General features: G+C 41.5%; 1 long non-coding RNA gene across 1 annotated transcript; it reads left to right on the plus strand.

The window, feature by feature from the left end:
* The first annotated feature begins 31214 nt into the window (after positions 1-31214).
* LOC135282075 (uncharacterized) lies at positions 31215-56781 on the plus strand. Its single transcript, XR_010348409.1, has 3 exons — positions 31215-31296; positions 44749-44888; positions 56659-56781. It is a non-coding gene; the product is annotated as an uncharacterized LOC135282075 (long non-coding RNA).
* Positions 56782-72089: the final 15308 nt, after the last annotated feature.

Consider the following 72089-nt stretch of genomic DNA (forward strand, 5'->3'; position numbering starts at 1 on the left):
TGTTCCTTAATGAGTAGTGTCAGGCTGTGCCCCATGCTTAACAAAAGCATATGTGCAGATATTGTTCTGTTATGATTACAGTACAATTATATCGTGTCTGTAATAGATTACTACATCTGGCCTTTCCTTGGTTTAGGAAATCGAGAAGGAGATTAGTTGATTACCTTCTGAGAATGCACCTAAATAATTAAAGAAAAAAAATCCTCTCTGTATTAGCCACATTCCTGTACAGTCAGGCTTGGGAGAACAGTTCTTTTAGGTTTTGAATGGGAAGTTGGTCTGGTTTTATATTTGACTTTTTTTTTTTTTTCCCAGAGAAATGGGTTATTTCATGGGTTTTTTTTCCTTCTTTGTTTTTCCATTAATGAAGACAACACTTTTAATTATTCAGCTGTATATAAGCCTGCTTTTATTTTGAAACAAACTAACAGTGACAAAATAAAATAGAAATTTAAGAAAATACAGTAGTTTATTTCATATTTGGTAGTGTGCAATATTACAATAATTTCATCTTTCACTATCATCTCTGTGTGCAGCAGTTGTTGTTCTGTTCTACCCAATAATTTAATGCAAGAGCTTCCCCTTGAGAGGAAAATGGAGCATGTGAAATACAACAGTGGCTTTTCAGACATAGATTTGTTCTTATTTAACATGCCAAAATCTCAAAACCTTGTGTGGATAGGAAGGATCAGCTTTATTTGCTGCTCAGCTCACTTCAAAACATACATCTGTTTTCTCTAACCACATGAAGACACATCCCATTTTCCAAGAGATGGGGTAGTCAAAATGATGGTTAGGAACGAATGGGGTGCACGTGCTAGAACTGAGCCCTGGGGCTGGACTAGGAACTGAAGATGTGGGAAGGGCTCACCTGGTGTATTAGTTACTACTCACCATCTCAGCAAGCTCTGAGATTTTCTTTTTGGCTTCAGCTCCATTTTATGACCAGAAGCTGGTATTTGTTTGTTTCTGGGGTTTAACTTTGGCAGGAGATAATGATCTTGAGGAATGCTGAAGCTTTGATTTGTTGCCTGGGGGCTGTCATGGGTGAAGTGCAGTTCCCAACACATTTGTGCCCTGGCTTCTCAGAGTGAGGGGATAGTATTGCTATTAACTTGCAATGAAACATTTAAAGTTTTGGCCTGTTTAACAAACTTGGTGTTAGAACTTTTAGGTTTAGAATTGTTTTAACTGTTGTAAAGTCAGAGGACTGGGCTGGAAAGGATCTTCCAGGAGTCCTCTTGATCCATAACTGGACTCAAACTGTTGTGTTGTCTCTGTGGACTCTGCACCACAACAGATGCAAGTTGTTCACTTTCTTCCACATCTTCTCCTTGGGTTTGGCTTCCAATATTCTGATCACTTATTGACTCTTAATCCTCACCCAACCTCTCAAAAACCTTCCTCACCTGGGCTGTGCACAGGTAATTTGATGGCAGAGGACATGGTTCCTCTGCTGCCTCTCCTGCTGACTGAAGCCATCACCCCATGCTCCCTTCACCACATGCATTCTTTTATTTCTGAGCAGTTGTTTCCTTTTCATTGCCCTGGATTTTGATTTTGGGCAGACTCTGTTCTGGCAGTGTTTGCTGAACGATGTCTTGACTTGTGATTAACGCCCTTAGGTGCTATGGTAATACAAATAATTAATGAGGGGCTCTTTAATTATTTTTCATAATAAATATTATGTGGCATGTCTGAAATACAGCTAAGATGGAGCCATGTGTACCAAAGAAGGCATATCTGTAGTTATTCTGGGGTATTAAAATGCACACTTTTATTATCAGTAACATCCTATGCCCTGCAGGCATTTAAAATCCTACCATCCTGAGCAGGAATAGGAAAATAAGAGTTGCCAAAAATAAGCTTCTTTCATGCCAAAAACCTGAATTGTAATATGGGGAGGTCTCCACAGTTCTTCTCTGTTCTTCTGGCCACCACTCTGAAGTTAACATGTGTGTTCTCCAACCTTCTGCAGAGGCTGAGCATGGAGCTCCTGTGTGTCCCCTCCCCTGTGCTGCGACCAGAAGGGGGAATTAAGTTCATGGCTCTGGCTTGGAGCTGTATTTCTGCAGCCTTGTTCCTGGGGCACAGAGCCCCAGAGCTCATAACAAAACAGAGCCCAGGAGTTAAGGTGCTCCTTTCTGTGTGCTTTCAAGCTCTTATGATAAAAGCTTGGGTACAAGGTACAGTTCCAGGCTAGGGCTTAAAGGAGATTTTGTGGAGTGCCAAACCTAGTGAGGATACTTGATTTATACGTTTTTACTTGTAAAGCTGGGGAAGGCTTTTGCAGCTACAGGTTTCTCAAGCCTTACTCCTCCTCTGAATGCGAGCAGGTGATAACAAACTGTTTGGCTTGCACAGATAAGAGATTATTTCCCTCTCTGTTATGGAACATTTCAATTCCAGCAGTGCTGGTGTGATGTGATGCTCTGCACTGACTTTAGCTTGTGCTCAGCAAGAGCACCTGGCTGTTTCAGTGTTTTTAGAGCAGGGTAGCTGCTGGGGTGTGATCCTTGGCAGTCACTGGAGTAGGGAAGAGGATGCAAAAGTCACAATGCAAAACTTTGTTACCTTTATGAGGAAGGCCGGATGGTATGGCCTGAAAGGTACCTCCAGAGACAGGGAGAAATAGCAGAATTGTCTTTCACTTGAGGTATCTAACTCCATTTCTCCTCGAAAGTACCCACATTTTGGTTGATTTTATCTGCTAACTTCTTTTAAAAAAGAACAGACCCATCATTTAACACAAGAGACTGTTGTAGTTCATGGCTTGTGGTGTGGAGGGTGGAGGATCTCACCATTGCCCTGTGGGATGGGGCTGGGCGATGGTTTGCCTTGTTCCTGAGGAGGATGAAGGCACCACCCTGGGTAGGGAGCAGCACAGGCTGCAGCAGGTTCCTGCTGAGCCCTTAGCACCATTTTTCCCCTTGTCCTTCAACTCAGCTACACGGCATGCATTTGTTTTTCTTCAGTTCCTGGAGAAAACAAACAGCAGAGTCCAAAAAAGACAGGATTTTCTAATCTCCCATAAAAGGGCTATGGAAATTTGAAAGGAAAGGAAGGCGATAGTATCGCCTGCACTGAGATGGCAATTATGGGTCGTGGGAGGAAGTGTATAAAGCCTTATTGAGTGGAGATAGCTGAGATGGCTGCAGGAGCCTGCATGGTGCGAGGAAAAGGCTGGAGGAAACCCTTATCAGACCTGTTATCCTGTCTCTGTCATTCCCATACAGATTAATGAGCTGCAGGATGCCCTCCGCCATGTTCGGACCGGGGTCTGTTTATCCCAAAATAGAAGGTTCTGTCTTGTGCCAGAGTGTCATATTCCCAGGCCAGCAGCACCATTGTGTTTTATTACCCCATTGTATTCAGGGGTTATGTCCAAACTTTTCCTCTTAGCTCCTTAATCACTGTTTTGATGGATGAGCTCCATGAGAAAAGCTGCTGCAGGGCTGCTGTCTCTGCCGAGGACTCAGCATGGATCAAAATGGTGCTTGGCTCTTGTTGGGGCTTGGCTTCCTAATTGTTCCTGCACCAGCTCTAGGCAAAGCAGGGTGGAGGTCTCACCCTTTGCTGCACAAACCCCCGAGGAAGGAGTGGATGGGGAGCAGAAGCTGCCTTTGCTCTGCCCCTCGCGGGGCTGTGCTGCCCTGCCAGCCCATCCTGAGGGACATTTGTGGGATGGCACCGGCGAGGGTGAAAGCCAGATCCGTGTGTTTGGGATCATCCCCTGCCCTGCTGAACCCCAGCTGTCCTTCCCAGGCCGGAGTGGAGCTGCTGGAGCCTGGCAGCAGCTCCATGACCCCGCAGTCATTAACGCTGCGGGACGTGCGGCTCCGCCGAAGGCTCCTGCCTGCTCTGCCATTCCCCCCGTGCAATCCCGGGGAATTATCCATATCTCTGACAAGAGAATAGGTTACTAATGCACCAACACAGCTGTTTTGACACTTTTGATGAATAACATTCAATACTATTAATTGGAACAATTGCTTTTCATTTAACTAAATCACTAGAATTGCTAAACTAAATTGAAACGGAATGTAATTTTGCCTCGCTCTCCTTTAATATGGGCCTCTAAATGTCTTCTCCCTGAAGAATTAGTAACTTAATCACCTACCAGTGATAACTGTTTCATAGCCCTCAGCTGGAAGGCTTTCCTGCTAAGCAGTATTGCCTGGGAGTAGAATGTTATAGCAGGGAACAAATCCCATCTCTTTCCTTTCTCCCCCTGTCTGCTGCAATATTAATCATATTAAAAATGATTCTCTTCCTCTTTCTCTGTTCCAGAAAGATCTTTATAGATCATCATAATTTCACCCCACTCCTTTTTGCATTGTATCAATCACTTGGCATGTCTAACAGGGTGCACAACAATTATATCTGTCTGTTATGTTAGAGATGGATTTTTGCTGTCAGTGGCTGGGAGAGGGGCTCTTGTTCATTTTCCAATAAACTTGTCATCCAGAGCACACAACACAAACACCATAGGATAATGTGGGCACCACCCTGACCAAAACCCTTGGAAGATATGGCTACAAAGCAAGTGTTTAGCTGCCTTTATTTATTTGCTAAAATAACCCCCAACCAGTTACAGCATAAATAAAAACAGCTTGAAATGCATTTGCATTACCTTAAATTTAGAAGCTAAAGAGCAGGTCCTCTGTCCAGGAGCTTCTGTGCTCTCCAGACAAAAGAGAGTGGGAAAAACTAAGGCAAATTAAATAAAAGTCAAATAGATATAATTCAGAGCATGCTAGATCTCCATTTAGGCTTTGCTTTTTTTTGCATGGGGCGGAACAGAGTGGTCTTGGTTGCAGATTAATTCATGCACCTGTTTTTCAGGTTACAGAATGAACTCAAATCTGCTGCTGGGGTTTTGCCAACATTTCCCTTCAACACTTTTAAGCTATTAATGGCAAAAGGCCTTTCCTAAAAGCAGAGCCGTGCAGATTCCTGCAGGGTTCAAGGCTGTCGTCTGAGGATGAGATTCTCTGTGTGTGTTCCCTCTGCAATTGAACCTACGTGTGTTCCAGTAACATTCCACTGAATCAAAGAGTTGTTTTTTGGTTAATGTGTCTGGCAAATTTACACGCCTCTAATGGATGATGCACAGAACTGTGATGTTTCTGTGGTGCTTGAACACCTTTTTTCTGTTTGTCTCAAAAAATTTAGTGTTGTATAGCAAAATGGCTTGCTATAATTAATTGTCTCTAGTTCTTATTTTTCCATGTATGCATCTGAAAAATCATCTGCATCTGTAGTCTTTTAGTTTTAAGTCAGGTGAGTAGTTAATTTACTTCTCTGGGTGTTGGTTCTGTTTCCTGTCAGAAAAAAATGCTTCCAGAAAATTAACATGGACTCCGTTCACAAATTGCTGGTGAATACCTGCAGTTGTACTAACTGTGAATAATTAAAAAGGGTACTTCAAAGTGGAGTGGGAGTAAATATTCATTGACATTAGAGAATGAATGTTAGACTGAGTCTAGACCTAACAGAAAATATGTGAAGAAACAGCTGCACTATTAGGTGTTTGCTTTAATCAAACTGCTGGAATTTCTGTTGCTGACCCTGCTTTCCTCTGAGCAGAGTTGGATGAGCTGATCATCCTTGCTGTGGAGTGGAGACTGAAATACTGATTTACTGCCTGCAGGACAGAGCTGCACCTTAGCTATGCAGCTGGGCACCATTTCATCTCAAATAGTATTTCTGTCCTGTTTTTAATGCTCTTTTTCTTATACCTCACTCCTGTAGCCTGCTTATACCTGTGCTGGGTTTCCTACATGCTATACAAAATGCCACAATCCTGAGGATTATTTTAGAGAGGGAATCATGGCTAGAGGTGGCCTAAGAAGAAAGCTCACTAAAGCCTGAAATTCTTCTGCATATGGCAGTGATTTGCAGAGATTCATTGACTCACAGTCTGGCCACTCACAAGGTATTTCTAAACATAACTGAGTTTGGAGCAGTATCTGGGAGGGGAAAGGGAAGTGTGATAAAGCAAATGATGGAAACTTGCAGCTAGAAGTGTTTTGGCAGCTGAGGCTGGAGCGGTGCTGCTTGAAAGATGAGCACTCTGTGAATTGAGGGCATCTCAGGAGAAGTAAATCTGCCTTCTCCAACACAGACTGAGCACTGGCCCAAAGACCCCGGGTAAATAAGAATCAAACTTCACTACAGGACATTTATGTGGTCATGATTTATTGGTGCTCTCAAAGCCTTTGAACCTTTGCAGCCCTTTGGGGGAAATGGTGTGTTACAGGGGCTTAAATAAATAAATAAAAAATAAGAAGAAATACATGCCTATAGCTACAGGAAAAACCTATTGTGCCATTTGTTCCAAAAGCCTTGACACGTTCAGGGCTTTTTCCTGAATTTGACTTTTTTTCTTTTCTATTTTTTTTTATAGGATTTTGGTCAGTCAGCCAGTGCTGTAGGAAATAAAACAACTCTTTGACAGATTCTTGTTTCTCAGTCCCTTTCCCAGCAACTTCCCCCTCTGGTAAAGTGAACTGAGCTGCAGGATTCTGATGGAAAAATCAAACAAACCGGCCGAGCATGGCTGAGAAGTAATAGAAAACTACTTGGATCTCAAGGCCCTGCCAGCACAAGTTTAACCTAGTGTTGTTCCTTCAGCAAATGTCAAAAATCCTTTTCAATTTCCTGCAATGTTTCGTGTCCTTGGCTCATCCTCCTGTGAGCAGCCTTTGGTGCTGACTGCTCAGGATGTGGCAGTCACCTCTCAGCAGGGGCTTCCTCTGTACAGCCCACCTTGCTCTTGTAGAATCACAGACTGCTTTGGGTGGGAAGGGACCTTAAGGCTCATCCTGTTCCAGTCCCTGCCATGGCAGGGACACCTTCCACTGTCCCAGGCTGCTCCAAGCCCTGTCCAGCCTGGCCTTGGAACCTTTCAGCGATGGGGGCAGCCACAGCTTCTCTGGGCACCCTGTGCTCGGCCTCAGAACCCTCACAGGGAAGGATTTCCTTCTAACATCCAATCTAAAGCTCTTCTCCCTTCTTTTAGTCCTCTAAACATTCTCCCCTTGTCCTATCACTATCTGCCTCTGTAGAAAGTTCCCCTCCAGATCTCTTGTGGCCCCTTTAATCACTGAAAAGGCTCTAAGGTCTCTCTGAAGCCTTGTCTTCTCCAAGCCCAGTGACCCATTGCTCTCAGCCTGTCTCCAAAGCAGAGGTGCTCCAGCTCTCTGATCACCTTTGTGGCTTCTTCTGGACTTGCTCCAGTGCTCCAGGAGGGCACAAAGGCACTTGGCATAAAATGAAAAACATTAATATTACTGTGGGAGTATTTTAGATATATTTTCAAACATAATTTTGACATCAGCTGAAGTTTGCAAACTTCTGAGAGAAATGTTGGAACAGCTGAGGCTGAGGGAGAAGTTTCTTGTGTAAGGGGCTCAGCATGGCTCCTATATCCACCCTTCTATGCCTCTGCCAGGAGTCTTCCTCTCTGTGGTTTCTCAACCCTTGGTGTGCTCTGCCTCCTCTAGCTGTTCCAACAAGCTGACAGGGGATGTGAGCAGGGCTGGCTGCCTCTCCCCGGGGATGCAGAGCTGGCTGTGCACTCTCCAGACGGGTGTAGCTGGCTCGGAGCACTGTGTGTGTGTCTGTAGGTGGCTGGGAGCTCTGCTGTGAGTCCTTTGGATCCTCAGAGAGCCTCCCCCGTGTGCAGCTCTGGAGCACACCCCCCTGCCCTCAGAACACGAGTGTGTGCTGGCAGTTAATGAGAAACGCTGCAAGCTGAGTCCCAGGGGATGATTAAACCCCACGAGCCAATTAAAAGAAGTGTAATTACACAGCAGGGACAAGTTGTTAAACAAGCTAGAGGTTATTGTCCTTCAAGTCAACGTACTGGAACAGCCAAGAAAAGCCTACCAGGAAAAACTGGCAGGGCAGTTGTGCTTGGCCTAAGGCTTCATTCGGGGAGGAATGGGCTAATACAGCATTTTGCCTTTTGTCTGTGCTCCTATGTGATAAGTGCTCAGGGCAGAGTCAGCCAGATGAGCTGCCCCTAGACTCGTGTAGAGAAAGCTAAGCTGAAATTCTTCCATGGGCATGAATTCCCTCTGCTGGGGGAAAGGTGTGGGCAGATCAGCCAGCCCAGCAAACCCAGAGTGTGGCTGGCACAAGCTGGGATGAGGCTGGGGCTGTGGAGTTGTTCCCAGCTGTGCTCTGAGAAGAATTTTTCAGAGAGAGCACACTTAGGGATAATTTATGGAGTCTGATGAGTTCTGTGCTTTTATCTGCTCCTGAGTGTCTGCAGAACTTGCAGCATGATGATAGCACTGCTGGTGGTTGAAAAAGGTTGGTTTAACTTTTTTGGCTTGACTTGAGTACAGGGAAGAAGGAGTTTGGAATTAGCAGTTGCTGTGTTGGAGGAAATGAGTCACATCCCTCTGTTTCTGCACATATCCCATCACAGGAGTGTGTAAAGCTAAATCTACTTCATCCTGCCTTGGAGTGATCTTTATTTGATAAGGACCTTGGGAAATATCAGCAGGTACCTCCAGCTAGTGGAGGAAGTAGCAGAAAAATATTAATTGCCTGTCATTCCCGTGTGTCCTGACCACTAGGTGACATCACACACTCAGAGTATTTTGTGAGCACTTCCAGTGGGAATGTTCACACCTGACTTGCAAGCTTGCTTTTGCTCGTGCAAGGCACAAGTCCATTTTTTCAGCCATGTTTTCACTTGAACTCTGTGTGATAATTAAAAAAAATCCAAAAACCTGAGGAGTGTGGATTTTAGCATAGAGCAAATGAAAGTTCTGAAAATGAGATGGTTTGCTCAGGTAGAAATTGATATAGTTCTGTTCCACTGTTGGTCAAATTGGTGGAAAACCACAGAAATGCTGCATGGATTTGGCCAAGTTCTGTTCTCAAATGCTCATCTATTCTGGTCATCAAGTTCTGGTCTCAAATGCTCACCCTGTGATCATTAAAATCCTCTTTTTATCAAGATGACTTTAAGCAATAGTTTTTAAGATACTCATTGAAGGGAAAGGGTGAGGCCAAGCCTCACAGCTCCTCTTACAAAATCAGGGTGGCTAAAGGATTTTGCAATTAATTTTTTATCATGCCACAGGGCATGTTTGTTTGCCTGTGTATTCAGACCTCAGCCTGTAGTTAAGGAAACAAATGCAAATTTATCAATAGGGCAAATGTCTCCAGAGGACAGAAGTTTCCTTCATCTGTGAGAAGTGACAACAGGGGACCCAAACTCAGCTGGGGAAATCACTTGTAACCTGCTAATGTCCAGGGGCAGGCTGGGTCCATTGTGGGGTTTTAGTCCCAGCATCCTGACTGAAAAAAAATTTTCCCGTGTTGGAAAATTCCCATGGATCAGCCTCTCAGTCAAGGTCAAATCCCCATCTTTTGTACTTTTCTTGGCCGTTATTTCAGGTGATAGATGCGCTATTGACTGGCAGCAGTGACAGAGCTTGGAATGATGGGGGAACTGAGGCATATTCAACACACTGGCACACAGCTAACTCATGCTAATGTTCAATAATCCTATCCTGCTGCTACACTCTAATGGCTGTGGGCTTGATAGAGCCCCCTCATTGAACTGGTGTATTTCTTATGGGCCTGCCCGCCCATCCTTCATGAATTTTTATTAAACAAAACTGTAAGCGGATTGATTTTGTACTCCTTTATTGCATTTTTATTTAATTCCTTTCAATGGTGGAGGCTCCATCATGTTATCTCGATGTAAATCATGCTGGGGCAGCATGCCAAAAAAATAAAAAGACTACAGGATCATACTTGCATCCAGCGTAAATTTTACTCCTATAACCTTTATTAGTGTAGATTCATTGATTTTTCCCAACTCCCCCCTTCTCCTCCCCATCCCTCCTTTTGGTTAGACTTAGGTCAGAACCTGACAGTTCTCCTTTTAAATAGGGGAGGACGGACTCTAATTTTTAATGTTAAATAATAAAAAAAGTCGTTTGGGTTGATTTAGCAAGACCAATTTTTTTTCCCTTTTCTATTTTATGCCCAGCCAAGAAAATAGTTGTGATGCCAGTAGCACCATGGGCAGTCCTAGCTGTGTTGGCTCTGGGATTGCAGGAGGAGCTGTGTTCTGGAGAGCAGCAAACAGAAGTTTGCTCTCACATAATATCTTCAGGAGTGGGTGTGAGGTGATTTGGTTTCCCTGCTCTTCTCGTGGGAGGTTTGCATTAGTACTGAGCAGCATTTCTGTCCTGAATTCCTTCGTGTTGCTTCTCGCTATCTTTGTGGGGTCTTGAAGCTGTCAGCAGTAATAATTATCTTTTAAGGTACCTAAACAGGGAGATTCTGTGTTATGGGCTGAACTTCGTGTCTTTCCACTTAATTCCACGAACAACTGAGTTTGAACACTATCCATAAATGCACCACATTGATGTGCTTTCTATAAAATACAGTTGGTAGATAAAGAAGGCACCAGTAGGTGGCATGGGAGAATTTACAGCGTAGTTCCAGCTGCAATTTTGGTAGACTATAAATTGCTAACTTGAATTTTTAAACTGCGACAGTGTCTCCCATAATGCCTTTTTGATTCACTGGCACTCCTAAGCACTGCAGGAAGGGGCTCCACCATCCATTGACTTGTTTGACTCTGGATAACAAAGCAGAATGTTAAAGCTGGCCCCTGTGTGGCTCGTGTTGCAGGGGGACATCTCTTGCTGCCCTCGTTTCTGGTTGGTTTTTGCCATGCATGTTCCTGATCTAGAAGCAGTTCTAGGTGGGATTCATGTTGCTTCTTTAAGGGATAGGTGCTTCACATAGTGGCAAACATAAAACATGGCCAAAAGGAGATGATCTTCCAGAGGAAAACCAGTTGAAATGGAAACAGGAGGTCCCTGGCTTTTCTGAGTCAATGTCTCTTGGTTGGTTTGGGTTAAGGCTCACTAACCTAGAGAGGGGCTTCTGACCTAAACTATCTTGTAGCCCAGAGGCTTTGTCCGTGAAAACAAGGCACAATCAGCAGACAGGCATTTTATTGCCTAATTTCTTCCCCCTAAGATTAAACAAACAAACAAAAATATTTGAAAGCTAGTAATCTTTGTGTCTCAGTTTGTCACTAGTACTTATTAGTGCTAATAATTGCTAGTCATGGTGGGACTTGTTCAGAAACAAAACAAGAAATGTGTTCTTGCCAAAAGTATAAAGAGTTCAAATGTAGGATAAAAACCAGAAGGTGATTCACTGGGGAAGAAGCACTAAGTAAGAACAGTTCAGTGATGTTATGGCTAAACACACGATTTTCAGACATCATTGAACATCCACTAAGCAGGCGGCTCTTTTTAGCATAGATAGAGTCTAAAAGTGTTTATCTACTTTCTTAATTCAGTTATGTATTAGTCCTTTATGATTCTCTAGCTCTCAGTGCTACCCGTTAATTTTCCCATATAAACTTGATAGAACTGTTCAGGTTAAAGAGGGTCTGAAATGGGTAAATAGTGCAACTTGCTTGTTCTGGGCTGTCTAAAGGAAAAATATTCAGAAACAAGCCAGGGGCTCTTCAGTTGACAGTTTGTATTGTCTTTGTATTGTTTAGTCCTTGCAACAGATACATTCCAGATCCTTGTGCAAACAGATCAATTTGTGGCTGAATTCTGCAGGGGGCTTTTCATTAAAAAATGTAAAATGACCAATAGTTTGCAAATATTTCTGGGTCAATTAATTGACAGGGAGAAATATAGAACATTTTTGAGGAAGTAGGGGAGAAATGGTGGGACGTCTCCTTGGGTTAGTAAACAGCACATGGCAGAAATAGTCAATCTGCATGGGGTTAATGTACTGGTTGTTTATAGTGGTTAAGAAAAGAGTGTTTCTTACAGGAATCACAATATTAATCATAAAAGAAAAATGGCAATCAGGAAAGCTAATGACATTCCTGTTGATTTGATTATAACATTAAGATTGTTTAAAGCTGTCATTTCTAATTTTGTTAAAAGAAATAACACAACTTAGATCCATAGCTTAGTGATTTAGAAAGAATATTTGAAACATCAAGGAGAAAACTCTCAGGCCATTAGAGATGCTCTGCATTTAATGCATGTTTGGGAAGGGGAAATGGATTGCCTCCTTCATGTTAAATTAGCATAGAGGGACTTGGACTGTCTTGACCTTTTCTTAACCTTGTATACTCAAATTTTAGAATGAATTTGCGGGGTTTACACCATGAGGGAGGAACAATAAATTGCTGGCATGGGAGGAAAACAGGAATATATATAAAAGTCAAAGTGGTGGCTAGAGAGAATGTGATGTGGCTGTTTTCTGCTCTGACTCGATTCACCTTTGCTTAAGTCACATCAGGTGTTCAAGCACTTTATTCATTAAAAAGCCCACAAATGGAAAAGTTTTGTCCCTCAGTCTTGAGAGATTTAGGAATGTTGAAGACAATATATAATATTAAAACAAAGCTACATTACCCAAAATATTATGTTTAAAATGAGTCCTTTTGGTGTGAATGGCTTTTTAAATTATGCTAGCCTTTTGCTTTTGTCCTTCTCTGTATGCCAGGGCAGCAGGAGTCCCCACATGTCCTACTGTTTGTTTAATGTGAACCATTTAATTGGCATTGAAGTCTGTGATTATTTTGGGATGCAGATCAAGGTGGCCATAGGGAGAGAAGTTCAGAAAACTTTGTGGGCATCCTTTAGTGGAGGTGGAGCTGTTGCCTTGGCAGCAAGGCTCGAAAGAGGCAGACAGGTGAAGGCAGAGCTGTTATTTCTGTAGAGGAAAAGCAGCATATTGCACAGTGCAAGGTCACATACACCTCCAAACCTTCGTGAACCATTTGCTACACGTGAGATTCGGACCTCCCAGACCCCAGTCTCTCACGTTAATGTGGAAATCTCAGTGGGTTGAGTGGAGTTTTGAAGCTCTCTGCCTGTATCTTGTCTCTCTCTGCCCTAGACTCCTTCTTGCAGTGTAATCCCAGAGTCTGGCAAGCTCCATAATAAGTGCAGATAGATGAGTGTGTGTACATCTCCATTAACATGACTGTGCAGGCTAATGATGGGGACCTCCTGCTGCTCTCCGCTTGTTTTCTGTTGATTGTTATGTAATGTTCGGCAGCGGGAGGTAAATTCCTCTCCAATTTTGAGGCCCGTTGCAGCATGCAAACCCCACTGTGAGAAGTCACGGTGATTGAGCTTTCGAATCAAGTCCCATGCTGGTAACTATAAATCAGACCTATTATACACTCGGCCCGACAGCCGGAAACCTTCCGCACTGCCTGTGGCACAGCGGAGGCTCCGAGCCGCGCCGGGGTTTGTTTTGTAACTGCGAACGCTTTGAAAGCCTCTGATTGAAATTTGGTGGGATGTTTTCTCTCCTTCAGATAAAGCCCGAGGCAGCTCGGGGTGCTGAAGGTCAAGCTGATGCTCAGGATGTGCCTTTGAAGAGTTGTTCCTGCTCTGCATGCTGGGATGTGCAGGGCAGGGTTGGAGTGTGGGAGCTGTTGGGGTTTGGGTGGTGGAGTTTGCTCCAGCTGCTCCTCACTCATCCCTCCAGGCACGATCTATGGCCTAGGAAGATGCTCTGAATGAGCTGCATTCTCCACTTTAGTAAGGATAAAGTGATGCATGTGGGGTAAGGGAGTACTTACAGTGGGCTGTAGATGTGCAAAGGCAGGAGAGAATTCCAAGAGCCTTCCCAAGCCCTCAGCAGAGGCTCTGGAACCCCTTTGCAAGTCCAGCAAATCTGGAATTTATTAATGTTACTGCTCCTTCCTCCAGTGCAATGAGTTGGGTTAAAGCTGAGTGGGCACGGGGCAATGAAACACACTTTGAAACAGCTGGGCTATTGGATGATTTATTGGGCGAAGTTCCATGGTCTTTTCTTATGTAGGGAGAGAACTTAGTTGTTTCTAGGGTTATTTTCATAGATTTCAAACCTTCCATCTTAAGCTTGTTTTCACTTGTTCTTTGCCTCAGTGTTTTTGTCAGTGTTACTGAATAAAAACAAACCATTTCAGTGCAGTGTGTGGAAAATAGGTATTTCTGTGAGTTTCAAAACTTCTGGGTGTCAAGCTGCCTTCTGCAAGCACATAGGAAGCAGGAGGATTTCTACTGGGTATGCCCTGTTCTTTTAAATACTAGGAAAAACACCTTTACAGAATTTAGGCATTTAATTTCTAATGTTGCAGTTAGCCTCAATAGCAGATAATTCTTTGACTGTTGTAATGAATACAAAGCAACTCAACATTGCTCTGTGGCCAGGTTGAGCAGATGAGTGAACTCAACACAACCTGAGCTGCCCAACGTGATCTCTTAGTTCCTGCACAATCTCACACATGCAGGTACAGAGCCCACAGATTCAATTCTTAATGCTGCAGCCTGATACTAAAACTATTTTTGGCTTTATGGAGCTTAGAGAGGGCTTTTGACTCAGGAAGGATGGAACGTACCGTTAAAAAGCAAGGCAGTCAAGACATCTGCCCTTTGGGAAGCAGCATTTCTTTGTGTGCCATTGGCTTGGAGCCCTTGCACTTTTCCCACTTTGCAGTGCTGAACTTTGCAAGGTTGTTATAAAGCTTAATTAATTTATAGATCACCTTGAAAATGTGTGGCCAGATCCTCAGCTGGTGTAATCTGGCATGACTGCATTAGAGTGAGCAGATACATGCTGGTGTATAAAACCTGGGGATTTGGCTTGTGAGTGTTCTTGCTAAATAGCATTTTATGCCCAGGACAAGCCCTAGGTCAAGATACATTCAGCTCCCTTACAAAAGGAGCTGGCCCAAAGTAGATCCAAATAGTTGAGTGACAGACCCTCAGTAGAAAATTTGTGGTTTATCCCTGTTTAATAGTCAAAGATTAGCGAGCATCCAGGTAGAGATATATGGTCTAGTCAGCATCTGATGGGCTAATGATGAATGGGAGCTTGAGAGAGGCTTCAGATTAGCCTCACATGCATAAATATCACATGTCAGTGACAAGGACACTGGAGGTCACTGAATTGTATTTGTGCCCGTTCACGGCCTCTATAAACTCTGTACTACTTGAGTGTGTTCCCTCCAGGACAAAGGGAAGCATGGTCAGATGTCACTGTAGCTGGAAACCTTGCAATATATGGTAGCCCTGTGGAGTGCATGGTATACAAAGAGGTATTTAAAATATTTATGTGGTCCCATTATTCCCTTTGCCTTCCCCTTTTCATGTTCCTTTCAACTCTTTCCCTACTTCACACTATTTTTAGTAAATTCTCACTTCTTGAAGTTACAGGGGAAAAAAGCTGTCAGATCATTCTGACTTCCCTTTTACAAATGCTAATAAATTCACTTTATAGTGCATTTTCTAGTCTAATTGCAGGTTACACACCCAAACCTTACTTAAGAAGACTTGTAAAATGAATGTTGTAGTCTTGAGTGTATTTTAACTTTCAACAGTATCAGCTAATGAAAACAGCAGTCAAGCAATGATGAAAACTTCAGCTATTAGAAAGCTCAAACCTGAAAAATTAAGGCTGACTCATTCAGATAAAACAAGCTAACTTAAGTGAATTTCTTTCATTTCTAACATTAAGTGTTAATGGTAACTTTAGAGCTAAAAATGTTAACTCTAAAGGCTGTGAGGATGTTAATAATTTCTAATAATAACTAAGTTGTCATCTTTGGGATACTGGGAGGGAAGATTTGATGAGCAGACAGGCGCAGGGTAATCCTAGCCTTGTCCTTGCATTAGGACATGAGGATGATTGAAACCTTTCCACTCTGATCTCAAACTTCATTAATTTGGCTGTCATTGTATAAGCTGTTGTCAATTAGGGTTTTCCATGTTGTTTATTTCAGAAGCATAAGAAAAACAATAAAAGCAAGTGAAAAGCAAGTTCTGGCCCATGAAGCATTTGGAAATGTTGGAGAAGCCCCTGTTGTTGTGTTCTGTTACTCTTTGATGTTAAGAGACACAGAGAGTGTGCACATTTGCTGTTTTCCCAGACAGAGAGCACACTGAGTTTGTGTGGCTTCATCCCTAATCCCCAGAAACTGGGGTCACTTGTTTTATCTCAGGGTTTTGAGAGACTTGGCACTGAAAGTTTGCCTAATGGAGCCAATAATTTCACCTTGGTATGAACTAAGAAAGAGACCAAAAGCTTCCAGAAAATTCACCAACCCTGTCCTCAACACCTAAGATAACGCCAAGCCTTGGGGAAGAGCTACCAGAGGAAAGCTGAGCTGAGCTGAGGAATGGCTGGGATGGAGAGGGGACCTTCAGCTTCTCAGAGGGAGCATGGCCTGGGAGGAGGCCAGCAAAGGAGTGAGCTGCTGCTTGTTTGCCTCCGAGCAGGAAGGCAGGGCTGGCAAAACACAGCCGCCAGATTTGACTGACCTCGACCAACCTAGGCTTGCCTGAGGCCATCTGCAACTGGAATATCTGCTTTCTCAGCACACTTATGGAGCTGCAGAAGGGCAGAGGATTAGGCAAGGAGACGCTGAAAATGTAGGACTTATGAAATGGTGAATCGTGCTTCTACCCAGCGGATATTTTGAAGTTCAGATAATTTGAAAGTGCAGACAAAATTGCTCAAGCTTTGGTGAAGTAAAAGAAGAATTGGAGGTTGAAAGGAGCTGATTCAGCATGAGGAGAGTGAGGAGGCTCTGCATGGCAGCGAGGGGGAGATGCTGTGGTCTGCTGTCACCAGCCATGGGATGACCAGAGCTCGGTGTTAGCCCAGCCTGGCACAGCTGGGATGGCATCTCCCTCCTCCTCTCCCTCTCAGCTGGGGGTTGTACAAAACATTCCCAGTGTAGCTGCTCTGTTTCAGCCCCTCAGGCTCAGGCAAGTCTGGCTGAATCTAATAGATTACTGTAGTACAAATTGTATTGGCACCAGTCCTAGTTAGTGTTGGGTGCAGAGTGTGTGCTGGAAAGGCTCGTACGGCACACAGCGAGCGGCTCTGATAAACCCACTGCAAATTTCTATGGAAATAGGAGTACACTGTTGTTCTGCAAGGAGGAAAATATATTAATATTTTACTGCAGTGACATCTTGTAAATATTACAAGCATTTGTCATGGTTTTTTTTCTAAGCACATTTTGCAGCAGTAGGAAGAACAATATTTGAATGAAAATACACTTCTTGTTGGAAACATCACTGGGTATTAACATCTAGGCTTTTTCTATTTTTCTTTTTTTGGGAGTGTGGCGGTGCTTGGGAAGCATTTCTGTTTGAATTAATTTCTATTTTGCTGTCTCTTTTGCAATACTGTCTGCAGTGCAGAGTGGTCTTGAAATAGGGAATGCCTCTTAACTGCATTTCAATATCATTGGGATAACCTTTAATTGATCAGTTTACCATCAGTGATCAAGTAAACATATTAAATATTGATATGAGGAGGGGTAAGACAACTTTTTCAATAAAAGAATGTTGTACCTGAAAATACATATATATTAATTTTCTTCTTCTTTCTCCTGGGTCAAATAGCTGAGGCCCTTTATACTGAAACATATGAACGCTTAAATGAAGATATTTGAATATTCATAATCTGCCCATATGAACATGGTTTTCATTCTGGGCTTAGGAGATTTGAATTTATCATAGGCTGGTTTATATTGTCAAGGAGGTTGAAGAGGCTTGAAACTGCCAAGTGAGCTTTGGGTGCCAGGGCCACCCAACACAGGTGAGAGAGTAAAGGGATTTTTTTTTTGAGAACAGAGCTGGAATTGGCACCTAGCAGTGGGCAAGGGCTGCCCTCAGCAATGCCCCAATGTCAATCTCCGCTTTCCATCTAAGCCACTTCCCAGTGAAAGTTTGTGATTTCAAAGTGATTATATAATCTGGTTCTGAGATATTCTATAGTTGTGGTGTCCAGGCAAAATTTCTGACAGCACTGACTTTTTTGTGCCCAGAAATGGTTTTACACAGGCTGCGTGGCAGAAAGTGGGGATGCTTCTTACTCTGAAAGGGACTCCTTTAAAGGTATTCCTAATTCTGCCTCATAGACAGCACCAATCTAAAAGGAAAACCTTTAATCAAATTTAATAAGAGAACATCATTTGATGTATAGTTATCACTGCAGGATGATGCCTTAATCATGGGCACTCCTTAATTTGGAATGTAAATTTATTGTAAAATACAAGCTTTCAAAATCAGAGGCCTTTTGATTGAACAGAATATGGAGATACACAGCTTAATTCCTATTTTACTTCTGGCTGTAGAGAATAATTCTTATGGTGGACAGTGGTTTATAGATGCAGAGGAAGCTGTTTGAAGATAACATACAAACTTGTTGCAAGCTTTGGTAGATGTCCACCTGATGTCCACCTGAATTCAGTTCTGTCAAATCAGAATAAATTGCTGAATTATCAAATTATCATTGTTCTCATGATATCTCAGTTTGAAAGCAAAGTACAAAGATTTATTTGTAATTATTTCGAGTAAAACATTCTTGATTTTTCTTTTGAAACTACATTCCGGTTTTACTTTCACTCTTTTTCATTAAGTATTAGAGGAGAATACATTGGAATCACAATCATTTAAGGTTTATTTTTGTTTTAAATAACCAGAAAGCTTAGACTAATTTTATTTATTTATTTTAGCTGTGCTCTAACTGGAGCAGAGCCAAGTCTGGGAATTTCAAAGTTGAGCTTCTTTTTGTTTGGCACAATTCTTGATGGGTTGGTCAGGTCCACAATAGCCTAAATATTGGTGTAATGCATTTTATGCACCAACCAACACACAGAATAATGCTATTACTGAGAATTGAGCGTCGAGCTCTCTGTTGTGAGCTCAAGGCTTTTAAGACTGTTGAACTTGAGGTATGGCAGCTTCCTTCAGCAGCTGAAATGAATTTGGCATCCCACCAGTTCCTGCGGAAATTATAAGAATGTGCAGGACCCTTCTGCTTCAGACCTGTGGATCAGAACAGAAGGTCACCACTCATTTACACTGTGGGTGAAAAGGCACTTCAGGAAGCACAAAAACTCTCAAACGTAGCCATCTCCACCCTTCCAGCTGGCAAAACCCACCTTTTTTGAAAGGTCTCCATGCTGAGTGTTCTCTGGCTGCATTTCAAATGCAGGAAAGCAGTCCTGTGTCTAGAGGAAAATCCTAAATAATGAAAATTTTGTCAGCAAAGTGATATAGGCCAGGGGGGAGATAAGGGTCAACCAAAAGTGAAAAATGTAATGATTAATAAAATAAAGAAACATGTGTTTTTTAAGCCATAAAATAGATTATATTTGATTCCTCAAACTGTGATTAGGACAGAACGTAGCTTGCACTGCTAATTGCTGGATTTAGTTTTAGTGTCTGTGTGCAGGGAGACTTCTTGAATGCAAAAATTTTTCTCAGTGCTAACTCTTAAGGCTCAAATACTGTTCAGATCAGTTCCTAACTATGTGCAAGGTCTCTCCACCTCAATAAATGGGGCAATTCCACTTATGGCAGTGAAGATAAAGAGCAGGAAGATGCAAGCTCTGCTGCCCCAGAAGGACAGTGCTGTCCATAATGTGTGTGCCTTTGCTGTCAGAATCCAGCATCTTCTGGAAACCTCTTCAGGTTCTTTAATGAAGGTGTTGTAAAACAAAAATACTCCTTTTTCCAGCTTCAGATCAGGACTGGTTGCATGCAGCCAGCTTGGAGCCTGGACAGTGTCACCACTCACATCTGGCTGTGTCTCATCATTGCACAGATTTGAGCCTGAGCCTGAGCCTGGCACTGGCTCACAACTGGACCTGGTCTAAAGCTCTGGCCCATGCACTCAATGGCTGCAGAAATGTGCCTGCTGAATTCAAAGTTGGATTTATCTTTGTTGTTTTGGCACCAGCTGTTTTTTATAGCTCTAAAAAGTGAGGATTTTTTTTTTTGCAAGTGGAACAGGCATATATAATGTTCTACTTCATTTATCTGAATTCAAACTATGCATTATAAAGGGAAAATATGCTGTATTTCCCCAAGTTACTTGAAATAGGAATGGAAAGTTTATGTCCTCTCTTAGTGCTAATATGTAACACTTGTCCTTAAATGAGTTGTCTTGATACCTGTGGAGGTAAGAGCTGATAGTAGTACTAAATTCAGGAGAACAAATCATAGCAGGGTCTGTTCTTCAGAAGAATGGAGGGGATATGGAACTGTAAGAAAAGTCAGCCTGGTGCAGAGCTCCTGAGCCTGGAGCACTGAACTGGACTGATTCCATTGTGTTTTGATGCTGGCTGAAGGAAACATTAAACTGCTAAAAGCAGTTGGGAAAAAAAAAAAGTTAACCTCCCCCCTTCCCCCTTCAAACCAGCAAAATGCCAACCACCAAAGTTATGGGGTAGGTTAGACACCTATTTTGGTGCCTGTTGAGAAGAATGGGAGTTTTTTACTTGCTCTCCTGAGTTCCAGCCCAAGTCCACAGGGGTGGGATTCATCTAAAGTGCAGGCTTGGATTTTGTGCTGCCCTTGATAGCCAGTGTGAAGCACTGTGAAGCAGGCACTCCTGGAATGGGGTTTACTGTCCTCTGTCCTCATTAGAGGAAAATAACTGCTCTGGAAACACCATTTTCCCCTACGGATCATGAAGGGGAACTCAATAATGTGCCTGCACATAGGTGCCCATATTTTATTTGTTTCATTTAGATGAGATGAATTCTGTGCTCAGCAACTGGGTCAGGATTGCAATGGAAAGTGGGGACATAGCAAAGAGACCAGGGACCCTTATGGCTTGGACACCAGGTTGTTTGTGTGTCTCCTGATTCCTTTCATGTATTTTATGTGCATGCTGGTTTTGAGGAGTAATGTGGAGTAAAGCCTGGCCAGAGGTGTTACCTGGGGCTCCTTCAGGGAGTGCCCAAGAACATCTGGCTTGTGGCATGTACCTGAGGCTGATCCTGGTGGCTCAGTTGATCTGCACATGCATAAATTGTGGTTTAGAACTTGCTCCCAAAGCAGAGGCAGGGATCAGTGTTTCAGGTGCTGAACTTTCCTTTGAAATCCCTACAAGAAGGATGCATGCAATTAAGGGCAAGAGCAACCAAGCTGAGACAGATCACAAACCTGTGCACTACCTTTGAATTACCTTTGTTTTACTCAACTCCCCAAGGCGGTGTAACCAAAGCCTTTTAAAATATCATCAGACAATTCTTTAAATAGTCTGATTTTGCCACCTCCCAACAAAAGGAAAAAGGATAACTTTGAAATGCAGAATTTTAAAGATGCCTGTCTCCCTCTCTTATTTCAAAGGGAAGAATAAGGGGGAGGACTGAGGCTTTTTGTCAATTGGCCCTTATTGAATCATTGCTGTATTTGTAGGACCCCCATTAGGTAGAGTGCAGGTACTTTGCAGATAGAGACATGGTGCTAAAAGGTTTAACATTTTTAAATACAAGGGTCAGTCTCTTTCACCCTTGGATATAAACTAGAGGTGGTGCTCAACTCCTTGTTAGGAGGGAAAAACTGACTGACAGGAAAGAGTTATCTGTCTCACATTATCACACAAATATCTTTAAGTCTGAGCTTCATGCTAAAAGCATTCCCTGGTCTCTCATTTCACTGGAGCCCTGTACAAGTCCTCTTGTGAGCCACTGTTGCAGGATCAAGTTGTTCTCAGTTGCAATGAAGCTGAAAGGAAGATGGACACCTTCCCTTGTGTGTACTGCTAGCGAGGTGCTCTGGGTGTGGGGACAGTGCTGGGAGCAATGCCTGCACTACAGGAACCTTTCTTTATTTATTGCCAGTGCTGGAACCACAACCAGGCCTTCCTAAAGGTGACTAATTTTTTTGTCTTCAATATGTGATGCTTCAGTTGAGCTGTTGTGATGTTAGGTGTGTGCTTTGCTAAACTGGGGCCTTGTTTCTGGAGAGGGAACTACTCTTAAGCTTTTGTTATGTGAAGAGTATTTCCCATTAGATCATAAATTATTTGCATTCAGATCTAGCAAAATCCCCTCTGATTTAGAGTGATGTATGGGAGAGTCAGACCTTCAACTTAGTTTGAGTAATTCTTCTGGTAGGTCTGGAAATGTTTAAACTTATTCATTTTCTTTATAGTACTGTAAATTTAAAGAATTTAATGTTTTAAAAACTTGTTCTTTGTGCTCTGTCATATAACTTGACTGTCAGGGACTGGACCCATAAGCACCCACTGCAACATTTGTTCATCATCTGAGATGGATCAGTTTGGCATGGATCTTATAGCAAGGCACAAAGAAATTGCAGGGGGACAGAGCCAAGTGATGGCTTTGGCATGGTCGAAGTACAACCTGAATGCATCACTGTGAGGAAAAGGTCATTTGTCATTAATTCATTCCAGTCTGTATTGTTTGGCTCCATCCAGTCAAATGTAGTGGGTATAAACCCTTCTGAAGCAAAGGGTTTTGTTTCTGAGCCTCAGTTTCTCTCAAATTAAATTGGCATGTCCTTGACCTCACCTTTATGGAGCTCTGAAGCTGTTAGAAGGAAAATCCACACCCTAAAGCAAACTTGCACAACCCCTCAGAGCACCGAGCCCTGGGCGTCACCACCCTTTGGAATTCCTCCTGCCTTCCCCCAGTCCCTCACAGCTGGATGCCACGCCTTTGGAAGGTGCCTCTCCCAGGCTGTTGGCTGAACCACGGCACGGACGGACAGGATGGGAGGTGTCAGGCTGGAAGACCTTGAAAAGAAGTGGGAGTGAAAGGTGCTGTGGTTTGCTCCTGTGTGTGCACACGGAGCGGTCGTGGTGCGTCTCTTGGGTTTCGAGGGCGTGTAGAGCTCTGTAGCTCCCAGATTATTTGTGGTGTGAGGGCTGTGCCAAGAGTCAAAATAGGCTTTTCTGCTTGGAAAGCATCCCAGTGTGGCAATACCAACATAAGGAGATGAATAATACAGTAATTCTTTATCTTGAAGGCTGAAAGGGAATTGTAAATAAAGACAGAAGTGGGAATTCATGTAGAGAGATCAAATCTATCTCACTGGAGTGTCAGTACCTCAGTTATAGAACAAGGTGATGAAAAAAAGACATTTTTTGATTAAAGCTTTCTTTTATCATGACTATTCCAACAGAAGTTAACAAATAGAGAAAACTTAAAAAAATTGATTTGTGCATCTCTATACAATAATTAAGCACATATATGAGCTAAGTCTGCATTTTGAACAGTGGGGAGTGATCTTCTGTGTGATCTGGATATTTTGGGAATGTAATTTAGGTTTCTTTATCACTCCAATAGTTTTAATATCTATTCTTTCTCTGTAGAGCTAAATGAGACAGGAGCTGCACATTCCTTTTTTTTCTTGGGAACTTTCTGAGTTTTTACTTCTTACAACATTTACTGTAGAAACACCAAGAAGTAGACAAGGCTGCAGGAGCCTCAAAAGAGCCAGAAAATGTGCAGTCTGTTGTTTCTAAGCAGTGTTTTTCTGTGACCTGTCACTAGATTTTGCATGGCTGATCAATAAATGGTATTGCCCCCTAACCTGAAGGGCAAAAAGTTGCCTTACCCAGGACCTGGCAATCTGCTCTGTTTTGGCTTTTCTTCCCAGGAAGGCAGGTGCACTGAACTTCTTCAGTGAAGAAGCAGAGGATGCTGCAGCATAAAATTTCCCCTTGACCCACCTTTGAGATCCCAAGTTCGGACCTGAGCTGCTTCCCCTCCTCCCAATGCCACAGATGGCAGGATGGAGCCAATCGGAAGCACTTGATAACAAAATGGCAATTCATTTTGCAATTCCTTCAGCATTCATGCTAACAATACTGGTCCTGATGGGCTCCTTGGGTATGAATGTAGCTTTCAATATGCAATTCCACAGGAATTACACCACTGCTCGGCTCTCATTAAGTCTGCTTTATTGTAAAGTGTTGCTGAGAAATCCTCCCATTACTGATACAGGACAACTGCTTTGCTTCAAAGAACTGCCTGATTTCCAAAAGCTCCTGTGTGTGTATCTGCAGGGTTTTTTTAATAGTCTCTTTACAGTGCATTATCTCACTTTGTTTATATATTGGACGATAATGTGATGTGTTTAAGTATGTAAATTGCCATAATGTGAGGAAATGAGATGTTAAAAATAGCTGTGGAGCGCTGAAGAGAGCAGGGTGGGGTAAGGTGGCCAGTGTGGGAGGAGATGCTTTTGGATCCAGGATTTTACTCTCCATCTTTTTAGGGAAGGTAAATCCTCCTTGGATTTAAAAAAAAAAAGAACCCAACCAACCAACCAACCAACCAACCAACCAAAAACAACAACAACACCAACACCACCACAACAACAACAACAACAAAAACAAACAAAAAAAAATCCAAACCCCAAAAAAACCCAAAAAACCAAAAAACCCCACCCAATAAAAATCCCACCAAAAAAAACAAACAAACAAAAAAAAAAAAACAAAAAAAAAAAACCCAAAGCAAAACAAAATTAAAAAAACCCACCAAAAACAAAACAAGAAAATGGTTACAAGGCAACACCTTCTGCAGGTAAAACAGGTTTTATCTGTTTACTGTGGGGGAAAAGCTCATGTTTTTAAAAACACCCCATGTCTGCTGGTCTGCAATAAGGATAACCACTGCTCCCACACTCAGTAGCACTCTAATCCACTGTCTAGAGAAGCACTGGCATCCATTTTCTCTATCCACATGATTTAAGCCAGAAGTTAGCAATCCTCAACTGAGCTATGAAGGGAGGCACTGATTTACCTGCCAGATACCCACATTTTGCCCACTGTTGATAGCACCAAGCCTTAAAGCCCTGGACCTGTTGCTGAACTACATGAAGTGCAGCTTGGAGAGTACAAGCTCAGCTTCTAACTATTAAACCCCACTTTTAGGGTCTATGTCCACTCTTTCCATCCACATTTTTTGAAGGATCTGGGCAAAGGCAGCTGTATCAGAGTAAAAAGATGGTTTAAATAATGGGATTCTTGTAGAAAGAATTAGAGGTGGACTTAGAAAAGGCAGAGAATTCATTGAACTGTGTTTGGGTGGGTAACAGTTTGATGTCAAACTAGTGAAAACAACAAAAATAATTTTCCCAACTCATGTTTCTAGGCAGCCTGTCCTCACTGTGATGGGACTTTTATGCCTGTCCATACCTCATTTCCAGCACCTAAACCCACCAGTTTGTTAACTTGACTCTCTCTCATTACTCATTTTCCCTGTAGCTTTCTGTGGAGTCTGGGGAATTAATTGTCTTTTAGTCATGTGCTGAAACTCCTCTTCACATGGACAATCTCCAACACTGGTGCAGAAAGTGGCCACCGCCCTCACTTCCCTGGCCCCTTCCTTTGTCCTGGGTTCCTTTATCTCATGGCAGGGTAACAAGGGACATGCAGGGCCCAGTAGGAGGGTTGGTCAGTGCTGCCAGGCTCTCATGCAGAGGCAGTCCCTCTCCAGGACCCCAAAAACATCACCTTCACCAGTGGGCTCAGAGGGATGCTGAGGATGTCATGTGGTGGCTGTGGATGTCCCTTGAGGCTCTCAGCCATGGGGCTGTGCCTGCTGCTCTGCTGTCCCATGATTTCACAGAAGAGCAAAGCTGTTCCCAAAAGATAGAACCTCCCAGCTGCAGATTTGGCAGTGACATGGTGGTAATAGATGGGTACTCAAGCCATGAGGCTGTGTTTGGACTCTTGTGCACTTGTTTTGGGGTGGGAAGCATCTGCAGCCCCAGAGGATTAGTGTGAGAGACCTGATCACCAAAACCCATTGCCTACTGGCAGTGTGGCATTAAAATAAGTTCTAATGAAGGGTTCTCTCTCACCTTTGGGATTTGCCTGTTCCATCCAGTTGGGTGGAAGCCATGGATGGACATGGCAGAGACAGTGAGGTCCCCGTGTCCCACTGCTGGGCTGCTGATTACCATATTAATGTGCAGTGTCCCAACTGAGTGCTGGGCAAAGGACAGTACATCTTTAATTGGAAATATAAAGGGCTGCTCATGGCCCAGCTTGAACTGGGAGGATTTATGTCTCTCCCTCTAGATGGGATTGAAGGGAATGGTATGATTCACTGAGCAGTGTGCACGTCTCCTGATTTACTGCCCATCATTTACATTCCACTAAAGTCAATCAGTGCAGAAGGTCATTCCCAACCTGAATTTTTTCACGTTAAATCTTCTCTGTCCCAGACTTACAGTAAAGCCAGGAAAGACTCTTGGCAACTCAAGCTGGTTTTGAGGTTGTTAATTTTAATTCTCTGATTAGGAGAAAGGAGACTGTAAAAACAAAAGAAAACCAGAAAATGCTTGTGTGTCCATTGATGGAGTCTGTACACGTGATAAACCCAGCAGACTCAACAAATGGCTGGTTCCCTTCTATTAAATCTGTACTTGCATATTTCTCGTGATGCTGATTAATTCCTTATGCTCTGGGTCAGAAAAGATAGTTCTGCCAACCCTGCCTGAATCGTGAATTTGGTTGTTTGCCTGAAAGTCTAGAAGTGGTGGGAAGTATCTAAACTTCCCACCCCCCAAATGGTGCTTTGAACACCAGTAACCTGAACATACTCCTCAGCACACTGAAGCTATTCTAACATTTCCATTATGAATCATCTGCCAATGAGTTATGAATCTACTCTCAGTATACTGGCAAATTGTAATAGAAAATTAGGACCAGACTTATGCATTGGATGTGCAGTCTTATTCCCAAATCACAAATGCAACTCAACCTGCAAGCTTGGAAATGGCTTTAAAATAGTTTTATGCAACTAAACATGATGCTTGTTGATTTGCTCGTGCAATATGCTGATATTACATGGGTTTTGACATGCCTGTGTTTAGCCCTGAATTCTTACTCAATTTATTATGAAATGCTTATAATATACAGTGTTTGGTTTAGTAAGATTTTGAATAAATAGGAGCTGGATTCATAGAATCATAGAACTATTTAGGTTGGAAAAGATATTTGAGAGCCCATCAAGTACAACCATTAATGAAGCATTGCCAAGCTCACCACTTTTCAATACCTCCAGGGATGGTGACTCAACCACTTTGCTGGGCAGCCTGTTCCAGTGTTTGAATTGTGATCCATTGACTTGATTCTGCTTATAATCTGGCTCTGAACAAATAACACAATATGAACATCAGTCTGAATTAGAGAGGGAAATTTCAATTGAAGTTGAACAATATATAGATAAAAGTACTCTTGTGGTGCAAAAAAGTACTCAATAGTGGATCATTGTTTGTCAAAGTGGAAGAGCAAGCAATTTGAAACATTGGCTTTATAAAGTAGTTTGTGATATGTAAAGAGGGAACTTTTATTTAAAAAATCTCAGCTTCTTTAGCTGTTCTATTCTTTTTAAGTTTTGAAATTTTGATGAATTATTAATAAAATCTACGGCTGAAGATTTCTCATTAAAAGAAGCAATCAGTCTGGGCATTCCTGGTCAGTGTGGTGGTGTAGAGCCTGTGCTGTGTTCTGCAAAAACATACCTGATGAAGTAATATAATTCACACACAAAATGCAAGATCAGTAATGGTGTGTAAAATGTAGCACTAGGTAACAGTTTTAAACATGAGCTACACCAGGCTTGTGTATGTTAGTTGGGGTGTGTCTGGTTTATTTAGCAAATGCTATGGTTTGACTTCCATGGGATTACAGAAGTATGTGACTTTTAAGAGTGTAATTGGCTTTCCTCATTGGGATGTGCTGGTGAAGAGCTCATTGTCCTAATTAGACAGCCTTCCTGATTAACTCCTGAGAGTAGCTCATTGCTGACCTAAGGCACTTAAACACTTCAGGGGATTATTGCAGCTTAACTGTGTTAGGGTCATCTTAAAGTCTTCACTGACATCTTTAAACTGTTTAGAGCTCCAGAGCTCACCTGCTCATTAGAATTGTACCTGGACAATAAATAGCCATTGAGCAGACCATGGAATGTGAGCAAATCAAGAAGGGTGCACTGACCTAGGATGGCAGGTTGCTTTTTGAAGTGGTGTATCTGCACTGCAACATTAATGAGAAGCCTCAGGGAGGATCTTTTGTGTCTCTTAATCAAAAATTGAGTTAAAGTGTTACTGGTCTGTGTTTCATCTGATGTTCATGTTGCTGCTGCTCCACAGAAGTATCTCTGGTTCTTCTGTTAGGCTGGCTGTAACACCCTGACTTCCCAGCTTCCTCTGGAAGCACCTCTGGGTTTTTGACAGCAGCTGAAATGTGTTGAAGCTCGTGTAAAATGGACTCTGTGGTTGCTGAATGTCTCCACCAAATTGCCCAAATTCTGAGCGTCTCTTAACAGCACCAAAAAAGGTGATGTTTCTCCACAGTCCCTGACAATCTTTTCTGATGTTGTTTATTTTTTTAGTTTTCCTAGAAGGATTTCATGGTGGTGGGATGAGGGTCTCCTGGGATGGAGGGAGGAGGTTATGTTGCCCATAGGGAGTGCAGACCACATCTACCCATGGGTGAGGTTCCTCAGGGTCCCCCTCCAGGCTGTGTTCTCAGCTGCCTGTTCCACCTTTCTGTTGGATTCAGGGTATTCTCAAGGTCTTAGCAAATCACTAATAATTAAACTTCCCTGGCCAAACTTTATGCATATTTTATATATGAAATTGAACTATTTGTACTTTTTTAATGTGAGTATAATTATGTGTCTTGGCTGTGGGAAGGGTTGCCCTTTTTCTCTCTTCTGTGCAGGGATTATTCACATTTGCATAGAATCTCTTAGTCAAGTAAAAGCTAATTCATCAGGCCACTGTTATGTGCTGCACTAATGCAATTTGTCTCTTTGAGGAGACTGAAGACACGACTGTTCTCATTGCTGGGGGTCACTAGAGATCTTGTACAGTTAGCATAAAAATCCATTCAGAACAAAACTAAAACGTAGATTTTATTTAATTTTTATCCCCCCAGATTGCCTATGACTATCTAGTTTTCATTTATAGAATAAAATAAACAAATCCCACTGCCTGATGTTTACACGATGCACAGAGTGCCTGGGTCTTGCTGGCCTAAGCATAATTATAACCAAGCCATGCTTGTGTTTTGTCTATTTTGAGCTCAATCTGTTTTTGTCAGGGGCTGTGCTCTCTCAGTTATTTGTACATATAAAAATGCTACTGCACAGTAGTCTTAACTATTTGGGTAGCAATACCCTGTTTCTTCTCCTTACAAATTTTTCTATGGACCATCCTGGTCCAGGTTACATCAGTTTCTTTGCAGAAAATATAAATATTCTTTTGTAATTACATGTAACCATGATCTCAAAGCTTTTATCCTTTTTGATAATGACTGTAACCCAGGCCAATCTACATCCTGGGTGGTTTTTGTCATCTTTGCATGTGGAAGATGAGAGAAATATAAAGATTAGGAAATATTAAAACTGGAAGGTAAAGTAGTAAAAGGAATCTTAAACTTTTATTTCAGTGAAGCTGTAACACTATTTTATTTTTCAGCCTATTGTAATAAGCCTATATAAAGAAATTGAAAGTGAAAGCAGAGTAGCAGAGTAGTTGCCTGTAATTTACCTAAGCTCAGGTTTGTAGACACTACAAATCCTTTGGTGTTTTTGAAGGCTGTAAAATTATTAAGAAACATGTTAGCCTTTCCTGTCAAAATTAAGTGGTTATGGGTTGCAATTTCTATTTTTACTTTTGTGCTGTGTTTCATTTTGATTCTGTGCCAACGGGCTTCCAAAAATCTGAAAGTGTTGTAGTGATCTTCATTATTTGGTAATTTCTGCTTCATAAATATACTCACACCTTTCACCCACAGTAAAATTAATGCAGCTGAAGGACTGAAAAGACAAATTACAAAACAGATTTTCCCCAGGATGAATGTGGAGGTGCAGAAGACATTTTCAATGTCATTTTCCTTGAGTGGCTGTGGTGCTGCAAGGGCTGCATGGCCATTTAAATTAGGTGTTGGAGTGGATTAGGGGCCTGATGCCATTTGGGAATGGTGGCTTCAGGCACCAAATGGCTGTGCCCAAATGCTCTTGGCTCTGCACACGTCAGGAGCCACAAAGACATTGACCCACCCACAGTCAAGGTCATTATCACAAATCTTTTCTAGAAAATTGTTTCGCCAATGATTTAGTCTACAGTGCAAACTAAAAAAGAAACTTCTATGAAATATGCATTCACATGAGAACTATTATTTGATCCTGAATGACTTCATAAAGTCAATTTTTGACTACTATTTTAAGGAGAAAAGTGTAATCTTTAAGAATCAGTGTTAATTCACCATCATTAACATGATCCCCCTTTTAAGATGATTCTGGAATGAAGCACCTCCTTTTCTCCTCATCAAAAGTGCAAAGTGTGTATGAAGTGAGCTATTTTGGGGTTGGCTATGGATTAAAATTCAGAAGGGTGGTTATTAGCTTTTGATATTTTCTTGGAAGTTGATGCTATTCTTCCCTATTCCCCTTCCCTGAAGGTTGTAGAGAATGCTGTGCTTAGCAGAATAATAAAAATAAAATAAACACCTGCCCTTAGATTGGTTCTATGATTGGTACCACAGCAAAAAACAGGAGGGAAAAATCCTATCAAAGTGCTCTTTAATCTGTCAGATGTGCAAGTTTGAGGCAAAAAGCAGAAGTGTGATCTGTATGGTCACCTTACACAAGGTGTCTATTATGAAACTTGAGTTCTGTTTGAGAAGCACTGGACACCATTAATCCTCAAAGGATTTGTCAGCTTTTCATATGTATGCAAACTTGCAAAAGGTGTTCTGTGAGTATGTCATATATATGGAAAAGCAGATCCACAACCCTGTGGACTTGTACATCTGTTCTTCAGGTCTGCAAAGTGGGAACAATGACATATTCCTGTTCCACAGAATGAAGGTAGTTTTTGAGGCACTTGTAAGTATTTAAGGACAAAAAATTCCCTTTAATCAAAACAAAGGCAAAATAATTGTAAACATTAATGAGATCAAATATACTTTAAAAGTATTGTTCAGCTAAGAAAGTGCAAATATTTTGCTGTGGAGTGCTGGATGCTGGAGTTGCTGTGTAAGAGTATTAGCTATGTCTTTGGTTTATGGTTCAAGACCACCCAGTGAGCTACTGGTAAGTGGGGAATGAGTTGCAGAAGTCTCGTTTCTGAAGGCTGTATTATATCTTGCCTTGTCTCTGTGTGGTCACCTAGACTTGTGTAAATAGAGTAATGACCTACATCCTCTTTGCAGAGGAGTAATGGGACAGGATGCAAGCAGCAAAGAATTGGTCCCTCTATGTCCCATTCCAGACAACTCCCAACATCCTTCTGGCCATGTACACTCCACAAGGACAATGTTTTCCTTTATTTGCCTTTCCTTATGTCAGTCTCTCGTGTTTCTCCATTTTCTGTGTGTTGCAGCAGACCAGTGTGAACAGCTGTAACCACAGGGAAAGTATAAAGCCAGCTATTACTGTCAGCTGAAATCTCAGATCTGACCACATCACTTTCCTAGGTATGTAAGGAAATCCACCTTGGGTTTAAACAGAGCTCTGGGGTTGGCATTCCAGTGCATTCGGCTCAGATATTTCTCAGAGCATGGCAGATGCATGGGAAGAGCACGTGCTGTGTAGACTGCAGTACAGAGTGCCAAAAAAATGCAATTAGACAATCTTACTGGCACAGGAAGCCATTGCAGTTTGAGTAATGATTTCTCTTATTGAGTTAGAAAAGATACTATTATGGATGCATCCAATCAGGGATAAAACCTAAGGCAAATTGTCTAAAACCAGTGTATTTTTTTTCCTTTGGAATTTGCTCAGTTTTTGTTTAGGTACAAGATTTCTTGAGATGAGCTTAATCCTGTGATTGTGTGTCATGCACCTACTGAGTTATGCAGAAAAGAAACAATACTGTTAAGAATCTCCTCCCTAAATTTCCTCTCTCCTTTCTCATGTAGGCTCATTCCCCTGCCCACTTAAAATTTGTGAGCAATTTTTCCTAATGTAGTCTCCACTCTGACAGTAAATGAATTTGCTGTTTATTCAATTTCTGTCAAACCACTTTGGTTCTCTGCGTTTTACCCATCCTCTCTCCTGTTCTGCACTTCTACATCCTCCTTAAATGTGATGACTTACATTTGGCCATGCCAAGGGGTAAGTTTAATTTGTGCCATGCTCCTGTGTGTGCCAAATAATTGTCAAACTTTGGAAGCAGAATTGTCCTAATGGCATGTTTCAACTACGTGTTTAAATAAAGTCATGTGTTCCTGAGTGAGCAACACTGACTCTGTCATAAAGGCTTTTTTGCTTATTTTCCCCTTTATCTCTTTTTATTTTCTTTCAATGGAGACCACTTTATAATTTTTTTTGTGGTGCAAGTGCACAGTGGTCAGCTAACCCCATTATTTGAGGGCTGTATTTCTGTGCACCATTTTGATCCTTTCTAGTCTCAGTGCAAACACGTCAAATGGAAGAGTCCTTAACAGTGAAAAATCACAGTTTCGATTGGAGCTGAGTCATATAGATCAGCCGTCAGTACCCGGGGAGGATGAGGTGCTGGAGCTCAATAAGCACTGCAGGGACACATGACCCTGGCATGGGATGCCCATCCATCACTGGGTGATTGATACCAGACCCAGAGCTGTCTTGTAGAGTAAAACACCCCATGAGTAAAAAGATTTGATCTCTTTACGGGATAGCTCAGAATGAAAGAGTCATTTGCAAACAGCATTTCAAATTATGGTATTGACATAAAATAGAACATACCAGGGAGAAGAGATCCCTCCATGAGCCATCATACACAGCAGCTTGAAGCTATGTATTTAATGAGCTTGAGGTTAAAATTACAATTCATATTTGAAGATATTGTTCGATGTCACTCTCCTTGGCTCATCTTTGTTTTTGATAAAGAACCTGAGAATGTGGTGAAATATGCAAAACATTAGAGTACAAAAGCAGCATGATGTTCTCTTGGTGTGAAGAAAACAGAAACTGATGGATCTGGTTATAAAGAACTTTTGACTGAAATGCAGTTAAAAAGCATGAGGGGTGGACAACCTGGTGAGGAGTGCAAGCTTAGGGATATAAATTCTCATCTTGGCCAGAGGGGCAGGAATTTTCTCAATAAAATGTGCAAAAGAACAATGTATTTCTTTAGATTTCATCCCCTTGTTGACTGCAGAATTTAAAGCAATAAAATTACCTGGGGGGCAAAATCTTTGCAATGCTATTCAAGTCAAAATGCTAGTTTTTGCTTTATTCTGTAGCTAAGAAAAACGGTGATGTGTGTGTGTGTGTGAACATGTCCAGTTTCATCTAATTATCTCTCTCTAAATACTATGGACTAAATTAGTCACTGATGGAGATTTGCCTCTTCTTGGGCTTGGAATTTTCTTCTTGGAATTAATTTGCCAATGTAATGCTTTTGCCAAATCTTCTATTTCCTGTCCTACCAAAACTCTGGGGGGCCCAAGTGTTTTGTGGTGAATATCAAACAGAGGTGCATTGCCAAAAAAGACATCATGGGAGGTTAATATTTGTGGGAATTAAGGTACATTTCATCATTTGAGGTCAGAGGGCTGATTTCAAGGTCTTGTCTTGTTTTATTTGCCATAGAATCATGGCTTTGGGCACAATCCCTGCAGATAATAACCAGCAATTATAAACCTTTAAATGTTGTGGGCATGAGGTTTTTTTTCTATTTTTTTTTCCTATATAATTTACTTACCCAGAAAAGCTTAGCTCAAATCTCATTTACCATCTGGATTTATGTGTGGTCCAGCTCTTCATTGCATTATTGAATCCAAGAATGCAGAAGGTAACAATAAATTCCTTGAAAGCAGTGTGTGCAACACAGGGCAGGGCTACAGTCCTCTTGTAGCCAGATAAAATTGGTTGCCCACCTTTGCAGACCTTCCTCAAGGAAATTAATTTTCTTTCTCTTGCCAGTTCAGAGAACTTCTGAATTGTGCAGCAACTGAGTAATTTTGTAAGAGGTTTGAGCCTCAGGGTTACTTGGACTCTAGTCTGAACTTCAAGACTTCATGTGATCTGTCTTTTTCTGTCTCCTGGGGGCAACAAAAGCTGCTGCAAACTTGTGCTCTTGTTCAGCCTGAGGAAAAGCTTGACTCAAATGTCCTGCACTTGTTGTGACATCACCCTTGATCAAGCCCCTCATGATGCAGAGTGAGTTGAGGAGGGGGTTCAGTGACACTGGTTGTGTTTGTCTGTCTTTGTGCCCACATTGATGGATGGCCAGATCAGCCTGGGTGTGTGGTTCTTTCAGTTATGTGGGAGTTTGTTCAGCTGTAGCTTCTGGACTCTTCCTGTTTCCTTGATAAAATCAAGGATAAAACTGGTTTATGCTTTTCCTCTCTGTCCACCTTATCCTTGCATGACCATGAAAGCTGAAGAAGGAGCTAAAAAGCATAACTTGAGATTGATTTATTTATTCTAAAATATGACCAGGGAAGCGGATGTCCTCTTGTAGTTTATAAAAATATATTAATTAGCAATCTTGACTCATACAGAGCGTGAATGGGGAATTCACCTGTCAGCAAAGTTTGAAGGGTGCTTTTGGAACCAATATGCCTGCAGAATAGAAAGGAAAAACAGAGCTTTTCATCAATCTGCAGGGCTTAGGCTGAACTGTGACAGACCTTCCACTCCCTCCTCCCCTTAGAGTCTCACCCTTCACAAACATAGAGTTTATTGCCTCAAAAACCCACCCACACAAACCCTTCTGTGGGGGTGCTGTGCATGGGGAGAGCTGCCACGGTGACAGAGAGCTCTGGAGCTGCTCCTGCAGAGCTCCTGGATGAAGATCCATCACCAGCTGACTGATATGTGACCCACAGGTACCACATATGTTACCTAATGACCAGTCACTTAATTATAGGCTAGGTGACACGTTTATAAGGGTGAACTTTAGAGTGCTATTAGGGAATGGACAGATGAACTATACCAGCTCCCCTCCGGGTAGATTTCACCCAGACTCTTCTGCCTCTGTGGACCCATTACACAGTAATTAGGGTGGTTTTTAAGTAGGATGCAAGGAGTTAAATGACTAACCTTATTATTGCTTCATTTGTCACTGTGGTAAGTGCCGCTTTGGGGGAGGTGGATTGAAAGAAATGGAGAGAGAGAGAAAGAAAGAAAGGAAAGAGAACATGAGGTGTAAAGTCTCTTCGTTCCTAAGTCTACATGTGAAGAGTAAGTTGAAGAAGAAAAGTGTGGATTCTCCAAAGCTAAGACTGGATAAGCCTTGAACAATCTGATTTTTTGCTTTAACAATTGAAATGCCCATGAAGTGATGTCAGTTTCACCATGGTGTATTGCTATAATGGTGTTTTTGTACTAATAATTAATTTTATAATCCTAAGAACAAAATCTGTATCTTGTGGATATGTTTTGATTCACTGAGATATTTTCAGAATATCTTTTGGACGTTTGTTTTTAGTTTTTCCTATAGAAAGAAGTAGATGAGCACAGAGCTGAGATACAGGACTCTCCATCTCCTCTGAGCTGGAATACAATCACGCCTTTAAAGCTGGTTCCCTGGCCCTCTGTCCCATGTGGTGCTGGTAGGGTGTCTGGTGTCCCTCCTCACTATGTTGTGGCAGCTGCTGCAGTTGTTTTCCTGTTGGAGTGTGGCAAAACTCCAGCCCTGGCCTTGTTGTGTGCCTTTGATTTAGCAACAGGGTGAGCATGTGCTGATTTACTGGCTTTTCTCACGCACACTCGAGTCAAGGACTCAAATATCCACAATTACAGCTTGTCATTTGCTTCTGGGTTACTGGGGAAGAATTCACCTTCTCTGCAGTCTTTGTGTTGGATGTGTCAGTTTTGGGAAAATGTTTTTCTAATTAATTGCGTGGGGATTTTGTTGCAGAGGGGAAATGAATGGTCATGTTCATTAATCTGGGTTTAACATCCAATTGTTAAATGTAGCCTTGAAGCATGGAGGCTTGTGAGTCACTTGTTGGTTAATAATGCCAGCTGGTTCTTTGCAGTGTTTATATGTGGAGTGGCTGCTTGAGGACAGATTTTTACCAGTGCCCTCAGTTTCCTTTCATTCACTCAGCTGAGTCTCTTTTCAAGTAGGAATAGTTGGAGGAAAAAGCTGCAGGGAAGATTTGCCTTGTTCTTTAGGAGATAATAATTGCTGAAGGGTATTGCTAATTGAAGGGAAGGAGATAAGTTTGAACTTCTCAACCTGTGCTTTGCCCCAGCTGGCTGGGAGCCAGCTCTGATCCAGGAGCAATGGAGGTGGTTTAACCAGTGATGTGTAAGAGCTAATATGTCCTGCTAGGATAAATGCAAGTGAGCTAGATGTAAAGATAATTTTTGTAGAGATTTATATGCTCCAGTTGATTGATCAAGGGGAACGCAGTTATGCCCCTACTGTAGCTGTGCTGCAATGTACCTAATTTTCTTGAAAAGCTGAGGCCTAGGAGGTATTAAATGTTTCATTAAATTGGCCACAACCTTAATTCAATGCAGGGGGGTTCTTGTCTCTTCAGGATCAGCCTTATGGCTGAGAAAAATGTGATCATAGATACCAAAACCCCTGAAAGTTGGCATTATTTTTTCACTTAATTGTGGCAGTGATTACTGCCAGCATTTAAAGGCTTTACAAGCATTTGAAGATTCTTTGCCCTTTACTGCTTCTAACCTTTGTTTATGAAAATGGTAATGGGAAGGAATTAAATGTTAAAAATATGTGTTAGGAGTTCTTTCCTCCCTCAAAAAACCCCTGAAAACCAAACCATGCAGAAATACCTAGCTCAGCTGGGCAGATGGAAAACACGTGGGGATCTGAACCAGGTTTTTTTCACCAGGACATCAAGGCAGACATGGATTCTGTCCCTCCTCCGCCCTTTAATGTGCAGTTATTAGGTACAGTATATTTTTCTTTAAATTGTCTTTTCAGCCCTTCTAAAAGAGCAGGGAGGTACTTAGGAGCTCCAGCTGTTCAAAGTATTTGGTGATGACTATTAAAGTGTTGTTTTATTTCAACTTACTTTCTTCTTTCCTTGGGGTATTTTAGGGTGGGATTTAGACCCACCCATACGTGCCTGCTGCTGTTTTTGTCAGCTGATGCCAGGCTGACAGCTTGTACATCAAAGCACCATGAGTTTGCTGTGGGTTCCATTTCATCTCTACATCCCACAGCCCACGTTTGTCGAGTGGAAATGGTGGATCCTTTATTGGAAAGCAAAGTTTACCACAAAACATCACCATGAAGTAGCAGGGCTGTGCATACCTGGGCTGCCACAGCAGCTGAATATGCAGCTGGCAGGGTGAAATTTCCGTTTGCTTAAATAAATGCAATTTATTATATATAAACAGTTTAAGGAAGATTGAAATGTACCTCACCTTCCAGCTTTTTTTTTTTTTTTTAGTATAGTTTTATCAATGTGCTGGTGGCAAAGCAGAGCTACTGTGAGCTTCATGAAGCTCCTGTGTTCAGCTGAATTCTGAGGACTCAGCTCTGCAATGATGAACATCAATAGCTCAGCTTTATGGAGGGGTGGTTTTGCAACCACCCTCAACCTCTGTGCTTGATTTTTAACTGGTCTCCCCAAATATGTTTCATATTTTATTTCTGTTTCCTTAAAATATGAATGTTTTTGCTCTGTAAAAGGCTGTTCATGGAACAGGGACGTTATTCTGGGCTCAAGTAGCTGCACTTGAAATTCATTCTAAGATTTTCAAAGTGTCCTAAATAGAACCTTTGGCTGCTTTTTCCATTTTGGCTTCTTTGGGTTCAGATTCTACCTTTCATACTGGGAAATCTGCAGAGAGAGAGAGAAATCATTTCAGATCTGAGGTCTAAGGGAACACAGTCTGAATGCCATTGCTGTCTGCCTCCAAACAAACAAACAGCACATGACCCCACACAAACAAACCAATCAACCTCTTATTGCAGTGTAACTCAATTAAATCCCTTTATCCACGGGGAAATGCTGTTAGATTTTGAGTAACTGCCTCTCCTGCAATGTGTAGCTGGACCTGTTGTTACCCTTTGCCTCTGCTCTCTCATCCATAATGGCTATCTTGCCACTCATTTCCCAGAGCAGTGTGACACTGGACTTTCCAGGCAGCTCTTTTAGCAGCTCTTGACCTCAGAATACCAATATCTCCAGCTCTAGGGTGAGGATGCAGCACAGCAGGGTGATTTTTGGGCAGCACAGTGCACGTGGGGCAGGGTATTGGGAGGTGAATGAGCCACGTTGCAGGTCTGGTGATGAACCTCCACTCTGTGGGTCAGGACATCAGTGCTTTAAAGCACAGTGTGACCACTTCCACTGACCTGTTTGTAGGGAGATTCTCTGGGAGAAGGGAGAGAAGGCTGTGGTGTGGTCTGGGTGAGGCTGGAGCACGTCTGCCACAGGAGGTTCTACCTACTCCATGCTGAGTGCCCCTGGAGCAAGGTGTCAGCAGAGGAAAAAAGCCCCAAAATCAGCTGATTTCCTAAATTCTTGTCACTGAAAGGGCATTTGGGGATTCCAGACTCAGAGACTGCCTCTAAGGGTGGTTATAGCAGTACTGCATTGTCCATTGGCAGGTGTGGATCAAACAGGTAACGTCAGGTTTCTGATTAATATCCTGTAGCATGACATTCTTGATTTCAGCTGTCAGCTGGGATTCGGTGACTCTTGGGACCTTTGTCTTCAGTCTTAGATGTGCAAAAGCTTCTTTCTTAAGGACTATAATGTTACTTTTTTTTTTTTTTTTTTTTTTTTTTTTTTTTTATGCTGAAGTGACTTCAGGAGCAGATTAGAGTAATTTTCTTACAGAAAATACTAAAAAATCAATAATTAAAAAGTTGTTGGAAAACTTCAGTTTCTGGCTGAAAAAAGTAAAAGCTCTTTCAGTCACAGCAAAATACCAGGAAATAAATTTTTATTTCTTGGTCTGATATTGCAAAATCATTGTATTCCCCATCCTTATTCCCAAAATAACAATGAGTTTTCCAACAAGTTATAGGTGGAAATATTTACAAAAGTCTGACAAGATATTGAGGTAACTGTCATTGAAGTTTTTCTTAAAAAAAAAAAAAAAATTATGGCATTTTTTGAATAGTGTCCATCTTGAAATTAACAACATGTTAAACTTGATGTCACAGATGAATTAACATGAACAAATGATTTTAAAGAAACATAATTTTGCCTGAAAAGATTTTGAACATTGAAAAGCCATAACTTCTCTTACACTTGAAACTTGTTTTGATATACTTAACAAAACAGCAGGGAATTTCAAATTTCTGCCATCAGATTGGACTCTTTACAGACATGCGAAATAAAATTCAAGATTACTCATGGCAGAAAGTTTTCTTTTTGTGTTTGGAATGTATGAAATTATTCTACTTATGCCCATAGCCCTAACATTAGAGATGGTGGGGGTGCCCAAAGTCCAGGTGAAACCACCTGGGGTAACTGATGTTTCCAAAACTTGTGTTGCTGGACATAGAGGGAAGCTGATGCCCATTAATGAACTTAGCAAAACAATTAGTAACAACCTTCCAGGCTGAATTTTATGCTGAGTGCTGCATATCCCTCAGCTATTTGAAACACTTCCACATCCCAAAATTGGATTCAACCTTCAAAATTATATAGCTTACCTTATACTAACATCTCCAAATGAATTAAAGTAGGTTTTATTTTGCTGCTGGAAAGGTGAGTGGGACAGGAAGAGAAGCAGGAGGGAGGGCACACTGCAGCCCCACAGCTGCTGGGGTGGCTCTCTGGAGGTGTGGAGAAACCCGAACCACGCAGCACCACCAGGAAATTCCATGGCTGAGTTGGAAGCTGGTACCCAGGATCTTTGGGGTCGGGAAATTAATTTCAGATGACTCTGAAATTTGCCTCCTAGATAAATAGTCCAAGTATTCTGAAATGAGCGTGTAATTTAAAACAGTGCAGGGTATTCAGGGAATTAGAAGCCAAAAAAATAGTTGGGGTGTGGGTGGAGAAAAAACACAATTCAAAACTGTGATTGAACAAAGAAAATCTAGGACTAAAGTGTTGACAGGAAAATTCAGGCACTTATCAAGCCCAAGGGTGTCAATGAAGTAATTAAAAGCATACAATATGAAATGGCCTCTGAGTGCTGTGATGGCTGTGGGGTTGCCCTACCTACTCTGGCTGCTTTTAAATAACAACAACAACATCAGGGTTTGGACTGGGCCAGGACTCACAGGAGTTCTGTACTGCCCTTTCTTTTATTATTCCAGCCAGAGCACTTCACTGCTGAGGCCAGTGTTAGTGATGACCTGGGAAGGAAAGCCATGTGTAACCTCCTGCTCCCGTTGCCTCCTAATCAAGGAGTGCTGCCTTGAGGGAAGGACATGGGGGTGGGTGAGAAGTTGCAGTGAACTGGAAAGGGAAGTCTGTTGCTCATGGGGAGGTGTGCTCCTGTCCCTGCTCTGCTCTCCTTCCTTGGAGAAGATGCTTTTTCCATCTGTTTTTCTTGGGACCAAATCCTGTGCATCCCCAGCTCTACAGGAAGTTGATGGCTCCTGTTTTCTACATTGTCTTTATGCACTTCATGAATGTATCAAATCTCATTGTCTCATCATGAACCTCCTGAAATGAGACCTGAGATGGGAAGGCTGCTGGACCTCAGTTCCATCTCAGCACTTCCCAGGACAAACACCAGTGCCAGTGCAGGAAGGTATGGAATAAATTCCAGCCAGGAGTGAGGGGAATGGGACAACATGGCCCTGAGGATGAGTTTGGGAGATGCTGAGTAGGTCTCAGTAAGATCCAGCTCCATGATTCTTGCTCCTGCCATACAAATCCTGTGTGCTGTTACCTGTTTGATAGATACTCTCAGCAAAATTAACTTATAATCTGTGAATTCCAAGAAGGAAAATAAATTTGTACTCAAACTTAAAGGCATTTAGGGGGAAAAATCTATTTGGAAGCATCTAGAAAACCCTTGCTTTTGAGAAAAGTCGAATGAGTAGCTTTAACCTCTGTTGTAAATCATCTCACCCCTCTGGGGTTTGAACTTTTATCAATTTCTGAAAATGAGCTTCAGGTCTGTTCTGTATTGATCATCTACCCCGTGTCAATAATAGCTGTTGTGAAGGTGAGCCTTGCTTGAAATTCACGTTAATGGTATTCATGGAGGAAGGAGAGAGGGAATGTGTGTGTACAGTTAGAGATTTATTTCAAATTCTCCAGTTAAAATCTTTAAAGAGTAGTAGGTTGAACATTATTTATAGTGTTGCTGTTCCACAGGTCTTTGATCCTCTAGATCTGTTACTCAAAAGCAATTTTAGTTTTTATTTTAAATCAAAATATCCCAAAGAATTATTTCTTATATCATATTCACAATTCTGTTGAGCATCCCAGAAGAAAAAGGATGCAGTCACCTGGAGCCTGGTTAAAATCCCTTAAAGAACAATTTAAATCTACCACATCTTTGTAGTCCCTTAAAAAGCCCTGTCACAGGACTTTAAACACAGTGAATTAACTATTTGGTTTTAAGGAGAAAGATTTCTTTTACTTAAACAAGAAAGAACTATCCACGTCTGGAGTTCTTATTGCTCAAAATGAAATACTTGGATTATAAAAAAGAATTCATCCATTTTTCTTATTTCCCAAAAAATTGTTTTTCAACCAGAACAAGAAAAACTTGGAAAGACAATATCCGCAGAATTTCTTTCCTTAATTTCCTTATAAATTTTAAGGGAAAATTATATTTAACCAGCTTTTATTGGAATTCCAATTTAAAATATCATATTTGCTGCCCTTGTGAGCTACTTTTTTTGCCACTTCCAATATTGACTAATAAACCAGTTTTGAAGCTGTTCTGCTGCTCTATTTTGAGGCCTTTACAGAAGCGTTCCCACTCATGTGGGGAAACCCATCTTTGTGACAGGATTTCATGTAGTGATCAAGCAGGCAGCAATCCTGGATTGAGGATCTGTTAGGCACGGGATAAATGAGATTAAACCCCTTTGATATGGGATGTCTGGTGTTTCACATCTCTGCCATACAGTCCATATACAGCAAAGCAGTCTGTGGGGTGTGTGCAATTTTTTTTGACTGAAAGAGAATTTTGCAATTACTTTCCCCCTTTTTATTTTCTGAAAGCAAATAAACAAATTCCCGAGTATTTTTATTTAAATATTTATTTTATATATCCTCTTAAATAGGTTTATTGTTGTTTTTGCTGCTGTTATTAATATTAAGGGATGAGTGTCAGTCTCTTTTCTGTGCCTGAGAAAACCCATTAATGTGGTGATTTGGAAAGTGGGGAGCAATGTTTGTTAGCATGTACCAGGGTGCTGGTTTGATATTGACTCGTGGGAAGGAGGAGATTGGGTGAGTTGGTCAGGGATTGTCCTGAAGTGTTGGAAGTTTGGGGAAGTCTCCCATGGGGTTGCTGAGCTGATGGCAGAAAATTGTGTATGAGTTTACAGAAGAGGAATTATATGGCTACAAATACATTTATATTTGGTATGTTATATATCTATATAAATCTTTTTTTATATGTTATATTTAATACATTATAGGTTTGTATGCATATAGAAGTTTGCAATATATCTTAATATATATATTTATGCTTATTGACCTGCATATTACTAACAAAACCAACATTATCACAAAGTGGGGTTGAGCCCAAGTTAGATTTTAGATAATCTGTGAAAGGAGTTAATTAATTGTGAATTGTTTCTCCTGGAAGTCCACGGTGGAGAGCCCTGTGGTAAGAGACATCACCCCAGCAAATCAATGTTTCATTAGCATGTCTATGGGAGATGTCTGTTCTGTTTTGCACATAAAATGAAACAAGAGCTTTCATCTCCCTCCCTGCCTCACTCTGCCTTTGAGAGGGAATAAGTGGCTTTGTTCATTAAACTCCAAACTTTCACTGCTGTACATCCCCCTGTGCTTTTTTCCTCTTACTCTAAAGCTCTCAATCAATTTAAAAGAGAGAACCTCTATTAAGGACAAGTGTCAGGTAAATGTTTATTTCCATAATGCATTTATTAAGGTATAAATAGAGGGAAATCTTGCTGCAAGGGCTGGAATTTACTTTCCATATTTGTGCTCATGAACTTCTGCATTGAAGTTTCTGCAGAAAAGTCAGGCTATTTGCACTACTGATTTTCAGCATCACGCAGACTATTGAAGGCACAATTATTTGCATCTTTTAGTCTGAAGTCTGGATTTTGGCAGTGCTATTTCCTACACTTTCCAAGTTTAGTCAATAATTTCAGGGAGGAGGGCAGATGGCAGCAGTGTTTATACAGGTCAGGTGATGCATCTAATGAAAATAGACTTGAAATATGTCAGATATGTTCCAAACATGAAGAAGATATTGCAAGAAGGGAGTTTCACTCTGTTCCTACTCAGCACTGGTTTGTTTTGAAGCCTTGCCAAGTGCATTTTATAACATGCTTGTCTCTCCTCAGCTGTTGGAATCTTAACAGCCTAACTCTAATACCACTTGGATTTCGGACAAGATGAAATTATAACTATCAATAACATAATTTATAATTATCCCACGAAACAATTAAGTAGTGGTTTGGTGTACAATCTTAAGAACACATTTTATTTCGCTTAACTACAAAAGTGTCTGTTTAGTCTCCTTTCTGCTTGGTTATGTAGTTCATATAGCATTTACCTACTTTAAAGTACTCCTTGGGACATTAGAATGAGGCTGGTCCACCATCACATAAGTAAACTGGCTGTGATTCTGAATAATTTGGTATAATTCTTAGCAGTCACATTTCTTATACTTTTTTTCCATTATTCTTGCGGGCTTCAGGTCATTAACCAATTATGGCTCCATTAGAAAGATATTGATATTGTGTGCACTGGTGCCACTTGTCATGACTTTAAATTTTGCATTACCTGTATATTTTCTTCAAAGCCCAATTCCTGGGTTCATGCTATTTATGAGATTCTTAGCTGCATCTCAAATAAATTCCAGATCCGCAGGCTCTCAAATGTAGATATGTAACTCAAAAGCACCCTGGAAGATTAAAAATAGAAAGCAAAGAGAATGAGTCTGAAATCTCATGATTTTCAGGGCATAACTCTATTATTCTTGAATCCATTGGTTTGGCAATATTTTTCTTCTAACTGAGCAAACATTAAATACACGGGTTTATGTCTTGGATCTGCTTTCTTCGTGCAGCACGTGTCCACTGTGCTGATAAGAGTGTTGAGGAAACCTAAGAGAACAGTTTTTTTCCCCCTTCCCTGTATTCTGCTTTTGGGAAATAAGTAAAAGACTCGGCCTTAGCTAGAAATTTGGCTGATACACAGCTATTTCATAGGAAGTTTTCAGAATGAGGCCCTACATATTCCTAAAAGCAATTGCAAAAGAGTTTCATTATTTCAGTTGCTTGACTGCTTCCCCTTTCCACACAAGTTTAATTTTGAATTCTTTTGGCTGGGCCCAGGTAGGTCTTAGAGAGTGAGCTGTTCCTCATGGAGGCAGAGACACATTTGAAATGCAGATGTTTAAAATTCTTTGGCTTTGGTCTTTATAATGGCTGGGGAACCTTCAACCTCTTCATGCTTGGGTGTCTGCTTTGGCTTGAAATTTTTGCAGCAATGAGCAGAGAAATCATCATAGTATTATGCCTCATTCAGCAGTAACCTCTTCTTCTCTTGGAGCATGTCCATTATTACCCAGGCCTCACTAAATCTGTCTGCACAGTTTTAAATGAGCAAGAAGGATCTTAATTCACTTGCTGGTATTTGCCTTCTCTTTGTGTACAGTAGTTTCATAGACTGGTTTCTTGATTGCCTCTTTTCTCTGGTTTTTCATCAGTGTAACCATTTTTTGAGTAGTTGCTCCTGATTTTGTGTGACTGAATTGAACTCCTTGGACTTATCAAAGAGATGCTGCAGTTGAGCTTGCTTCAGATCCAGGGGGAATTTTCCCAGTGGATTTTCCAGGCTGGGAAAGTACAGTAAGTTTCTTCCTATCCCAAACAGGTACCTGTGCCTTGATGATTAGATAGAAAATTGAAGATCTTTGGCAAGATCAAAATCTCAGCATCGGGTTCTACTCCACCAACCCAAGAAAGGCCATGTGCTTGTTGACTGAAGCATCTCCTCAGCTTGATGGTAACAATGTAAGTTTGGAAACAAGGACTATAATTAACCATGACTGTATTATTGGATCTGTGCATGCGTAATTAACAAAGCAGATATTTTTGTGTATGTGGCTCTACTTATTTTCTCATGAAAACTCCCCTCCATTTTCAGCAGCATATTAAGGTTAATTAAAATGAATTCTGTTTGTATTGACTGCCTTTTCACGTATGCGAAGTTTGTGTGAATCAAGTGTGTGGCCGGGGCCTTCTTCCCTATAAAATCCATAATGTTTGCTTTCAGAGCTGGGGGAAAAAGGAATCCAAATTGCTGGCTGTTTGAAATTTAAATCAGAGCAATGCTGGTCAATAGTATCAAGGTTACGGTGCCCTGGAAGGTTTGATTGGGTGCTGCCAGGTGCATGCTGGGTGACAATGACATTAAAGGTCAGGTGAATGGAGTTCAGGGTTTCATTTTGGTTAATGGGGATTCCTGGCTGGCAAAAAATAATGGGGTAGAATCATAGAATAGATTTTTAGAGGTTTGTGGATGGTGTTTGGCCTGTGCTAAGGCACAGCACAGGCCCAGTGTTTGCACTCTGCTGTTGTGAAGATTCCCCAGCTGAGATTTCAGATTTCTTATATCAAGCCCTGAGCAAACACATAACAAGACATAAATGCTGTCCTGAAGAGTTTGCAGCTGTAAGGAATGGGCCTGATAGGCTGTGTGAGAAGGGAAGCACAAGCACAGGAACCTGCCACGGGTTGTGTTGCAGGCTATGATCATGCAGTGGGTTCTCTGGAGAGCTGGAAGTGAACCCAACATCCCTAACACAGCACCACGACTCTCTGCCTGCACTCCTTGCAGTTTCTTCCTAGCTCCTGGAATTCTACCAGGTGCTTAAATGGTTACAGACTGAATTGACTATTTGGGCTTTTGCTTGATCAGACAGAATCTTCATGAAACTTTATCTGAAGCCCACACTGATGCAGCAGCCATTGGCAATGTGTGTTACTTGAACAGGACCCTAAGCTTGCCAGAGCTCTCAGGTGGGCCTGCCTGTACCTCTTCCTTAAAGTCAGCTCTTCAGAAAAACATTTTAAATTGCAAAAGATGTGTTTTATTGGACCACAAGCTAAGAAAGTATATAGATGCTTTAAAACAGCATAAAGTCAGATCAAGATCCAGATTTGACTTGGGTTAAAACAGATTAAATTAAGGACAATATAAACAAATCCTCCTTTCTTTGCTCTCTCATGCAGATAGATGATCTTCAGATTTGCTCTGATTTCAATAATTCATCTGCTGTCTGTGTGACAACAAGGTCAAGGCTGTCCTTTTTAAGTACCTATTTCAACTAATTCCATCCGTCCCCCTTCAAGGACCCTGTGGTGGATCCCTCCCTGCTGCTCTCAGCTCTGTCCCTGTCTTTGCTCCTGCACAGGCTCCTCCTTGTCTCTGGGTCTCATTCTGCCCGTCCATCCCTGTCTGCACTCCAGGGACTGGGCACACTCCGTGTCTGATGGGCTGGGATCCTCTCCCACGCTGCTTTCCCTGGCCCAAGGCAGGGTTTTGTGGGACAAGGTGCCCAGCCCTGCTTTTCAGAGGAGCATCACCCCCAGCCAGCCCTAAACAAACAAAGCCAGTGCTGTCTGTCACATTTACCATTTAATTTGTCCGTGTTGAACTCATGATTAGCACAGTGGGATGGGAGCATGTGGGCTGATGGCAGCTCTCACAGCTATTGTTGCAGACTATCTGCAGGCTCAGGAGAGTACTTCTACATGGCCTACTCTTGATTTATGTTCCTTTGGTTTATTCCCCGGGGAGGGAATCTCTACAGGGTGTAAATCAGATTTTTTTTCCCCTTCCTTTTTTTGCAGAGTCTCTGGCTCATAATTCTTTCAAATGTAAATCTGAACATAATTCTGCAGCAAGAATGGGTTCTATGGCTAATCATGTGGCTTCAGGCTTTATATCTCTCTACAGCTTCAGGCCATTTCCATAGAAATATACAGAACATCTTCCAAAGAATAAAATAGTAATGTCCTGTACCATCCAATTGCTTTTTCATAAGCCCTTGAAAAGGTGAACATATTTTTGTTTGTTTATGTAACAGTTCTATGATCTAAAAAGAAGGAAATCAAAATGTAGCAAGAAATTTTTCCCATTAAAGCTAGCTTTTAATCTGCTTCCTTGACAAATGCAGTTGATTCTGATGGTGTTTTTCCATTCCTGACTACTCCCAGTAAGACTGAACGATCTGCTTCTGTCTCTCTCTTGGCTCTGATAATGTTTTTGTACTAACATAACATAATGCCATACAATTAGAAATTATATGTTAGCTGTTAGTCATAGCCCAGTGAGTTTACATTAGACAAAAGAAATTAAATGGGAACCAGAGGAGACCTAGGAAGTGCAGTTTATGTTGCTTTTTTATACTCGGAAATATCACATTTCTATTGATGAGCATCATTTATGCCTGCATGGGGGAAACTAACAGTGCTACAGGCAAAAGAATCCCTGGTCATTTCTTCAATTTCAAATCATGAAGAGTTTGTAAATGCAAAGTTAAGAGAATTTTTCTTCTGTCTTGGAATTGATGGGTTGCTTCAAAATTTGTATTCATGCCCTGAAAGGAAATGGAGTTATTTTTTTGTCCTGATTGTCTGTAACACTAAATGATGCCTTGCAACTTGTGTTGTTCTAGGGAGTGAGACTCTTACTGTACTGAGGAATTTGATTCCTTGTGTGTTTGTCCTGGTGGAAGCCTTGCTTTAGAAGGCATTGCCAGTCTGGTGGTGATTGGTTCAATTACTCTGTTTTATAATTGTATTAATTTCTGCCTCCCTTGCTCCTGGATGTTAGTTCATTATATACTTTCTAAAGTTTGGAAGGTTAGATTTGATTGCTCATTAAGTGTATTCATGATGGCTTAAAGTAAAATAAATTGTGCTATCTTTTTGGCTGAGGTTTCCAAAAGTTACCATGTAGTCCTAGATTAGCTCCACATATTCCAAGAGGACTCCCAAACTGTCTGATTGGCTGGGAGAATCTCTGCCCTTAAATTTAGTTTGTGTTTCATACTTCAGACATATTTGTGTAGGAATAAGTTGGATAAGTAGTAATTGCTGACAGAGATTTCTTAGACTGAGATAGGAAGAGTGAGAGACTTGGCTTTTTCCTTTTCTTCTATTTACTTATTCCTGCCTTGATTTGTTTTTTCTTGTGTGCTTGCAGTTTTTATTGAATGGAGTTCTGACTAGGTTTCCTACAGGTCTGTGTGGTCATTTGGCTCTGAGATTGTGTAAATGCATATATGGGCTTTTGTGCAGGAATTATTTTCTTAGAAGAAATGGAACAAGGAGAGTGTTCTGTTGTTAACTGGCTGCTTGTGTTTCACATTCTCATATATGTGCAGTAGCTTGTACTTAGAATGTAGAAAACCCTCTCCAGAACAAGAAACTGATCTCAAAGAGGAGGAATGGAGAAAACTAGGAAGAAGAAATGAAAGGTTTTAGGGGAAGGATTGAATTTTTCAGGTACTTTGAAGATTCCAGAAATGGGCTTAGCTACTAACTATAAATTATTAACTGTAAACTAACTACTAACTATAAATGTTTAATTATAAACTAACATATGTATCCTAAAAATGTTCAGCTTGAAGAAGACAACCTGAAAAAGAGTGAACAGGACAATCTCTACTACTAGGTGTAAGGGGAAGAAACATCTCAGATTTAAACTTCCCATATAGGAATGTAGTAGATATTTATATTTTCTTTCATTATAATGCTTTCAGAGATACACAATTTTTTTAATGCAGTAAATAAACATTTGTAAATAGTACATGTATTTATCATAATTTTAGTTCAGGATGTTTTCAAGATGGAGTAAACAGCAATTAATTTCTTTCTCAATGTCAAGGCAAATCTATAAAATGCAATGTTGTGACCCTTTAACAAGTGCTCCAACTGTACTTCAAAAAAATTCCAAGAGGATGAGGACAATCCTCTGTAGTAATAAAATAACATGCACTGGTTTGCATGGTCATATTTTAGGAGTGAGAGGAGGAATCAAGTTTTCTCTAGAGCAGATGATGACTGAATTTTTCCCATATGGGACACATCAGAACCTAAAGGCTTTAGAAGAGCTGCCACACTCTGCTGTCAGAAATCTGGGATGGAATCTTGAAAAGGATTTTTAGCTTGTCCTCCGGTGAGATCCTTTCTTCTGACAGAAGGACAGGTAGAGTGCAATAAATGGATGGAACTAAAAGGACTCAGATGTTTTCCTTGAGAGATGTCCTGAGAACTTGCCATCATTAAGACAAAATCAGTTGGAATGGAGAGCTCATGAGCTGGCTCTCCTCATGGGTTCCAGGTGTCTGAGTGTTCATGGATTAACAGGTGATCTCTAGGAAATCCCTTGAAAAGGTTTGGGCCAGTGAAAGGTTTCAGATGCAAATATTTGAGTCCAGCAAAGGAGACTAAACAGAACAGATTTTCTTGGCCACACCTGTTCTTGCTGAAGCTTATTATCTTACCTTTAAAAACACTTGCTCTGTGTCTGAGTCCTCTGAGCTTATAACCATAAAGAAGCAAAATGCAGCAGTAGGGCAGGGCAGAGCAGCCAGCCCCAAAGCAGGGTCACAGAGCAGCCCTTCAGAAACATCAGGCACTGCAGAGAGGGAGTTTGGAAAACCACTGGCACAGTATCAAATGTTACTTGTTCTTGTAATAATTTAAATGGGTGTTAGGTGGCTATTTTTAGGTATGTAGAACTCCTTTCAAATTCTGCCTTAGGTTTTTCATAATATGAAAAAGGATTTAAAAAATAGCAAGAAAAAGGGAATTAATTGAAAACTTGGGGGCATTAATAATGTTCATTTTCTTATTGTAGAACAGCAACCTTTGAAAACATCAACTCTTTTTCTAAGAATTTCATTAAGATAATTTAAATTTTATCCTCTAATTAAGGCTGCTGACAAAACAGACCTTTCCAGCTCTATCTCTAAATGTTTTGTTACCTCTCTGGTGTATTATGAAAGATTTTTGCAACTGATCTGTTGAAAAATGTATACTTTGATCCTTCCCTGCATCTCTGCTGAAGGCTGTCCATCAGTGGACAGTGACAGGAATAGTTTTACTCAGTGTTGGGTTGCTGCTTCCTGACTTTCTTAAGTCCCTTTGGTTCTTATATTCTGTGCAGACAGATGGGAAACTTGAAATACCTGTTCAGCAAGTGTTAGTTTTTTATAGCAGTGAATTTTTAATGGCTTGTAAATATTCTCATCACTGCTGTGCTTCTCTTATGCTTGGCAACCTTAGGATGTTGCAACCCTTTTCTTTTCTCTAGCTGGTGTGAAAGATTAGCCAACCTGTTTTGTTTGGGAGTGAAAATTAGTAAAGAATAGAAAAAGGGGTGAATGGAGAATCCTACATTTACTTCTATAATTTTTGGACATTCTGTTAGTATGGCAAATATTGAAGACATTACATGGTGGTGTAGACTTTCCTGAGTTTAATTTAATGCAAAAGAGTTTCATCTTAGAAACAAGTTTGAGCCCAGGAAAAAACCCACCACAAAAATAAACCTAGTTTTGGGGACTTTTACTCATTAAGTGTGTCACTTGTAAATATTGTAAGAAAAAGAGGCTTTGTCAGCCCTGATCTTCGCTCTAAGATGTTTCCTGACTGCAGCTTAGGAAAGGAGGGTTCTTGTGGTGGTGTCATTTTAAAGACTGTACAGGTTCATTTCCATATGGATCTTTTATCAAAATATATGGATTTTTCCTACCTTTAATACCTGTATTTGGGAGCCAAGGTCACTGCAGAGATGTTGTTACTTAGTTGGTTCACTGGCCCTGCAAATGGAGCTGGAGCTAAAGGCACAGAAGAGCCTCAGTGCAATAGAGCTGCTACAGGGCAGACAGAAAATAACAAATGGCTCCTTCTATCTGCACCTTTTCTAGGTGCTCAGTGTGGCTTCCAGGTATCCCATGGGGCATGGATCCAGACCCTTCTTAAATTTCAACTTCATCAAAGATTGATTTTGCACTTGGTTTCAGCTGTGGGTGAAGGTTCACATTTCTTGTTTTCATCCAAAAATATGTTACGGTCTATATTTCAGACTAAAAATTTCCTGTTAAATCTGAGCTCCAAGGTGACTCCTGACCTGAAGGAAATCCTTTGAGATCCACCACATCTTCCTTGCTTTTGTTCTCAATTTTTAAAAATCTTCCTCACTTTTTGCATAGATTTCAGTTTGGTAGGGTAGGAACAGGCTGTACTTTCTCTGAACAGCACACACTGGGAATGCCAAAAAGGTATGTGACTTCTTCACTTGCAGAAGAATACTTATCTGTAACATTTCTCCTGATTTTGATCCAGAATCTCTCCACACTCAATGTCTCTTGCAGTTTGCATCTGTGGATTTTATAACCTTTTGAAGGCATAACTGTACAGATCCATTCATCAGATAAAGAATTATTCATATTTTATTTGGTATTGCAAGGTATTATTTTATAGCTATGTAAGGCTTTTATAGATATCTAAGAGGGAATTGAATCCCTGGAACTCACCTTGTCACTGAATCAGTCTCTGCATTCACTTAGGGTTCAGGTGTATTTCTGGGGTACCTCTTGAACTCAGCTGGGGTTCTGGTAGCACTCAAAATCACATCCTTACACTGCTATTTGGATACAACCCTCATGTTTTACTAGATGAAAATATTCTGGCAAGGTGGTTAAGAAATAAGTTTATGGATCTGGAATTTTTAAGTGTAAGTCTCAGTCTGGACCTTAATTAAGGCTGTGTCCAGCTGTCCCCAGTTATGGTGGTTAGAACTGCCATCCCCACTGCTCTTTGCAGAAGCTGCTCTTGCAGCCTGATGTTGCTCTGGGTGTTGCTTGCCAATATGCCATTCTTGGCAGTCTTGCAAGAAAAGACCTTGCAGCAGCTTCTGCAAGAGTAATAGGATGAAATCCAGTGATCTGGCTAAGATCTGACTGGGTAAGCACTCTGTCCATTCAAGTTCTCAATGAAATCTAAGATTAAAAAAAAAATAAACTCTTATTCGTAAGTGTTTGTGCCTTCCAAAAGGGTTGTGTTGTTTCATCCCAGCAGTCAGCACATTTTACTGTATGAAATTCACCCTTTTCAATATATATTTCTCAGTTTCTCAACTACCAGTAGGTTAGGGAACCCTATGAATAAGATAATTTGCATTTTTAATTATACTGCATGTAAATGAGTGGCTTCCTTCTTGTGACAGGTTGGTGAGCTACCAAAACTGTCAAGGCTGTGGATTTTGCACCAGGCTGTCTCATGTGCCAACCACAATTTCAGCACCCAGGATGCCCAATGACAGGTCTTTAGTGGGTATTGACTGCAAACAGACTCTCTGACCTTCACACCAAAGTATTCTCTGACCCCAAATGCCCTCTGAAGCACAGGCACATCAGCTCAGGCTTTACAAGTTTTGTATTTTTCCCTGGAACATGGAGCTGAATTCCTGGCCCCCTTGCTGACAAATAAAAGCACAAACAAAACAACCCCTTCCCACACTTTTACGATGAATGCAAGTCTGCTGTGGTTATGCTTTTAGGAGGAGGTACGAAGACAGGCTCCTGATCTGAGTTTTAAAAAGGGCTTTATGCCTTAAGTGGCAAATGCCACTCTGACAAAGGATTAGTCAAACTTTGAAGGTCGAAGTGGGGTTCGGGAGCTCTGTCTGAAGCTCCTTTTTTCATCTGAAAAAGGGACCTTCAAAGAGAAATTTCAATACTTGACATGCAGCTTTCCCCCCTCTGTTCCAGCCTTGCAAACAACGAAACAACCAATGACAACAGAGGGAAGGAAGACAAGAAAAGCATGTAAAACAGCTTGCATTCCCTTTCATTCAGTGCTGAGCTGCTCCTCAGGGCTGGGGCTTTCTTCTGTTTATTATCATTTTATTTCTTTTGCATATTTTTTGTTTTCTGCCAGGGAGAAACTCTTGTTTTCTACAGAGAGCAGCTTGGAAGTAGGATATCTGATATGGGAGTCTGTGTGTATGTTAACCAAGAGCCAGATTTTCAGCAGTGCTCTGTATTCCACAGGCTGCATTTTCTCCCCTACCCACCCAGCTGCCACACAAAAATAACCAAGCCAGTCTGGTGTAGTTTCTCCTTGCGTAAAAAGAACACGAGAAGGAACCAGTAACAGGCGGACTGAAATTGCCAAATTATTTAGAAATCTTTTCTGGCTCAGCTCTCTCTGCAGGTTGAATATTTCTGGACAGGCAGCCAAAGCTGCTGTGCTGCTGGCCAAGAACATGTCAGATTTCACCAGCTAAGCAATGCAGGCTATGGGCAGGACGTGGTTGGGAGAGCTCCAAGGAAAACTCAGGTGCTGTAGGATGTGGTAATTACTAATTCAGTAAATAGATTTCTCCAAGGCAGTGCAGCATCTGTGTCTGATCTAGGAGGATGTTGGAGCATTGCTGGCAAAAAGCACCAGGTAAAGGTTGGTAGAATATGTTATGACCCCATAAAACATTTTGGAATTATACAGAAATATATATTGTGTGTCAGAATGGCAGCAAGACTTTATAAAACTTGTTACCCTCTTCCCCCCACACTCCCAAATTCCTCTGTAACCTGAGGTTGCATGGGCTAAAGGTGCTCTCCTTGCTTTTCAGAGATCCAAGTTTGAATTGCCCCTCTGGCATTATTCCTTCCTCCACACACATGCTCTGCCTGCCAAAGTGCATGCCAGTGTGGCACGGGGCTCTTTCCTTCTTACTTTGACCAGTGATTTTTATCTCAAGACAAGAATTAGCATATAGGAATGGAAAAACTTTTATTAACATTTTCAGCTCTGCCTGGAGCTGCAGGGCATAAGCTTATTTCTAGTGAAGGGAAAATGAGGCTGGAATTCAGAACCCCACATGGCTTGTGTCTGGGACCTTGTCTGGGCTTCAATTTTTGGACTTCCTTGGCTTTCAGTAAGCAAAACCTTAACTTCTAATAAGGTAATACCTTCTGTTCTACCTTTTACTGTGCAGAGTTTCTGTAAAACATCTGATGCTTGTCTGGCTCAGACCTTCCTGGCTCCTAGAATTAGCTGGTAAAGCAGATTAGATTCCTCGAGAATGAAAGCTCTGTCTGCTGAATAGTAAATCATAAGCAGCACTTTCCTGTGCAGAGGTAAAAATCTGTTTATCTCCTTACCTGGGGGAAAGTGTTATCGATGTGTCTGCACACCTGTTCAAACAGCCCTGCAGTGAGGAGGACATTGGTAAGAGAGATTTGAAACATGATTAAAACTTTGGAATAACCAGTTTTACACATGTGTGATGATGTAAAATCTCTGGTTTCAACATGAGAGGGTTTTATTTGAATAAAACTGTGAGGAGACCAAGAATTAATGTTCACTGTCTCAGCTAACACAGGATAAAATCTGATTCAGTTTTTTTCAGTTCAGGTAGAATTTTTTAATCCCTGAGCCAGCTTATACATTGGAAAAAATATTCTTTTTGCATTTGTGGCACTTTGTTGTACTATTAGTACTGTAGCTTGGCCAAAAAGCACAGTCCAGGCTATCAAAACAGAGTATCCTAATATATAATTTTTGCCTGCTGTTACTCAGAAATTATTCCATGTTTCAAAGTGATAGGCTTAAGGTACTCCCTCTTCTGACCAGCCTTTGATAGGTTTTCAGCTGCTCTCTGTCTGAAATCAGCAGAGATTTTCTCATCATGAATGGACCAAATATATTAATTATTGAAGTTTAACTCCTAACTTAAACATAAATCTGTATAAGGAGAAGGGAAAGGAGGTAAGAAAAATGTCATTTTTCCAAAACCTTTTGAGGGCAAGAAACTATGAATTACCTTTCTTATTGTGATTTTTTTTTTTTTCATTGAAGATGCTCAGGAAGTTTTGCAAATCGGAAATGGACTATTAGGATTTGCTGAAATGCATTTTTGGCTGTGACCATTTACCTGTTTCAGCATTGAACTCTGTGCATCCAAGGTTGTTTGTTTTTATTTTGAAATAAAATGTGTAAAGAATACACTTTCTGTAGGTACAAAAGTTCATATTCAGGATAAAGAAAATGAACCTTTTCCTTGCTGAAATGTATTTTTTGCCAAGTAGGCTGAGAGAGCAGCTGAGTTTCTGCTGTATAGGAAGGTCTTCAGTAGATTCTTCTTTTTTTTTTTTTCCTACAGTGATAATTGCCTCTGAATCCTACAGTGATAATTGCATCTGAATCAAATACTATCTAAAAAGCTCTCAAACCATGGAATTTCTTCAGTGCTCCTCCAGACAGTTATCTGGAGCTCTATAACTTTTGAATTCCTTATCTTCTTGACTTCTCCATCCTTCTGTGCACACACACCTGTATAGTTTTTGCACTGGGTTTGAGGTGTACATCACAGTGCTTATTTTGTGCTGTTTTGCTCTTTTGCTTTTATATTCTTCCCACCAGTGCTAGGTCTTAAAGACGGAAGTAAATAGGAAAAGTGAGCCTTGTGGTGTTGAAAATCTCTATTTATGATTTCAGAGTTCCCTCAGCAGAACTTCTCTCATGCCCTCAGAGAACAGCAAAATGCTGTCTCCAACTTTTGAAATGGGCCTTTGCAAAGAGATTCCAGTCTGATGCAAACACATAAACAGAAAGTGGAAAGAGGCCTGAGCATCTGGAGAGAAACATTCCAGGCTGGGCTGCTGCGTTCAGGTTGCAGTGGCACCTTCTGTCCAGGGCATGTGAAAGGGTGTGGAAGAGCTTGATCCAGGATCCCTCTGCTCTCTTTCAGACTGGCTTGGGGAGTGAGCCACAGGAAAATCTCTGCTCTCTGCCCCTGTTTGTGTGTTCAGGCAAAGTCCCCATCCCCTGCCTTTGTGCAGAGTCTGTCTGAGGAGAGCTGCAGGAGAGCTGAGGGTTTGGCAGCCAGGTGAGGGACCCAGATGAAGAAGGAAGGAAGGGGTCTATAAGTTTTGAAGGGTTTTTAAAAAAATAATAATTTGAAGGGGTTTTTTTGTAATATAATAATTTTGGAGGGACAATATATCTGCATTAAGTGCTTGATGGGGGATGAGTGAATGAGAGGATGTTGCTCTTTTCAGGCTGCTTTAGGTAATGCCTCTGTCCAACCCAAACCTGGAGTGAACAGCCATTTACGAGTGACTGATCTGTTGCCACTCACATCAATTTTCATGTTTATGCTGATTTTAATGAAGATTCTTTGTCTTTTGTATGACTTTTCATTATATGTGATCTAGAAATTGCTGTATGAGTTGCCTGTTGCCATTTCTGCTCTGCAAGAATATATTTAAAATGTATATTTCCCTTCCAGTCTTGAACTTCCCCTTCTCTCTTCTATAAATATGTGTTAGTTTGGATTCTGGGGATATTCTGTAGGTCTTGTAGCCTTTCTGCTTTGCATGGCTGACACAAAGAAGAAAAAGTAGTGTGAATGCTAATGGAATATTTTTGGTAAGTGACTGAAATGAAGTTATGTTTCTAGATAAAAGCCACTTTTTTTCTTCCAGGGCCTATTCTCGGAGATCCCTAGCACTAAGATCTAAGATTTTAGGAGTGGAACTGATTTGAACAAGGAAGTTTAGAACTCATTTATATATTTTATGTATTCCAGTCATTAAATGGGTGAGGAGCCTCAGTCCCTAAAGCCCTCTATAGTATCTCTATAGCCTGTTGTGCCTTCAAGATGTATTTCTGCAGCCTTTCCCTGTCCCCCTTTATATTCTGTGCACGAATAAAATAAAACCCTAATGGTCCTGGTTGCCTTCTTGGCTCTGTGCTTTAGGTGCCTTGACTGGGCTTTCGATCCCCATCGTCACGTTATTGAAACACAGCAGGATTCTTCTGGGATGGCCTCCAAGATGTTTCTTTGAAAGATGAAATGTAATAAGCCATTCCATTTCTTTCTCCCCCGCTCCTCTCTCCAGCAGGAAGCACTTTGGCTTCATATTTGCACTCCTATAAAAAGTTAGAGATCTACTGTCTCTTTTATTTGAAATAAATTAATAAATATTAAAAAAAAAATGTAGTGGAAGAGATTTGACCTGTGAAAATCCTTCCTTCCCTTTTCCCATGTCTCCATTGAAGCATGCTCCTGTAACTTCAGGCTCTAAAAATGGTTACCAAAAAAGGGGAAAAAGAAGGGTGGGGGAGATTTTGGGTTTTTTCTTCCCTGCCCAACACCTGGACCTCCCCAGAGGGATTTCCCGTCAGCTGCAGCCTTTGAGGTTGACCTAAGCTGGGTTTGTTTTGCTTTGAACCAGAGCTGTCCCATTTGGACATGTATTTCACATGTCCCAGGAGCTCTTTACCCTCACCCTCCCTCTCCCCAGTTTCTTGACGTCTGTTCAGTTCCTGTGCAGCCCCACTGGGAGTTGTTTGAGGTGGGGAGCCCTGAGTGATCTTGTTTGAAGGGATGGGAATGCCAGGCATTCCTGACTGGGCTTCCATGGGAGCTCAGAGCTGGCCCTGAGGCTCCCTGCTGACATCTCCATCTCTGGATCCCTCTTGTCCTTGCATCTCTCCCATCACCGAGTGCCGGCTGCTGCCTCTGCTGGGAGTGCAACAAGGCTCTGAAGAGTACCCAGGCAGCCAAAAATAACAGCAATAAAAATAAAGGCATTATTAAAGCCAGATACAACTGATCTGAAGTCACAGCGAGTGTAACATGACTCAGTCAAATCCCCAGGACAGTTGGAGACAGAAAGGGAAGGAGAGAGGAAAATCTCTATCTGTTTAAAGTTCTGGGCCCCAAACTCCTTACAAGTCGGCTTTGATAATTCATCAGACAACCACAAAAAAGAATGCCTCCCCCGCTCCAGATGCAACCGTGTCTTGTCCCAGCCTCTTTTTCCACAGCCTGTGAATCTCACCACATCAAGGGGAAAAGAAAATACATTTAAAAGTTCTCCTTATTTAGGTTGGGTAGGTTTGAAATATCCTCCAAAGGCAAACGTGTGTGTGTGTGACTGGAGGCATGTGTGTGTGAGGATATAGACACGTAGAGTTCTACTTGGGAGAAGGGAAAAATTACTGCAAAAAAGCAGAATTTGCAGTTCACACCCAATTCTGTTAGAGAAAGAGGAGACTGTAAGCCTCTATTGTGACACAGTTAAGCTAATTGGACAAATTAACCCAAAAGCCTACCCCAAGGAGGGCAGTGTGGGATGGGTAACTGCACCCTCACCCCATCAGTAACAGAGAATAACTCAGAGTCCAAGGAGTGCTTCATGAAACAATAAACTCTCCTGGATGTGTGTTTGGCTGCTGGAGGACATTTGCTGGAAAGCAGATTGATGTACCAGGGTGAAACAGGAATGGAGGAAAAATGTAGGATTGCTGATCATTCTTTACTGTGGGGGACAGAAATTCATTTCTCAAGGCTGCTGCTGCGTTTGAGGTCTGGAGGGGGTACCATGGAAGGTATTCCCCACACCTTTTGGGAGAGTGGCTTTGACTAATGGACTCGCAGCAAATGGCAGAAAAGGGGCCAACCAAGAACACTTGGATCTGATTTCAGTATCACACAGTGTGTGTGTTTTGTTCTCGGATTTTTGCTGGGACTAACTCCGACACAAACAGATGGACTTCAAAGTAGTTGGTCTGAATAAAAACGTACATAATTTTTTAATGGTTCAAGTCTTTTGGGACTGTAAAACTAGATTGAAAATATCAGAAGATATTTATTTATGTTTTTTGGGCCAGGCAGAGAGACAAGAAATAGATCTGGTTCTGTTTTTTGGTTGATTGGTTTGTTTGTTTGTTTTTCATCATGCTGTGACTTCAAGAAACTTTTGCATTTGTTATAAGGGAAGATAAGCTGCTTTTGAAACTGAAATTGTTACCTAATTTTAAAAAAAGTTCATAGTTTTTTTCTTTCTTTTGAAACTTTGCTTTTTCAAGGCTTTTGAAACTTTGCTATCCTTTTTAAAGGATACACCTTTATTTTCTCTTTTTGTTTTTCAATACAAAGGAATCATGTCTTGCTGCTTGATTTAATTTTTGTAAAGTTTTTGTTATTATCTTTTTTAATTTCATTTTATTTATTTTGAAAATTAAGATATTTTTAAACTGTCACATTGTAAAAATGAAATGTAAGAAAAAAAAGTGTGAATTCAGAGGAAAATTGCAACATCTGCAGTGTTCTAAATGAGGGTGTTCTTTTCCTTTCCTTTTTCCCTTATGAGCTCTTTGTTTCTATGAATTGTCTCCTCTTGCCCTTTTTTTTATGGAAAGGTTAATGAGAATTTCCATAGGCCACTTATGAGTGCAAGAAGTTACCTGTGGCAACCCTGTAGTTCTGCTCCTGGCTGGAATCAGGCAGTGCCAATGGGAATGAGGCATGGGCATTTCATTGTTCTTTTTCAGACCTAAAAAAGCCTTGAATAATCTTGTCTTTTGAGGCATGAGTGTATCTGATACTGAATATTTAAAGCTCAATTTGGAGTAATTCATGTCATGTTAGTCCTTTGGCTTTGCAGAAAACCTGTTCCTAATGTGCAGATCCCGAGGGATTTTAATGGCAGCACAGATGGACCAGCTGAACTTCATTCTGGGTTTTCAAGGGCAAACTGCAAAGCCAGTATTTGATGTTCTCATCCTGATAAACAGCAAATCATGTGATTTGCCCAAGCTCTGTCCTGGAGACACAAGTTGGGGCTCAGTCTGAGGGATTTCCTCTGTTTGCCAATCTAACCCAGCAAGATTGGACTGCAAGACGAGATGCAATTCGAGCACTTCATTTGCTGGTGCTTGTTCCACAAGCTCCAGAGAGGCACTGTGTTACTGGACTAACACCAGACAGAATAACCACAGTCTTTCAAGATGGATTTGATGTCCCTCACAGAGCCTTGTAAGTGCTGCACTGTATGCCCAGGCTATAAAGAGATGTCTTAATTTAGAAAGGCTACTACTTGCAGTTGTGTCAATATTACTTTTAAAAGTGTTTGGGTGGAGGTAGGGGGAGATGTGAGAGCGATTTTGGACCAGGTTCTTGGGATCCAGTGTGTCAATATATAAAGTCAAATCTTGAATCAAGGTTTATACACAAAATAGAAAATGAATATTCTGAAGAAGTTTTTGTGAAACATCACCTAGCTCTGACTAACTCCCCACCTAGTTAGTGGTTTCTCTCATTGCTTTCAAATGTGAACACCTTCTGGTAGCTGACATGACTTATGTCTTCCACACACATTTTATTTTCTATATCCCCAGTGGAGCAATATGTTTTATTTATTTTTTAATGTACATACTGCTGTTGCCTGTATTATAAAAATATTTGGCTGCATTGGTCTGCTCTGGGTGTGGAAGGCAGTAAGGCTGTGATGCTCTGATGTTGCATTTATTCACTTGATGCTGGAAAACCTGAGTACAGAACAAAACAAGATGTGTTGAAAAAGGAATAGTCACCAGCAATAGTCCCTGTTTGCTAAATAATCTGGATTTGTATGGCTGAGTTTACAAGTTGGATATTCATTAATGCTTTCAGAATCCACTTTTAGCTAAGGCCTTTTCAAAAATTATCTGGCTAGGATTTCCATATGAAGTGAAAGGAGTTACATACCCAATTTCACCATTATGTGGGCATACATTGATGTGCAACTGCTGCAGGTTACACTGACCATTACTATCTATCTCTTAATTATTGCTGAAAAATGTGTAAATTAAAACAGTCAAAGCATTTCCAGAATGTTCCAACTCATTCCTGTGCAGCTAAAGCCAGTGAGCCATTGGATTTAGGAATTTCAGAGTGTCAACAGCTGCATGTCCATGCCTTGTCCCTGCTCATGTCTCCCGTTGGGATAAAGTGATATGCAATGTCACATAAACCTGGAAGGTGGGATTCATTTCCATGAGGTGGCCCACTTTTATAAAACTGTTTATAGCTCTAGATTTAACATTGAACTGAACTTTCTAATTTCTAAAATATGTTAATGAAGCTGATAATAATGAATGTCTAGTCTATGTGCTCTGCAATTTAATACCTATTTGGAACTGTATCCAAACACAGAGCCACACTTCTGACCTTGGAGCTACCTTTTGTGCTGATATTATTCCTTTCCTAAAGGTCCTTATCAGCCATGATCCATTAGGTACAACCAGCCTGGACAGAAAAACACCTGAATTACTCTGAGAGATGTTTGCCCTTCTTTATTTTTCATTTTCTGGCTGTGTCCTCCCAGTCCCATGTGATAGAGACTCAGTTTTGGTTTGGTTCTGGTGCACCCTGGGTGTTTCCAGAGCACTGAATTTGACTGTGAACCCTTAAGCAAACAAGAGACTGTTAGGAGGGCAGAGAGGTGGTGTTCGACTGAACCCACCAAAGTTTAAGATTTAATTGGAAGGATATTGTTGGATTGTTGCAACACATTGCTTTTCTGTATTTCCATATGTGATCCTAGCTTGGGGTCATTTGAGCACAGTCCAGCTGATGACTTCAGCAAGTATCTTAACTAAATTAGGATCAGGCAGTGACGGAAGGATTCTGGTTGTGGTTGGTCTGTCTTTTGGAAACTAGAACATATTAGCAGCAACCAGCAACAAATTTTTTGTCATGACTCTATTGGGAAAGGAGAAAAACTTCCCCATTGCAGCATCTCCTACCTCAAAGTCAAGGATGTGAAATATCTCAGTTGGCCACCACATCATGAAGGACGATTTATTGCATCTGTTCAAAAACAACTCTGTGTTCTCTGGGGCCTCTGTCCTTCACTAGCAGCGCTTCGGACTCAATGATCTAATAGATCTTTTTCCATCTCTAACTTTTGTGGCTTGCCATATGTAGAGATAAACATCTTTCTTTCCGATCAGCGTTGACGGACAGACTTTCAGGCATGGAAACATTATTGTGTGTGTGGGATAGGGGGAGGGGAGCTGAGGCCATTTGCTGAGTGTTATTGTCTCCAGGGCATGGGATTATTGGAAAATGATAAATAGCTGGGCAGGCAAAGGAAATATGAAAACCCTGTCATGGAACAGAGATGCCCAAGATTTCTGTTCATATTGCAGTGACCAAAAGAAATTTACATTGGAAAAACCCTCTTGCCTTCAGGGCTGAATGTTATGAACCTTCAAAGTGATTCCTGAGAAGAAAAGGGGCTGGGAATGAAAGGAGTGGGAGGGATTGCCATGCTGTTTCAACGGAGCAGGGGTCACTGCAGAATAACATTCATCATCTTGTTGGTGCCGTTCTGAGAATGGGAACAAGGTGGGAGAGATAAAAGCAGAGTTGAACTGCACTCTGGCATTTGTGGCTTGTTCTCCAGTCCCATGGGAGCTGAGAATGGACTAAGTCCAAGCTTTTTTCTTCTGGATTTCATTCAAGGATTGTTCAGCTGGCCTGCGGACTGGGTGCCTTTACTGTAATATCTTGTTTTTTCCCTTGACTTGCTTGGACTTCAAAGTTCCATTCAAATGTATTAGTCACAGGCATATGTATAATGGCCAAGTCTTCTGCCAGGGTAAGTCAGCATGGATCTGTGAGAGTTTATAGCACTTGAAGTTTGGGCCTAAGAACTAAGATCCTGGCCATAATTTTTGCCTCAAGAAAGTAAGGACAGAGATCAGTCTGTCATTGACATATAATTATTTCCATTTGGGTTTATATCCCATTCTAAAATGTCACTAGATTTATTCTTGTTATTTCAATTCCTCCTCCCACCTCATCCCCTGATCCAAATCAAAACCCCCTGAAAAACAATTAAACACCTGTGCCTGGGGAGGCTGAAGTGTTCATGAGGGCGAACTGAAACAGTCTCTGCTTCCTCTGGAACCAAGGAAGTGGCCAAGCTGGCCATGGGAGATGATTCTCTCTGTTCCTTCTCCATCTTGTGGGGCAAAGGTGTAAGTCATGGGTGCTTGGTATGCATAATGAACAGCAGAGGAGCTTGAAAAATGTGGTGTTTTTCTGTGACACTTGGTTTAAAATTTAAAAATAACTTATTTCATTGGCAGGCTTTCTTTGCAATTGGCAAACAGGAAGCCCTATCTTTGATTCAGTTATTGGGAAAAGTAATTGAATTTAAACTGGAGACCAAATTTTCAGAGTAGCTGAGCACCCTTTCATCACATATTTCCAAATGGGGAGAAAAAGGCACCACATTGACATCTCCTCTACCTTTATTGCATTTAAAGCTGCCATGAATTGCATTGCATTTTACATAGAGAGCGATGGAAACTGCGCATCAGACCCAGCAGTATGGATCCAGATACTGTATTTAAGGGCTATGTTTTCTTTTTAATCCAGTCGCCATTCAAGGCATTCATTCAACATTCCTGAGGCTCTTTGGCTGGGCTGGTACTGCTTTGTGGCACTCACCAGCTTTTTGTTCTTGGCAAAACTTTAATTTAAATTATCTAATTTGGCAGGTCTGTCAGGGAGGGAAAGGCACCCTCTTGTATGTCATAATCCCTGTTTAGCTGTTTGACTGATGTGATACTTTGGTGTCTCAGGATGAGACAGCTGTCATGAAGTTGAGGTGTTCATGTGAGAAACATTCAGCACTTCACTTTAGGGATTCTTTGCAAGGTCCCATTGAAATGGTGGAGAGATGGATTGTCCATGCAGAGCTTGAGCTGCACTTGGTTGTGCTGGGTGATCTCAAGAGCTGGTTTGAACTTCTGTGCACTCCTAAGGCCCTACAGGTTGCATTCCCATTTTCTCTCTAGAGATTCACACTTTAAATAACATTTAGTGCCAGTGCAGTCCTATGAAAATCCCTGACTGTAATATCCCCCAATACTTCTTTTGTAGCAACACCTCAAAGGCTGGTATGAGAGAAATTTTGCTGCACCAGGCAGATGAATGCACAGTGGTCCCCAGGGAGGGGGATCCATGTGCACTGGGGTGTGCTGAAAGCCCAGGCAGATTTTGGCTATTCAAAGACCTGTGTAGGTTGTCCCAGAACTGGCACACAGGAATAATCTCCTAAGTCAAGGTGTGTTGCTGGGCAGTGAACTGGATTCAGGCCCTGAGGCAGGCCAGACACAACAGTGTTGAACCATCCACTGCATCAAGAAAACCTTGTTCCAAAAGTCACCAAAGTAGTTTATGAGCTGTGGGGCAGGGCTTTGATGTCTCTCAAATAATTATTAGGTGAGATTCAGAATGGGAAGAGCAGCAGGGCTGATAGCCATTGCTGCCCATACTTGATAGCCAGGCTATCCCAAAAGCACAAAAGTGGATGCAGTGTGGTTGTTTGAAGTTGTTTTTTCATTCCTGACATATGGCTTGCACTTGGATGGGGAAATGCCTCGCTCCCAGTGGTGTCTCTGCTGGGCACTCACCAGAGCCATGGGGATCAGTGCCACCAGCCCAGGCCACTGGTTCATCCAGCCCAGTGTCTCATTCCAGCCAGTGGCCAGACCAGATGCTACTTCAGTGGGAAGTTTATATATTCTTGAAAGGGCAGCTATCAGATAATTTGGTGTTCAGGGAGACTTTCTTTTCAGTGCAAACCGGCTTCTGCCTTGCAGCTCTAAGACTAATGCTGGGATTTGGATGTAATACAAAGCAGTTTTTCTGGGATCTGTGGAGAATCTAGTTTAAACATGCTCATACAGAGCCTTAAGGGGGACTGGGGACCTGTGGATTTTACGCTGTGACACAGAGAACCCTTCTCTTGGGACTGTTTCTTTTTTTCAATACTTCTGAACCAGTGTTTTCCGTTCAACAACAGATCCTTGCACTGGCGACATATTTAAACCAAATAAACAAACAAAACCCACAGTTTCTTCTTTCTCTGTAATTTCTGACCTGAGATGACACAAGCTGTGACTGGATCAGGTTACTCTGCACACTGCTTGCACATCAAGGCCACAGTTTTCCCGAAGATGCTGTTCAGCTGCCAGCAGGATGAGCCCATTCCACCAGGCTCACTGTGGGCTCTGGCAGGCTGGAGTCCTGTGGGATCCTTCGTGCTGGCCCCTGGCAGGGCAGCAGCACTCTGGATTGCTGAGTGTGGTGTTCATCTTGCTGCTGGAGGCTGAGCAGGACAGACCTTTTGCTGTTTGCCCCCTGCGCCCTGCCCGTTCTTTCAGGACAGCCTCGTGAGTAGCTCTGGATCCCCAGGCAGGGTTCCTGGTCTCCTGCTAGCACAAATCCCAGAGGTCTGATGCAAACAGCAGCAGAAACGACAGAGGCCGGACCAGTCAGGTCACAGCTGCCAACTCATCTGCTTCTGATGTTGCATAAAAACACGTCTCACTTTGCATATGACCAGAATAATTTACGATGTTTACCTTTATTTTGCCTCCTTGTCCATAATCCTTTAATACATTTACCCCCAGCTGAACTGTCTCTCAGCCCTGGATCCTGGTTGTCCTGGGACATGGAGGCATGCAAGCATTTTCCTATCAGATTAAAAACTCACTGACCGCAAAAACTTGGAAATTCTACCTCTTGGTTGTCTCTTCTCTTTTAGACTATGCAGAAACTTTATCAGTCTTTCAGTTATTAATAGATTGTTTTGCTTTTCTCAATATTTAAGGCCTTGTGTGACCTTACCAATAATTTACAAGAATTTTTGTATGTCTGTGTTTTAATTCCACTGGCTTCTGTGTCAGCTGATGAGCTTTGATTGGTTGGGTTTACCTAATATGTAACCAAACAGAGACAGTAACCCAATGTGGTTTACTCAGATATGTAGTTTCTTTCTAGGCATATGATTCATTGTCTGTGAGAGAGACTGCAGCTGGACAGCAGAAATTTTGCAGGAGGAGAGACAAAGCAAGCTCTCTTTTCATGTAGCCTCCTCGATATAGCTTCATATCTTCCAGCCTTTTCAGAAGTTTTCAGAATATTAATAATAGTAGCTTGACAGGATCACAAAAGAAAAGCTGTGAAAACTCTAGAACGTTTGGGAAAAAAAGAAAAATTCATGTTGACCGTGAGTTGGCTGAAGAGTCTTTTCTCAAGATGTCTCATAACTTGGATGTAAACTTGTCTATAAGCCTACATTTGATAATTATAAGCAGTGGCCAGCCTTTTAATAGTTATAATGTAAACCATGCAGCAGTAACTGATGAAATACACACATGCATTCAATTCTGTGCCAAAAAAATATAGGAGAAAATACAGACCTTTTGCAACTCCTATTTTTCTAAGGGAAATCCAACTGCTTGCTGTCAGTTTGCCTTAGGAAGCCTGACTTTGGGTAGGCAACTGGAATCTTTTGCCATACAACTACATATCAGTGCAGCAGCAGTTCTGAATTAAAATCCCAGTTCTCAGATCCAGTGATAACATAATATTGCGTGAGGAAAAAGAACACTTCTTTAGGAATTAAAGAGGGATTATTTAAACAAGTATGTGTGTGGGTGTGCACACACAAAAACACGCATATAGACACTGTAGAAAAACATTATGAGGCCTTCAGCAATATTTTTTTCTGAAACTGGAAATGGGACGTAACTTAAATAGTAAGGATAATTAACTATAGGAGCAGTTTACCAAGGGAAGTGATAAATCCATCATCACTAGGATCTAACTTCAGATCAGGTTTTTCAGAAAAAGCTGTGGGTCAGCCTCAAGGTGCTGCCCAAAACCATATTTACTTATGCAGAAGGGAAGCACAGTCTTCCTCCACCAGAGGTGGGATTCTTTAACCCACATTAGTTTGGTAGTTGCAGGAGGTGGTCATAGTGCTCTTCTGGTATGATTTTCTCCCAAATTCTATTTTAAAGAGCTTGTTTTGTTAGCAAAATGGAAAATAAAAATACTGATTTGTATGTACATTCTGTGCACACACAATTCTGTGACACCTACATGTTTTGCCTTTGGACCTTCCACACCCGTTTTGCATATTAATGTCTGCACTGGGCAAAACTTGATGTTTCAGAGCACAGCAATGGCCTGCAGTGGAGAGAATTACTTAGGAGATTTACCTGTGTCAGTAAACCTGGAACAAGAGGGCCCCTCCTGTGATTACTTGGTGTATGATGAAATCCAGCCAAATTTAGTTTCTACTGATATCCATCTCATCGCTGGTCACTAAATTAGCCTGTGTTTCTGGCAGTCCAGCTACAATATTTAAATTTGAATGCAAAGGCTTGGTTGCACATGGTGTGAAGATAGCTTTTTGTTATGTTTTGTTTCCTCACAGTGACCTTTCAGTCTGGGCCCTTGTGCACCATTTCTTACATCACCTTATAAGCTCCAGTCAACATCCTGCACAGTTCTCTGTGTCCCAGTTGAAGTAAACACAGACTTAGAAGTTTTGTGTCAAATTTCAGCTATTCTTGCAAAAATCCAGCGCTATGCCTCACTTTTCATAGTGGGCTGCAAAACTCAGTATCTGCTGAAGTCTGTTTGGTAGTGTTGGAGAGTGGATGAGGAACCATCCTGAAGATGTTTGAGGCTCCCTAAACAAGGTTGGGATCTAAAGTCAGTTCTGGGGTTCATGGTTTTGGTAAAAACACTTCATCCTGGTGGCATCTCTATACCTCCATCTGTGAGGCTGAATTTGGGGATCTCTGGTGAAATGGACCCTGGGCCTCATCTAGTGCTAAGGACAGTTTGGCCATTTTTGGTTTAGCTCATTTTACTTGAGGTAAAAGCATTGATTTTGTGAGGGACATAGAGGATGTTTTAGCCTTTGCAAGGGGAAGGCATATGGAAAAATTTTGCTGGCTTCAATATTTCATATTGAGGAACATGGTCATTTTTTGTTGGTTTCTTTTACTGTGCTTTCAGATTTGCAAGTACACGATCAGGAAAAGCCTTTTGGCTGCCAAGGAAGATGAATTAATAAATACTAGAGATGTGGGATTGCATTGTCTACCAGAAAAGACAACAGGACAAATGTTAGTGTTTCTGAGACACTCTCCCAGGTTCAGTTTATTGTCCTGTACCTTGACACTTCTGTTTAATCCAGCTATTTTCCTTTGCCTGGATTGCTCCTCCATTTGGGCCAAGAGTATTCCTTAAGCCTGATCATTTATTTCAAGGCTGTAATTAAGGTCTTGTATATGTTCAAACAGACCATAGGCAACAGGGGCAAGAGATGTCATCCATCATAATTTCCACAACCTAAAGATTTTTTTTTTGGTTATACCATAAATTCTTTCTCTTATTATTTTGTGACTTGGCAGAAATACACTTTTAAAAGTAGGCCACCATGTCCTTTCCTACATTCATTACAAGTGGGCTACTAGGAAAGCCCCAGACTGGCAAGGCCTCTATTTTTGGTTTCCTTTTGCAGTATGAGGACAAAGTTTCCTTCAGATACAGCTCTATCCAGGGAACTCATCCCATGGACTACAGCATATAATTTGAGTTAAAAAAAGAGGAAAAAAAGATCAACTGCAATCTCCAGTGCCTCTTCCCTGTGTGTATCTCTGCAGGTCTGTGTAGCATCACAGGCGCCAGGAGCAACCACTCTGCAGTTAAAGTTGCAAAATATCTTCCATTATGACACTGTTTTCAGTGCTTCAGGGTCTTTGGAAAAAAAATACCTATTAGGCTGGAATTTTTGTTTCTTGGTGACTGTCAAAAATTATGGTCTCTCCAAAATGTTGGGCAAAGCCGATCCAGCAATTTCTTTTGCATTACGTGAGAGTCAAAAAAACTCTGAAAACCCAGGCTGTAGTAGGGAGAAAACCACACACACGTACAATGCAATGCTTCCCAAGTGGCAAAATAAATATTTCTAACAACTACAAAGTATTTCCACCCCGAGCTCTGAATTTCTGCACAACTCAAGTTCTCATCGAGCAGTGCAACATTTACATTTGGAAAAAAGGTTGGGATTTTCTTTAATTTCTTATAAGAAGTGCATCTATTGATGGCATCTGTATTGAAGTTATGCCCCATTTATGCCCTTAATGATATCTCATTGTGCAGTTTGTGCTACTTAGGGAATTACTTCTTCCAAGCTGATGCTGGAAGATATTTCATAAGGAGTTGCTAATCACAGATCTGCCTTTCCCATTAACTTTGTAACATTTTGCATTATGTTCTTGTTATGAAGCTTTACTTTTGAATGGGAAAAGTATTTCTTTTGTGAAGATACTTATCAAAACAGAAGCAGATTTTGCACTGTCAGTCCAGTTTTGCAGGATGCTGTCTCCAAACTCACACTTGAATTTTTTAGCCTGTAAGAATGTAAAGGTGTAACAGAGAAGGCAGAAATCTTCCAGAGCTGCTTCTGCTCCAGAAGATTTCAATAAGCATTTGAAGTTCTTCAGTGGTGTAAATTCTGAGGAAGCTGCTAGTAACAAGTAGGAATAAATTGTATTTTTAAATGTGAACGGTCTTAAAAATAATTATCTTTCTGAAGTAAGGATGGAAGAAAGGGAGTTAACTAAATATTAACTAATATATGTTATTATAATCTATATTTTAGCATAGTTTTGAAGCTCTGGTGTAGTGTAACATTCCTGCAAATATGTCAGGCATGGACAAAATCTACAGACCAGCAACTTTTAGAGGGGCAGCAGGTGGCCAGGGCTCTATGGAATAAAAAATTTACTCTGGAAATCTAGAGAGAATGATACCTGAAGATCCAGTACACCAGAAGATTGTCTATCCCTAGCTTGTTATTCAGATTCTGTGTGTCTCTTTTGGAACTGAGTGGAATTGAATAATTTGTTAAGCTTAAAATAAAAACACCCCTTGCTCTGGCAAAGGGTTAAGTTTGTGAGTAAGGTTTTGGAAACATGATTACAAAAGAAAAAAAAAACAAAAACAAACATAAAGTTTGTGAGGAGCAGACTGAAAAATGCCTGGTGTTAGCTCTGATCCCTGCTGCAGCTCCAGGAATTCCTGGGATATTCTGAGATGCTTCAGAGAGGGGCGGTTTAGGAGCTGTGTCTCAGACACGCACACATGGAGCGTGTGTCCTGATGTGATCTCCTCTCGTGGCTCCAGTGGGTGCAAATCAGTCTTAGAGAACAGTGTGGTGACTCTCCTTTTTCCTCTACTCTCCTTAATTATTTTTGTGGAATTTAGGACTAAGCAGAACTGCTCATGTGCTCTCTGTTGCATAAATGCAAATACAGCCCTGGTTATGTGTGCCAGGAGCCACAAGGCACATTGACTTCATACCCTGACCCCTTGCATCCAGCTCACTCTTCTTCCTGGTGGATCACTGAATGTCTGTCTTTGTCTGCCTCCCAGGTAGGGTGGCTTATGTTGAGGTATTTTCATGGCTTTGTTACAATTCAAATGTCTCTATATCAGTAAAAGATATTATTTTACAGCACCTTTGATAATGTCTGAGTTTGAGGATGTAGCTGGGTTTCCATAAAGACCACGTGTGATGCAGTAATCTGGAAGGTGGATTTGGCTCTCAGTTTGTCAGTGCAGCTCCAAATGAAGTGGCTTCACCTGCTTAAGAATGAACAGTTCTCTTCTGATCCCAAGAAATCAGTCTTTTCCTAGCTCCAGAGCAAAACAAAGGGAAAACAGGAAGAACCAGCAGTTCAAAAAACTGAACAGATTGTGGACAAACCCAGCAGAAATCTTGTGAGCAGGGCCAGTCTGAACCTTGCAGGTGCTCATGAGTTGGAGTAACGTGGGGAAAACAAATGCAGAAAGTTACCAATGACAGAGAAAACAGACCTCTGCTCTGAAAAGAACTGGTGCTTTATAAAGTGTCCCCTAGGCATCAGTGGGAGTGTTTTTATAACCTCTGGGGCAGAGAGGGAATGAAAGAGGCTGCCCACCTGTTGGGTTATTTTAAAGCAAGCGGCCTGATCTCCTGCTGGCTGTGCACAGGGCAGGGAGAACTCCACAGCTTCCAGCTTCTCCAGGCAATCTCCTTGTGATGCTGTACCTGTATTACAGCCTTGTCACTCAAACAAGCTGCACTGCCTGTGCCAGATGACGAGTCTATAAGGTGCCTAAATCTACTTAGAGTTACCTGCTAAAGTGTTGTGGTGCACTAGCTTATTTAGTTGTTTTCTTGCACTGGGTGATTGGGAATTTGCACAGAATGGTTTTATATTGCACTGTATAGCTTATGCTATATCACATGGTTCGTTATCCCTTTCCCCCCATCTCAGGGTCTCTCCCTCACCCACCCCAGTACCCCCTGGTGGTCTCTCCCCTGGGTTACCTCTCCCCTCGCCGCTGCTCACTGGTATCCCATTGGCTGTGGACCTCTCCCCCTGTCCCCATCCCGGGGTATAAAAGTTTCCTGCCACCAGGGAACGCTCTCTTTGCATTGGGACAAACATGGTTTGTCCCCTGTTTGTGTCTGTTGGAATAAAGGAGAACATTTCCCACGCAGAGGAGAGCGCTTCTCAATCTTTTACTTTTGTCTATGAATTATTGTGTGGGCAAGGGTCTATAGCTAGGCGGAGTGGACTCCAACAGCCCAGCAGAAAACTCGATAGTCCACTGAAGAAGTAAATTTGCTCCCATTTGAGAGAGAGAAGCTGTCGGGACCAGAGCTGTCCCTAACCCTATTCCACTCCCTGCTCACTGCCACCCAACCCAACAGCGTGCCATGGGTTAAAGATCCTTTCCACCAAAGCACATAAACACCATGGGGGCTAACCAGAAACACACTGCACTCATTCTGTGCCGGGGTCGGCTGTCAGTGGTCTCTGCCCCAGCACGGGAAAAGGTGGTTCTGGGCAGGCTGTGCTCTCGAAGAAGGAGTCTGGACTCTTGCTTTTGGTCTTCAGTTGAGTTTATTGTTCCTTATCTACAAAGTTTTTCTGTCTGTCCAGCCGAGGTCTGATCAGCAAGACAGCCAAGGGCACTCTCCCCCGCCCACGGGGCGGTTGTCTCTTTTATAGTAAAAACTACGTATTAGATATTTACCTTTAATTTCCAATACTTTTCGCCCTTGTTGGCAAGTGCACTTTCCCTATGAACCAATCCACACGTGCCAACATCATCCTGAACATGGATGCCAAGGAGAAGAGAGAAGAAAGACAGTGCACGCCCAAATTCCTCCATCTTGGGACTCCCGACCCATGTACAGAATTCCAAACTCCCCTGTACAACATATAAAACCCCCCTGTACAGTGCATTATAATTCAAGTTTTATCAAGTGAATATCATCCCCTCACCATTCAGGCCTGAAATTCTCTCATTTCCTCACATTCAGGTGTCTTTGGCTTCCTGCCAGGGTCTCCGAGCCCCTGCCAGGGCTTTGAGACATCCAGGACATCCAGAGAGATGCTCTGGGTTCCGACAATTCTGAGTGTTTGGAAATGGCTTTCCCCAGGTTTCCAAACGGAGAGTGTGTGGAGGAGCAGGCAGGGTGA

This window comes from Passer domesticus, chromosome 16 (assembly GCF_036417665.1).
Source record: "Passer domesticus isolate bPasDom1 chromosome 16, bPasDom1.hap1, whole genome shotgun sequence".
NCBI classification, from domain to species: domain Eukaryota; kingdom Metazoa; phylum Chordata; class Aves; order Passeriformes; family Passeridae; genus Passer; species Passer domesticus.